The sequence below is a fragment of the Arachis stenosperma genome, chromosome 6, assembly GCF_014773155.1.
Source record: "Arachis stenosperma cultivar V10309 chromosome 6, arast.V10309.gnm1.PFL2, whole genome shotgun sequence".
NCBI classification, from domain to species: domain Eukaryota; kingdom Viridiplantae; phylum Streptophyta; class Magnoliopsida; order Fabales; family Fabaceae; genus Arachis; species Arachis stenosperma.
The window spans coordinates 94,140,806-94,212,894 of NC_080382.1; the positions used below are offsets into that span (position 1 = coordinate 94,140,806).

The 72,089-nt window shown below is 38.5% G+C and overlaps 2 protein-coding genes and 2 non-coding genes across 4 annotated transcripts; 2 read left to right on the top strand and 2 right to left on the bottom strand.

Moving 5' to 3' along the window:
- Window positions 1-12,777: 12,777 nt before the first annotated feature.
- Window positions 12,778-12,885, top strand: LOC130937897 (small nucleolar RNA R71). The gene has a single exon (XR_009069089.1). It is a non-coding gene; the product is annotated as a small nucleolar RNA R71 (small nucleolar RNA).
- Window positions 12,886-26,784: 13,899 nt separating this feature from the next.
- Window positions 26,785-26,892, bottom strand: LOC130938071 (small nucleolar RNA R71). Its single transcript, XR_009069252.1, has one exon. It is a non-coding gene; the product is annotated as a small nucleolar RNA R71 (small nucleolar RNA).
- A 21,322-nt stretch (window positions 26,893-48,214) lies between these two features.
- Window positions 48,215-49,948, top strand: LOC130934294 (uncharacterized). Its single transcript, XM_057863881.1, has one exon. The coding sequence runs from the start codon at window positions 48,215-48,217 to the stop codon at window positions 49,946-49,948; it is 1,734 nt and encodes a 577-aa protein (XP_057719864.1).
- An 8,512-nt stretch (window positions 49,949-58,460) lies between these two features.
- Window positions 58,461-59,711, bottom strand: LOC130934295 (uncharacterized). Its single transcript, XM_057863882.1, has one exon. It carries the CDS (start codon window positions 59,709-59,711, stop codon window positions 58,461-58,463), a length of 1,251 nt encoding a protein of 416 aa, XP_057719865.1.
- Window positions 59,712-72,089: the final 12,378 nt, after the last annotated feature.

Here is a 72,089-nt window from a genome sequence, read left to right on the forward strand (position 1 = left end):
TGCCTCTCTGTTCGTTTTTTTTATTTTCTCCCCTCTCCTCGCGACGCGGATGCGTCGCTGATGCGGTTGCGTCGCGTGGCCCTTTTTTTTTATATATATATGCAAGTATGCAGTATGCAATGCTAATATGAATGTTATGCAAAACTCCAGGTTCAATACAATAAAATAAAATAAAACTTGAAAACAAATAAAACTGAATAAAAATGAAAAAGGAATGATCATACCATGGTGGGTTGTCTCCCACCTAGCACTTTTAGTTAAAGTCCTTAAGTTGGACATTTGATGAGCTTCTTGTCATGGTGGCTTATGCTTGTACTGATCCAGGAATCCCCACCAATGTTTGTAACTCCAGTAACCTCCGGGGTCCCAGACTAAGCACGTAAAGCCCTTACAAAGCTTCAAACAGATTCTTAGGCTCCCGGGGTGACAAATGTCAGAACAGATTCCAGGATCCCAAACCTTACCTTTACACCCATTTTTGTCTTGATCTGCATTTTTTCAGCCGGGTGAAAGGTGATCTGAATTCTCACTGCAGCGACCAAACAGCTTCCTAGACCCATTCAGTTGAGCTCTATACCAACCTTTGCGTTTAAACTTAAAGCTTCCAACCATAATGAACCTTGCAGGACAATTCTTACCACTGGCCATCTTCCGCTTACTCTTAATGTCACAAAGAGCTCTAAGTTGACCATCCGTCTCCAGTAGCCCATATTCAAGTGGAATTAGAAAGCTAAGGGATATGAATTTTACCCACTTGAATGTTGTGAAGGATGATGGCGACTTAGGGGGAGGTATTTTTAATGAGATTGCAAGCTCCACTCCCTTGTGCTCTTCTCTGATAATTACCACCTCTTTGCAAGCTTCTTCAATTTCAACCTCTTCCTCTTGGTAGCTTTTTTTCAATTCAATCTTTTCTTCATTGCTCACCAAGGGCATGGGAGGTTGTGCTTCTTCTTCTTGAATCTCCATCTCTTGATCAACCTCTTCCAAGTCTTCAACTGTGATATGCCTTGGAGGTTGTACACCCTCCTCAACATCAAATGCAACCATCTTGAAAGGAGGTTCTATGTCTTGACTTTTTCATGGAGGTTCAGCATCTCCTAAGTCTTCAACCACTGCCTTCTCTTCCTCTTCTATAATCCCGGCTTCCTCCACTTGTTCCAATATCAAATCGTGCTGTTCACTATCTACCTGAGTGCCCAATTTCTCCTTCCTGCTACATTCTTCAGTAGATTTCCCACATGAAACCATGGGGGTTCTTTGAATGTCCGAACGTTGGAAAGGTAATCGATTTCTTTCTTGATCCAGGTATTTAAGTATGCAATCATATTCGTCCTCAATGATTTTCCTTCCAACTATTTCTTTACCTTTAAGTATAAAATCCTCCTTGTTGTCTTCTTTCACTAGTTCTTCAACCGCGCTGTCAACTTCAAGGGTGTCTACTACCTTCACCCTTAGTGCCTCCTCTAGCTCCTTATGAAGTATGGATTCGCGAAGATGGTCCCTTCTCTCTTGTTCTATGTCAATAGTATCAGTGGGATCATGTTGCTCTTGGATTGATGGATGTGGGTGCTCTTCCATGGATGGTGGTGATGGGATGGATAGATCATTCTGTGGTTGAAAAGGAAGTGTAATAGAGCTTGAGGGTTGATTGTTGAAGGGATTTGGTAATCCAATTTGGGCGGCGAGAGCTTGTATAGTAGAGTTTAGATCAGCAATTACTTTTTCCAAGGAGATTTGGGGTGGATAGGAGGGTTCAATTGTTGGGAGAAAGGGTTCATGGTAGGAAGGTGGTTCATCTTGATAAGGAGAAGGAGATGGTGTATACTGAGGTGGTGGTTCTGTGTATGGTTCATATGGTGGTTGGTGTGGTGAACAAGGATTGGGGTCATATGGAGGTGAATGGTGGGAAGGGGCTTATGAGTGTGGTGGGTTGAGGTTGTGTTGAAAGGATGATTTCTGAGCATAGGGTGGGGCTTGTTGGTAGCTACAAGGTGGTCCACCATATCTATCAGCTTGGGATGCATTGTAGCCTGGTCTTTGTCCATGATATCTAGGATGGTGTTGTTGCCTAAAGGGTTGATTAGATCCTCTTGGCTCCATCCATCCTTGATTGGTCTGACCTTGATGCATATTACTGCTGTGGTTTCTATTTCCTTCAACAAAGTTAGAACCAAACTCAAAGTGAGAGGGGTGAGAATTCATAGTAGTTATCAGAAATAAGGGGAAAAAAGAGAAAAGAAATAAACAAGTAAAAGAAAAAATATTTTTTTTAGAAAAATATTTACAATAACCAATAATAAGGCACACGTTTGCAATTCCCCGGCAACGAAGCCATTTTGACGTTGGGATTTTTGCTAGTGAAGAATTTTACAAAACTAGTCGCGTTGTAGATATAGTTTCTAAACCAACAGAAATCCCTTCGTACAAACGTTTTGGTTGTCACAAGTAACAAACCCGTTTAAAATTGATAACCGAGTATTTAAACCTCGGGTCGTCTTCTCAAGGAATTGCAGGGAGGTATGTTCTTATTATTGGCTATGAAAAAGGTAAAATTGGGGTTTTTGGAATTTGGGCAATGGGTACAAGCATATTTAAATAACAAGTAAAATAAATTAATAGTAAAATAAACTCTTGGCAAGGTATAAAGACTGTAGGTCCTATCCTAGTTATCCTTATCAATTATGAAGAGAATTGGATTCTTCTCCCACCTTGTTAACCTCTAACTATGAAGGTAAGTTAAATGGATGAATTAATTCAAATCCTCAAGTTCTAGTCTTTCCTTGGGAAAGACTAGAGTTATTGGAATATGAATTAATGAAATGAAGAAATCCAATTTTCAATCAATAATGAGTTTGATAACTATAGAGTTACCAATTATTTAACCAAGACCAAAAGGAAAGGAAATTGAAGCTGCTGGAATAAAAATGCTTTTAGATGGGAAGTAATAATCATGTAAATAAAAGAAAGCAATATTAAACTGAAATACCTCAAATAACATTAATTTAAAAGAGTAATCTGTAACATGGAAGAGTTCATAAATTCAATAAAAATAAAGAACCTGTGATTGAGAGTCACTCGTAAAACTAAGAGAAATCCTAAATCCTAATCCTAAGAGAGAGAGGAGAGAACCTCCCTCAAAACTAGATCTAAATCATGGAAAAGTAACCAAAAATTCGGAGTCTCTCCCCATGGATGCATTCCTCCACTTCATAACCTCTGCTCTATGACTTCTGGACTTGGATTTGGGCCAAAAAGGCTTCAGAATCCGCTATGAGCATTTTCTGCAATTTCTGGTGCGTGGCCTCTGTCACGCGTCCGCGTGGGTCACGCAGTCACGTCATTCGGAGTTCTCCTTGTCGCGCGGTCGCGTTGGTCACGCGTTCGCGTCGTATGCGATTTGCTCAAGTCGCGCGGTTGCATCAGTCATGCGGCCGCGTCGTTGCCTCTTCGCATCTGGCACGTGATCGCGTCGTCCATGCGACCGCGTGGATGCCAGTTCCTTCAGAAACTCAATTTTTCACTTTCCTTCCATTTTTGTATGTTTCCTTTTCCATCCTTTAAGTCATTCCTGCCTTAGAAGATCTGAAACTACTCAACACACTAATCACGGCATCGAATGGAATTAAAGGTGATTAAAATAATTAATTTAAAAGCATAGGAAACATGTTTTTCACATACATTACATACTAAGGAAGGAGAAGTAAAACCATACTATTAATATGAATAAGTGGGTGAAGGATTGAATAAATCACTCAGATTAAGCATAAAATATATCATAAAATATGGGTTTATCAGCTGGTAACTACCAATGTTTACAGAATGGCAGCGACGGTCATCGGAGTGTACTGTGCGAGTAGATATGCTACTGACAATGAATTTAGGAGAGATATGATGAAGTGGCAAGTGGAAGACTTGACTAAAAAGTTGGCCACTGGGTTGCTTCATGTTGTTAAACCACAAATCCATGTGGCTCTTATACCTCCTCAATCTTCTTCTCAACCCTAAGTTCTTAATTATTAATTATAAGTGCTTATTGTTTTCTTTATTCAAATATTTTCTATTAACAATATCCTTAAACTGATTCTCATGTCCTTTTTTCATTTTCTTTTTGGAGTGTAACCAAATGCAAATGTGATTGAAAGATTTTATAGGAATGGAACTACATAAAATTATATTTTTGTTTGTATATGTCTGACGTTAAGATTTTTGCTAGTAAAGAATTTTATAAAAATATAGTAGCGTTGTAAGCATAGATTCTAAACCAACAGAAAATCCCTTCGTACAAACACTTGGTTGTCACAAGTAACAAATCCCTGATAAAATTGATAACCGAAGTATTTAAACCTTGGGTCGTCTTCTCAAGGAATTGCAGGGAGGTGTTCTTATTATTGGTTATGCAGAGGTATATTTTGGGGTTTTAAAAAGTTTTTAAGCAAGAGAAATAGATTGCAAGAATTAATAAATTAATATCTAATAGAAACTCTTGGCAATGTATGAAAACTGGAAGTCCTATCCAGTTGTCCTTATCAATTGTGATGAGAATTGGATTTTTCTCCCACTTAGTTAACCTTCACTAAAGCAAAGGAAAGTCAAGTGGACTAATTAGTTTGATCCTTAAGTCCTAGTCAATCCCTGTGGGAAGACTAGTTTTAGAGCGATCTAGATTAATTAGAATCTGCCAATTTCAACCACTGCTAAGTTCGACAACTCAAGAGTTACCAATTAATCAACCAAAGCTAAAAGGGAATAAAATCTACTTGAACGAAAATAATTTGGATAGAGCCTAAGCATCAATAACATATAAGTCTAAAATACCTCAATTGCATTAATAAAATAAAAGCAATCCAAATATGAAGAGTCATAAGCCAAATAAGCAACATCAATAATCAACAATTTAAGAGAAGTCGAAATAAAAAGATATTGAACCTGATATAAGATGAGATAAAAATATTCCTAAGTTCTAAAAATCCTAATCCTATTCCTAAGAGACAGGAGGGAACCTCTCTCACTAAAAACTACATCTAAATCCTAAAATTGTGTATTTTTCTCCCCCCCCCCCAATGAATGGGTGGATCCTTCCATTTATAATCCTTCAATCTGTGTCCTCTGGGTTTGTATCTGGGCCAAAAAGGCCCCGAAATCGCGGAGGACAACTTCTGCAAATTCTGCAGGTCATGCACGTCACGTGTCCGCATGGGTCACGCGGTCGCGTCATCTGGAGTGTTGCCCTTCCACGCGGTTGCGTCAGTCATGCGCCCGCGTCAGTTGTATTTCGTGAATCACGCGTTCGCCTCATCCATGCGCTCGCGTCGATCCCTTTTTGTGCGAACCACGCGTCCGCGTCGTCCATGCGGACGTGTCACTGCCAATTTCTTCAAAAACTCCATTTTATGCTTTCCTTCCATTTTTGTATGTCTTCTTTCCATCCTTTAAATCATTCCTGCCTTAGAAGATCTAAAAATACTTAACACACAAATCACGGCATCGAATGGCAATACAAGGTAATTAAAATTAATAATTTTTTTAAAGCCTACGAAACATGTTTTTCACATACATCACATAATAAGAAGGGAAAGTAAAACCATGCAATTTCACATGCATAAGTGGGTGAAGGATTGAATAAATCACTTAGATTCAGCACAAAATATGTCATAAAATATGGGTTTATCAACCTCTCCACACTTAAACAATAGCATGTCCTCATGCTAAATCCAAGAGAAAAGTGTGAAGGTGAAATGGTGGGATCTCATGCAATGCAATCTATCCTAGATGCAAATACCTAAAGGAGTCATGCAAATCTAGTTATCATTCACCTATATATAAAGCTTTACATGTAGTTAAATTAATCCACATTCTCAAGGAATCATATACGCATAGCCAACCTTAGATAATATTAAAGCATTTTTACAATTTGAGATGGGTAAATTATATGTTTTTCAAACTTGCAAGGCAATTAACAATAGAAGTAGAGATATATGGTGATGAGCCATTGAACCCTCACTGGATTTTATGTTTATTCTCTAGTCACTCAGTGTTTATTGGGTTAATCACTCTATTGATCTTTTTATCCTTACTTTCGATAACTTTGTTCTTCATCTAACCAATCAACAATTATAGAATATAGGCATACAAAAATCATGAGGTCTTTAATTAAGGTTGTAATAGGGCCAATGTGAAGGTAAGGGTATATGTATAAGGCTAAGTGAGCTAATTAAGTGAATCCTTGATTAGTCTAAGATCCCACCTAACATACATATTTTGTAAAGCAAAGCTTCTTTACCTATTTTCCCATATTTTTCCCACTTTTTATATTACATGCTCATATTTTAATTTTTATTTATTTTTATCCCATGTGCATCGCTTTTTGCATTTGAGGAAATTAAAATTTTTTTTTGTTTATCCCCTTATTGAAATAATGCACATGGTAATTTAATTATTTTGATTTCACATGAGCATGCTTCCCAAATTTTTACATAACTTGTTTAATTTAATTTTCTACTTTTTCTATCATCCCATGTTCCCGTAAAATTTCCCATACTTAAATTATACACAATTTCTATCTTAAGCTAACCAATGATTCAACTTGGGATTTTTATTTTGTTTTTCTGCTTAAGGCTAGTGGTGCGCGAAATTGTGAACAATACTTTTCACAACTCTCATAATCCCCGGTCATGAACTCCAAAAACTTGGTAGTTCAATTCCATGGCATTACACAACTTCGCACAACTAACCAGCAAGTGCACTGGGTCATCCAAGTAATACCTTACGTGAGTAAGGGTCGATCCCACGGAGATTGTTAGTATGAAGCAAGCTATGGTCATCTTGCAAATCTTAGTCAGGCAAACTCAAATGTATATGGTGATGAACGAAAATAACATAAAAGATAAAGATAGAGATGCTTATGTAATTCATTGGTAGGAACTTCAGATAAGCGCATGAAGATGCCTTCCCTTCCGTCTCTCTGCTTTCCTACTGTCTTCATCCAATCCTTCTTACTCCTTTCCATGGCAAGCTCGTGTAGGGTTTCACCGTTGTCAATGGCTACCTCCCATCCTCTCAGTGAAAGCGATTGCATATGCTCTGTCACAGCATAGCGGAATTCAGCTGTCGGTTCTCGGTCAGGCCGGAATAATATCCATCGATACTTTTGCGTCTGTCACTAACGCCCCGCCTGCTAGGAGTTTGAAGCACGTCACAGTCATTCAGTCATTGAATCCTACTCAGAATACCACAGACAAGGTTAGACCTTCCGGATTCTCTTGAATGCTGCCATCAGTTCTCGCCTATACCACGAAGACTCTGATCTCACGGAATGGTTGGCTCGTTTGTCAGGCGAGCACTCGGTTGTCAGGCGATCAACCATGCATCGTGCAATCAGGAATCCAAGAGAAATTCACTAGAGCCTTGGTTGCTTGTAGAACAAGAGTGGTTGTCAGTCACCTTGTTCATAAGTGAGAATGATGATGAGTGTCACGGATCATCACATTCATCAAGTTGAAGAACAAGTGATATCTTAGAACAAGAACAAGCGGAATTGAATGGAAGAACAATAGTAATTGCATTAATACTCGAGGTACAGCAGAGCTCCACACCTTAATCTATGGTGTGTAGAAACTCCACCGTTGAAAATACATAAGCATAAGGTCTAGGCATGGCCGAATGGCCAGCCTCCCAATGATCTAAGATAGCATAAAACGAAGATAGCTACCAAAGTCCTCTAATACAATAGTAAAAGGTCCTATATAGAAAACTAGTAGCCTAGGATGTACAGAGATGAGTAAATGACATAAAAATCCACTTCCGGGCCCACTTGGTGTGTGCTTGGGCTGAGCAATGAAGCATTTTCGTGTAGAGACTCTTCTTGGAGTTAAACGCCAGCTTTTATGCCAGTTTGGGCGTTTAACTCCCATTTTGGTGCCAGTTCCAGCGTTTAACGCTGGGATTTCTTGAGGTGACTTTGAACGCCGGTTTGGGCCATCAAATCTTGGGCAAAGTATGGACTATCATATATTGCTGGAAAGCCCAGGATGTCTACTTTCCAACGCCGTTGGGAGCGCGCCAATTGGGCTTCTGTAGCTCCAGAAAATCCACTTCGAGTGCAGGGAGGTCAGAATCCAACAGCATCTGCAGTCCTTTTCAGTCTCTGAATCAGATTTTTGCTCAGAACCTTCAATTTCAGCCAGAAAATACCTGAAATCACAGAAAAACACACAAACTCATAGTAAAGTCCAGAAAAGTGAATTTTAACAAAAAACTAATAAAAACATACTAAAAACTCAACTAAAACTACCAAAAACATACTAAAAATAATGCCAAAAAGTGTATAAATTATCCGCTCATCACAACACCAAACTTAAATTGTTGCTTGTCCTCAAGCAACTGAAAATCAAATAGGATAAAAAGAAGAGAATATGCAATGAATTCCAAAAACATCTATGAAGATCAGTATTAATTAGATGAGCGAGGCTTTTAGCTTTTTGCCTCTGAACAGTTTTGGCATCTCACTCTATCCTTTGAAATTCAGAATGGTTGGCTTCTTTAGGAACTCCGAATCCAGATAGTGTTATTGATTCTCCTAGTTAAGTATGATGATTCTTGAACACAGCTACTTTATGAGTCTTGGCCGTGGCCCAAAGCACTCTGTCTTCCAGTATTACCACCGGATACATACATGCCACAGACACATAATTGGGTGAACCTTTTCAGATTGTGACTCAGCTTTGCTAAAGTCCCCAATTAGAGGTGTCCAGGGTTCTTAAGCACACTCTTTTCGCCTTGGATCACAACTTTATTCTTTCTTTTTCTTTCTTTTTTTTTTCTCTTTTTTTTTCGGTTTTCTTCTTTCCTTTTTTTTTTGTATTCACTGCTTTTTCTTGCTTCAAGAATCATTTTTTTATGATTTTTCAGATCCTCAGTAACATGTCTCCTTTTTCATCATTCTTTCAAGAGCCAACCTTCATGAACCACAAATTCAAGATACATATGCACTGTTTAAGCATACATTCAGAGAACAAGAGTCTTGCCACCACATCAAAATAATTAAACTATTATAAAATTCAAAATTCATGCAATTCTTTCCTTTTTTTCTCAATTAAGCACGTTTTTATTCAAGAAAGGTGATGGATTCATAGGACATTCATAACTTTAAGGCATAGACACTAAGACACTAATGATCACAAGACACAAACATGGATAAACATAAGCATAAAATTCGAAAAACAGAAGAATAATGAACAAGGAAATTAAAGAACGGGTCCACCTTAGTGATGGCGGCTCTTTCTTTCTCTTGAAGATCCTATGGAGTGCTTGAGCTCCTCAATGTCTCTTCCTTGTCTTTGTTGCTCCTCCCTCATGATTCTTTGGTCTTCTCTAATTTCATGGAGGGTGATGGAGTGTTCTTGATGCTCCACCCTTAGCTGTCCCATGTTGGAACTCAATTCTCCTAGGGAGGTGTTCAGTTGCTCCCAATAGTTTTGTGGAGGAAGGTGCATCCCTTGAGGTATCTCAGGGATCTCATGATGAGAGGGGTCTCTTGTGTGCTCCATCCTTTTCTTAGTGATGGGCTTGTCCTCATCAATGGGGGTGTCTCCTTCTATGTCAACTCCAACTGAATAACAGAGGTGACAAATGAGATGAGGAAAGGCTAGCCTTGCCAAGGTGGAAGACTTGTCTGCCACTTTATAGAGTTCTTGGGCTATAACCTCATGAACTTCCACTTCTTCTCCAATCATAATGCTATGAATCATGATGGTCCGGTCTAGAGTAACTTCGGACCGGTTGCTAGTGGGAATGATTGAGCGTTGGATGAACTCCAACCATCCTCTAGCCACGGGTTTGAGGTCATGCCTTCTCAATTGAACCGGCTTGCCTCTTGAATCTCTCTTCCATTGGGCGCCCTCTTCACAAATGTCAGTGAGGACTTGGTCCAACCTTTGATCAAAGTTGACCCTTCTAGTGTAAGGATGTTCATCTCCTTGCATCATAGGCAAGTTGAATGCCAACCTTACATTTTCCGGACTAAAATCCAAGTATTTCCCCCGAACCATAGTAAGATAATTCTTTGGATCCGGGTTCATACTTTGATCATGGTTCTTTGTGATCCATGCATTGGCATAGAACTCTTGAACCATCAAGATTCCGACTTGTTGAATGGGGTTGGTAAGTACTTCCCAACCTCTTCTTCGGATCTCATGGCGGATCTCTGGATATTCACCCTTTTTGAGTGAAAAGGGGACCTCGGGGATCACCTTCTTCAAGGCCACAACTTCATAGAAGTGGTCTTGATGCACCCTTGAGATGAATCTATCCATCTCCCATGACTCGGAGGTGGAAGCTTTTGCCTTCCCTTTCCTCTTTTTAGAGGTTTCTCCGGCCTTGGATGCCATAAATGGTTATGGAAAAACAAAAAAGCAACGCTTTTGCCACACCAAACTTAAAAGGTTTGCTCGTCCTCGAGCAAAAGAAGAAAGAAGAGAGTAGAAGAAGAAGAAATGAGGAAGAAGGAAGTGGCTTTGTGTTCGGCCAAAGAGGGGGAGAAGTGGTGTTTAGGTTGTGTAAAAATGAAGGAATGAAGAAGGGTATTTGGGGAAGAGGTATTGAGGTGATTGGTGAATGGGGGAAGAAGAGAGAGAGTGGTGGTGGGGTAGGTGGGGGTCCTGTGGGGTCCACAGATCCTGTGGTGTCAAGGAAAAGTCATCCCTGCACCAAATGTTGCTCAAAATCACGTTTTGAGCCATTTCTGGCGTTAAACGCCGGGCTGGTGCCCATTCCTGGCGTTTAACGCCAGGTTCTTGCCCTTTTCTGGCGTTTAACGCCAGTCTGGTGCCCCTTTCTGGCGTTAAACGCCCAACAGCTAACCTCACTGGCGTTTAAACGCCAGCAACATCTTCCTCCTGGGTGTGCTGTTTTTCTTCCTGTTTTTCATTTTGTTTTTGCTTTTTTCATTGATTTTGTGACTTCTCATGATCATCAACCTACAAAAAAATAAAATAACAAAAGGAAATAGTTAATTATAAAACATTGGGTTGCCTCCCAACAAGCGCTTCTTTAATGTCATTAGCTTGACAGAGGACTCTCATGGAGCCTCACAGATACTTAGAGCCATGTTGGAACCTCCCAACACCAAACTTAGAGTTTGAATGTGGGGGTTCAACACCAAACTTAAAGTTTGGTTGTGGCCTCCCAACACCAAACTTAGAGTTTGACTGTGGGGGCTCTGTTTGGCTCTGTTTTGAGAGAAGCTCTTCATGCTTCTTCTCCATGGTGATAGAGGGATATCCTTGAGCCTTAAACACAAAGGATTCTTCATTCACTTGAATGATCAGTTCGCCTCTATCAACATCAATCACAGCCTTTGCTGTGGCTAGGAAGGGTCTGCCAAGGATGATGGTTTCATCCATGCACTTCCCAGTCTCTAGGACTATGAAATCAGCAGGGATGTAATGGTTTTCAATCTTCACCAAAACATCCTCTACAAGTCCATGAGCTTGTTTTCTTGAGTTGTCTGCCATCTCTAATGAGATTCTTGCAGCTTGCACCTCAAAGATCCCTAGCTTCTCCATTACAGAGAGAGGCATGAGGTTTACACTTGACCCTAAGTCACACAAGGCCTTCTTGAAGGTCATGGTGCCTATGGTACAAGGTATTGAAAACTTCCTAGGATCTTGTCTCTTTTGAGGTAATTTCTGCCTAGACAAGTCATCCAGTTCTTTGGTGAGCAAAGGAGGTTCATCTTCCCAAGTCTCATTTCCAAATAACTTGTCATTTAGCTTCATGATTGCTCCAAGGTATTTAGCAACTTGCTCTTCAGTGACATACTCATCCTCTTCAGAGGAAGAATACTCATCAGAGCTCATGAATGGCAGAAGTAATTCCAATGGAATCTCTTTGGTCTCATTTTGAGCCTCAGATTCCCATGGTTCCTCATTGGGGAACTCAGAGGAGGTTGGTGCACGCCCATTGAGGTCTTCCTCAGTGGCGTCCACCTCCTCTCTTTCCTCTCCATATTCGGCCATGGTTATGGCTTTGCACTCTCCTTTTGGATTTTCTTCTGTATTACTTGGGAGAGTACTAGGAGGGAGTTCAGTAATTTTCTTGCTCAGCTGACCCACTTGTCCTTCCAAATTTTTGATGGAGGACCTTGTTTCATTCATGAAACTTTGAGTGGTTTTGATTAGATCAGAGACCATTGTTGCTAAGTCAGAGGTATTCTGCTTAGAACTCTTTGTCTGTTGCTGAGAAGATGATGGAAAAAGGCTTGCCATTGCTAAACCTGTTTCTTCCACCATTATTGTTATTGAAACCTTGTTGAGGTCTCTCTTGATTCTTCCATGAGAAATTTGGATGATTTCTCCATGAAGAATTATAGGTGTTTCCATAGGGCTCTCCTAGGTAATTCACCTCTTCCATTGAAGGGTTCTCAGGATCATAAGCTTCTTCCTCAGATGAAGCATCCTTAGTACTGCCAGGTGCTTTTTGCATTCCAGACAGACTTTGAGAAATCAAATTGACTTGTTGAGTCAATATCTTATTCTGAGCCAGTATGGCATTCAGAGTATCAATCTCAAGAACTCCTTTCTTCTGACTTGTCCCATTATTCACAGGATTCCTTTCAGAAGTGTACATGAATTGGTTATTTGCAACCATCTCAATTAGTTCCTGAGCCTCTGTAGGCGTCTTCTTCAGATGAAGAGATCCTCCAGCAGAGCTGTCCAAAGACATCTTGGATAGTTCAGAGAGACCATCATAGAAAATACCTATGATGCTCCATTCAGAAAGCATGTCTGAGGGACATTTTCTGATCAATTGTTTGTATCTTTCCCAAGCTTCATAGAGGGATTCTCCATCCTTCTGTCTGAAGGTTTGGACTTCCACTCTAAGCTTACTCCATTTTTGAGGTGGAAAGAACTTTGCCAAGAAGGCATTGACTAGCTTTTCCCAAGAGTCCAGGCTATCTTTAGGTTGTGAGTCCAACCATATTCTAGCTCTGTCTCTTACAGCAAAAGGGAATAGCATCAGTCTGTAGACCTCAGGGTCAACCCCATTAGTCTTGACTGTGTCACAGATTTGCAAGAACTCAGCTAAAAACTGATGAGGATCTTCCATTGGAAGTCCATGGAATTTGCAATTCTGTTGCATTAGAGAAACTAATTGAGGCTTAAGCTCAAAGTTGTTTGCTCCAATGGCAGGGATAGAGATGCTTCTCCCATAGAAGTTGGGAGTAGGTGCAGTAAAGTCACCCAGCACCTTCCTTGTATTGTTGGCATTGTTGTTGTTTTCGGCTGCCATGTGTTCTTCTTCTTTGAAGAATTCGGTCAGGTCCTCTAAAGAGAGTTGTGCTTTGGCTTCTCTTAGCTTTCTCTTCAAGGTTCTTTCAGGTTCAGGGTCCGCTTCAACAAGAATGCCTTTGTCTCTGCTCCTACTCATATGAAAGAGAAGAGAACAAGAAGATGTGGAATCCTCTATGTCACAGTATAGAGATTCTTTGAGGTGTCAGAGGAAAAGAAAAATAGAAGAAAGAAGGTAGAAGAATTCGAACTTGATGAGATAAAGTTCGAATTGTGCATTAAGAAGGAGTAGTACTCCATAAATAGAAGGATGTGAGAAGGAGGGAAGAGAATTTTTGAAAATTAATTAGAAAGATGTCAAAAACATTTTAAAAATTGATTGATAATTTTCGAAAATTGAAAGTGGAAAAGAAATCAAGTGATTTTTGAAAAAGATTTTGAAATTAGAAGTTGAAATGATTTGATTGAAAACTGATTTTGAAAAAGATGTGATTAAAGAGATATGATTGAAAAGATTTGATTTAAAAACAATTTTAAAAGATATGTTTTGAAAACAATTTTTTTTTTAAAAGATTTGATTTTGAAAATCAATGACTTGTCTAACAAGAAAAGATATGATTCAAACATTAAACCTTCCTCAACAGAAAAGGCAACATATTTGAGATGTTCAATCAAATCATTAATTGTTAGTAAGTATCTTTGAAAAAGGAAAGAAATTGATTTTGAAAACATTTGATTGAAAAGATATGATTTGAAAAAGATTTGATTTTGAAAAACTTAGAAAACTTGAAAAAAATTGATTTGAAAACAAAATCTTCCCCCTTTGCCATCCTGGCGTTAAACGCCCAGAATGGCCTCCATTCTGGCGTTTAACGCCCAAAATGCTACCTCTTTGGGCGTTAAACGCTCAACCAGGTACCCTGGCTGGCGTTTAAACGCCAGTCTGTCTTCTTCACTGGGCATTTTTGAATGCTCAGCTTTTTCTGTATAATTCCTCTGCAGCATGTTCTGAATCTTCAATTCTTTGTATTATTGACTTGAAAAGACACAACTTAAAAATATTTTTGGATTTTTAATAATCAAAATGCAACAAGAATGAAATAACAATGCATGCAAGACACCAAACTTAGCAGTTTGTATACTACTGACACTATATGAGACACATAAACACTCAAGCCAAAAGAATTCAAAGATCAGAGTAAGAAATCATCAAGAATTACTTGAAGATCCTTAAGATACATGAATGAATGTATGCAATTGACACCAAACTTAAGATGAGACTAGTGTCTCAACAAGGAACATAACATATTTTTGGTTTTTATGAAATTTTTGAATTTTTTTTGTGTTTTTCGAAAATTAAGTGGAAAAAGATATCAAAATTCTTAATGAGAATTCCAGGAATCAGTGCAATGCTAGTCTAAGACTCCGGTCCAGGAATTAGACATGGCTTCACAGCCAGCCAAGCTTTCAAAGAAAGCTTCGGTCCAAAACACTAGACATGGCCAAAGGCCAGCCAAGCCTTAGCAGATCACTGCTCCAAAAGCAAGATTGATAAAAATCAACAAGCTCTTGTGATGATAAGTTGAAACCTCGGTCCAATGAGATTAGACATGGCTTCCCAGCCAGCCAGATTTCAACAAATCATCATGAAACTCTAGAATTCGTCTTCAAGAATTTCGAAAAAAAAATACCTAATCTAAGCAACAAGATGTACCGTCAGTTGTCCAAACTGAACAATCCCCGGCAACGGCGCCAAAAACTTGGTGCGCGAAATTGTGAACAATACTTTTCACAACTCTCATAATCCCCGGTCATGAACTCCAAAAACTTGGTAGTTCAATTCCATGGCATTACACAACTTTGCACAACTAACCAGCAAGTGCACTGGGTCGTCCAAGTAATACCTTACGTGAGTAAGGGTCGATCCCACGGAGATTGTTAGTATGAAGCAAGCTATGGTCATCTTGCAAATCTTAGTCAGGCAAACTCAAATGTATATGGTGATGAACGAAAATAACATAAAAGATAAAGATAGAGATACTTATGTAATTCATTGGTAGGAACTTCAGATAAGCGCATGAAGATGCCTTCCCTTCCGTCTCTCTGCTTTCCTACTGTCTTCATCCAATCCTTCTTACTCCTTTCCATGGCAAGCTCGTGTAGGGTTTCACCGTTGTCAATGGCTACCTCCCATCCTCTCAGTGAAAGCGATTGCATATGCTCTGTCACAGCATAGCGGAATTCAGCTGTCGGTTCTCGGTCAGGCCGGAATAATATCCATCGATACTTTTGCGTCTGTCACTAACGCCCCGCCTGCTAGGAGTTTGAAGCACGTCACAGTCATTCAGTCATTGAATCCTACTCAGAATACCACAGACAAGGTTAGACCTTCCGGATTCTCTTGAATGCTGCCATCAGTTCTCGCCTATACCACGAAGACTCTGATCTCACGGAATGGTTGGCTCGTTTGTCAGGCGAGCACTCGGTTGTCAGGCGATCAACCATGCATCGTGCAATCAGGAATCCAAGAGATATTCACTAGAGCCTTGGTTGCTTGTAGAACAAGAGTGGTTGTCAGTCACCTTGTTCATAAGTGAGAATGATGATGAGTGTCACGGATCATCACATTCATCAAGTTGAAGAACAAGCAGAATTGAATGGAAGAACAATAGTAATTGCATTAATACTCGAGGTACAGCAGAGCTCCACACCTTAATCTATGGTGTGTAGAAACTCCACCGTTGAAAATACATAAGCATAAGGTCTAGGCATGGCCGAATGGCCAGCCTCCCAATGATCTAAGATAGCATAAAACGAAGATAGCTACCAAAGTCCTCTAATACAATAGTAAAAGGTCCTATATATAGAAAACTAGTAGCCTAGGATGTACAGAGATGAGTAAATGACATAAAAATCCACTTCCGGGCCCACTTGGTGTGTGCTTGGGCTGAGCAATGAAGCATTTTCGTGTAGAGACTCTTCTTGGAGTTAAACGCCAGCTTTTATGCCAGTTTGGGCGTTTAACTCCCATTTTGGTGCCAGTTCCAGCGTTTAACGCTGGGATTTCTTGAGGTGACTTTAAACGCCGGTTTGGGCCATCAAATCTTGGGCAAAGTATGGACTATCATATATTGCTGGAAAGCCCAGGATGTCTACTTTCCAACACCGTTGGGAGCGCGCCAATTGGGCTTCTGTAGCTCCAGAAAATCCACTTCGAGTGCAGGGAGGTCAGAATCCAACAGCATCTGCAGTCCTTTTCAGTCTCTGAATCAGATTTTTGCTCAGAACCTTCAATTTCAGCCAGAAAATACCTGAAATCACAGAAAAACACAGAAACTCATAGTAAAGTCCAGAAAAGTGAATTTTAACTAAAAACTAATAAAAACATACTAAAAACTCAACTAAAACTACCAAAAACATACTAAAAACAATGCCAAAAAGTGTATAAATTATCCGCTCATCAGCTAGTAATGTGGTTGTAAAATAGAAGGGATTTAAAGGCTCAAGGGGGCTAACAAGGGTGATGTAAAAGGTAGGCTAATTTGGGAATGGTGAGCTAGAATCAAACAATGGCCTCAATCACTTTCTTGGTATGTATCTATATTCTATAATTGGACATATAGATTAAAACAAAGTAAAGAACACCAGAATAAATAAGAAAGGCGGAACACACAGGAATGAAATATTATGGTTTAAATGTAACCATACAATTAAGCTCAAAACTCACAAGTTGTGTTTTCTCTAACTCAAAAATCATATATCACTTAAGTATGTCATGCAAGTAGAAATTAAGAGTTCCCATTATTCTCAATGTAAAATATATTGGATGGCTTTAAAGTTTTAGTGTTCCTCCTTGATGAAATGTTGTTAACTAACCAACATGTAATGCTATATATATAAGGTGTGGATTATTTTTATTCTGTTAAAGTCTCTAGCTTACTTCCTTTTTCTTTTCAATCTAAGCTAAACTATCATATGCTAAAAGGGTAAACTATACTAATTAATCCACTTAATAAATAACTAGTAAACTAAGGTGCAAATCAAGCTAAAATATCCAAGATGTATACATATAGCTCAAAGTGCATAATGCAAAAAGTACAATAAAAAAGCAAAAAGAGAAAAATGTGCAAAAATACAGAAAATGGACAAAATAAGAAGAGAGTTTGTAGTGGTTCACCAAAATAAATAGATGCCAGAGATGGCAGCCTCCTCACACTTAAATAATAGCATCATCCTCGATGTTCACTCAAGCATGGTGTGACGAAGTGTCATCTCCGGAAGGATGGGCTGCTGGTGTCTCGATGGTAGGCTGAGGGTCTGCAGTCGCTGAGAGGATAGGAGGAGTGGTCTGAGGCAGAGGGGGCTCTGTCCGTAAAGGAACCTCTGGATCTGTAGTCTGTAGCTGGTGGTGCTCCTCATGATGTGGTGCAGTGTGGCCGGGACTTCTCTGCTCAGCCTGGGTAGGTGGCTCCTCCTTGTGATCGCTCACCTCCTCCTCAGATGTGTCGGAAGGCGTGTCGGGCTCGGAGAGAATGTCACCACCAGAGCAGATCATCAGCTTGAGGTGCTCATAGCGTCGCTTGTGGCGACGCTCAGAGTAAATGGCATGATGATTGGTTCCTAAGTAACAAGAATTTCACAAATTTAAGCAACAGTTAACTCATATTCAAGCAGGGATAACAGGGTATTGATGATGATTCATATATATATATATATATATATATATATAGATAGATAGAGTAAAAAGCATAATTTAATCATCAATAATGCGATTTATTAACCAGGAAATCAAAAGGGATAAAAATGCTGGCCCATGCATCCAAGAATGGGTATGGTTGAATAATTGGAAAATTGAGAAATGCCAAAACCAAGTCTTGAATGTAAAAAGGAAACAGTTTTGCAGAAAATTGGGCAGCATTCCGGCTAAAATCGGATGTTCCCGGAAAACAAATAGCAAGAATAAGTTCATATGAATTGAAATAAGGCTGCACAAATAGCAAGAATAAGAAAGAGCCGCAAGTAACAGTTAAGAGCAACATATGAACAGGATCAATATCATAACCAGAATAAATTGCAGAATAGATAAACAGATAACAGGAACGGTGCAATTATCATACCTAAATCCACTATCCAGATCCTAGCAACCTAACCACCTAGAATCTACTACAACATGCATATCTAACTAGCCTAATGATGAACATAAACAGAAAAATATGCAATTAACTAGGAATTGAAAGAAGAATGGTGTTCGGTGGAACCTGGTAGGCGTGGAAAAGAAAGTAGGGCAGAGAGATGGCTGGGGATGGTGGTGGTGGCTGACGCGGTGGTTGAGGGCGGCGTGGTGGGCGTGGTGGTCGCGGAGGGGGGTTAAGATTGGTGGAGGGGAGAAGAAGAAAGAGAGGGAAAAGAGAGAAGGGGGGTTGCGGTGGGGTCTGGGTGTCGTCGAAGGTGCGGCGGCGAAGGGTAGAGAGAGAGGGGGTGGTCGCAGGGAAGAGGAAGAAGAAAGGGGTTGGGGGCGCGCGATGGGTAGGGTTCGCGTCACAGGGGGTTAAAAGTTTGCAATCCACGCGATCGCGTGGGGCATGCGGTCGCGTGGCTGGTGTGGAATGGGGTTGACGCGGATGTGTGGTTGACGCAATCGCGTGGGTTGGGTGTAAGATAGGTGACACGAACGCGTGAAGCACGCGTCCGCGTCGCTGGAATTTGTGCTAAGCGCACGATTCCAGCGTCGTTTTAGCGCAACTCTCTGTTTGATATAGGGGGTCATAATATCCGCTCGACGTAATCGCGTCGCTCACGCTTTCACGTGGGATGAGTGTTGTGTAAGTGACGCGTTCGCGTCAGAGATACGCACGCGTGGGTGTTTTGTGCTAAACGCACACTAACCGCACGATTCCAGCCCAACTTTCTGGGCGTTGGGTCTTTACGCTGATATCCAGATCACGCGTTCGCGTGAGTGACGCGGACGCGTGGGAGGTATTTTCCGCAAATGACGCGATCGTGTGGGGCACGCGGTCGCATAGAACAATTTTGAGCCAAAGGCATACTTCCAGCCTTGCTTCAGCATAACTCTCTGTTCACTTTCCTTTTCTTTTACTGCACGTGTGACGCGGATGCGTCAGCGACGCTGTCGCGTCATGTGCTCTCTCTTCTCTTTTTTTTATGCAGTATGCAAAATGCAAAATGCAGTGAATGTCATGCAAAAACTTCAGGTTCAAACAAAATTCAAAAACAGAGCAAAACAGAGGGGGAACGATCATACCATGGTGGGTTGTCTCCCACCTAGCAATTTTAGTTAAAGCCCTTAAGTTGGACATTTGATGAGCTTCCTGCTATGGTGACTTGTGCTTGAATTCGTCCAGAAATCTCCACCAGTGTTTGGAGTGCCAGCATCCTCCGGGGTCCCAAACAAGGTACGCAAAGCCCTTAGGTGAGTTTCAACAGGCTTTAAGGCTCCCGGGATGTTGAATGTCAGAACAGGCTCCAGGATCCCAAACTTTTCTTCTACACCCGTCTTTGTCTTGATCTTCATTTTTCCAGCCGGGTGGTGAGTAGTCTGAATCCTCACTGCAGTGACCAAACAGCTTCTGAGATCCTTTCAATCGAGCTTGACACCAATCCTTGCGCCTCAAATTGAAGTGTAAAACCTTAGTGAATCTTGCATACCAGCTCTGAGTGCGAGTCATTTTCCGTTTGCTTTTAAAGCCGCAAAGAGCTCTAAGCTGGCCATCTATCTCAAGCAAACCATATTCAAGTGGAAAAGTAAAGATGAAAGTCAAGGATTTTACCTACTTGAAGTTCGTATTGGGTGGTAATGGCCGTGGGATAGGTGTTTCCGGTGATTCTGCAAACTCTACTTCCTTGTGGTCTTCTGTGAATTCCTCCACTTCCTTGTGGTCTTGATCAAGGTCACCGATATCTTCTTTATCACTCGAGTTATAATTGGGAGGTTGAGAGAAGTCGACCTCTGCATCATCTTCGTATTCACTTGGGGAAGATTCTTCTGTCTCAAAGAATTCACTTGCGGATGCAAGAGCATTACTAGGAGAACTTGAGTGGTGACTATCATCATCAAGAAAACTTGAGTCTTGGGTCATTCCGTCCAGTTCCTCATAAGATACCTGCCTTGGGGATTGTGCACTATCCTCCTTAGCATTAACTGTAACGTCCTTGATGGAATTCTTCACAACTCTGGCTTCCTGCGGAGGTTCAGCATCTCCTAAATCTTCAACCAACTCTTTTTCTTCTACAATGACAGCATCCTCTACTTGTTCCAGTACGAAGTTATGTTCAATGCTGTCCACTGGAGCTTCTTGTGTCTTCTTCACAATACATTCTTTATTAGATTCTCCGCATGAAGCCACGGGAGTCTGTTGAGTGTCCGAACGTCTGGAAGATAATTGATTTATCGCTTGCTCCCATTGATGAAGGGTTGCATTGAACTGGTTTACTGATTCTTCGAAGCGAACCTGTGATTCTTGGCTTGATGGATATGGACATGGTGTGTAGGAGAGTCATAGTCTTTGGGAGTAATTGGATTGGCGTTGGGGCGGATAAGGATCATATGGTGGCGAATGGTGAAAAGAAGCTTGTGAGTATGGTGGGTTGAGGTTGTGTTGAAAGGATGGTCTCTGAGCATAGGGTGGGGCTTGATGGTAGCTACAAGGCGGTCCACCATATCTATCAGCTTGGTATGCATTGTAGAATGGTCTGTGTCCATGATATCTAGGAGGGTGTTGTTGCCTACCAAACTCAAAGCGAGAGGGGTGAGAGTTCATAATAGCTATCAGAATTAAGAGGGAAGAGAGAAAACAAATAAACAAGTAAAAGAATATATATATATATATATATATATATATATATATATATGAAAAATATTTACAATAACTAATAATAAGGCACACGTTTGCCATTCCCCGGCAACGGTGCCATTTTGACGTCAAGATTTTTGCTAGTAAAGAATTTTATAAAAATATAGTAGCGTTGTAAGCATAGATTCTAAACCAACAGAAAATCCCTTCGTACAAACACTTGGTTGTCACAAGTAACAAACCCCTGATAAAATTGATAACCGAAGTATTTAAACCTCGGGTCGTCTTCTCAAGGAATTGCAGGGAGGTGTTCTTATTATTGGTTATGCAGAGGTATATTTTGGGGTTTTAAAAAGGTTTTAAGCAAGAGAAATAGATTGCAAGAATTAATCAATTAATATCTAATAGAAACTCTTGGCAATGTATGAAAACTGGAAGTCCTATCTAGTTGTCCTTATCAATTGTGATGAGAATTAGATTTTTCTCCCACTTAGTTAACCTTCACTAAAGCAAAGGAAAGTCAAGTGGACTAATTAGTTTGATCCTCAAGTCCTAGTCAATCCCTGTGGGAAGACTAGTTTTAGAGCGATCTAGATTAATTAGAATCTGCCAATTTCAACCACTGCTGAGTTCGACAACTCAAGAGTTACCAATTAATCAACCAAAGCCAAAAGGGAATAAAATCTACTTGAATGAAAATAATTTGGATAGAGCCCAAGCATCAATAACATATAAGTCTGAAATACCTCAATTGCATTAATAAAATAAAATCAATCCAAAAATGAAGAGTCATAAGCCAAATAAGCAACATCAATAATCAACAATTTAAGAGAAGTCGAAATAAAAAGATATTGAACTTGATATAAGATGAGATAAAAATATCCCTAAGTTCTAAAAATCCTAATCCTAATCCTAAGAGAGAGGAGAGAACCCCTCTCACTAAAAACTACATCTAAATCCTAAAATTGTGTATTTTTCTCCCCCCCCCCATGAATGGGTGGATCCTTCCATTTATAATCCTTCAATCTGTGTCCTCTGGGTTTGTATCTGGGCCAAAAAGGCCCAGAAATCGCTGAGGACAACTTCTGCAAATTCTGCAGGTCGTGCACGTCACGCGTTCGCGTGGGTCACGTGGTCGCGTCATCTGGAGTGTTGCCCTTCCACGCGGTTGCGTCAGTCATGCGCCCGCGTCAGTTGTATTTCGCGAATCACGCGTTTGCCTCATCCATGTGCTCGCGTCAATCCCTTTTTGTGCGAACCACGCGTCCGTGTCGTCCATGCGGACGCGTCACTGCTAGTTTCTTCAAAAACTCCATTTTATGCTTTCCTTCCATTTTTGTATGTCTCATTTCCATCCTTTAAATCATTCCTGCCTTAGAAGATCTGAAAATACTTAACACAAAAATCATGGCATCGAATGGTAATACAAGATAATTAAAATTAATATTTTTTAAAGCCTAAAAAACATGTTTTTCACATACATCACATAATAAGAAGAGAAAGTAAAACCATGCAATTTCACATGCATAAGTGGGTGAAGGATTGAATAAATCACTTAGATTCAACACAAAATATGTCATAAAATATGGGTTTATCAATGTCTTTCTTGTTTCTGGATACTTTTTGCTTTTTATTACTTGAGTTATGAATCTTTGCTTGGATATTTTCTATTATGTGAAGGCATTGAGATGAAAAAGTGAGTTTGAACATTGGAAAAATCTTAATTGTTTTACAAAAAAATTAGAAATAATCACACAACTCAAACAAGCAAAACTTTACAGAAGTGAATTGATTATATCATCATAAATTTTACTATCCTATTGACACTTTATAGACATCAAGAACTTAAACATCTTATGTAGTTTATTACAATACTTAGCAGTCCCATTGTTCAACAATTTATGTCACTTCATGACTAACAACATAGTGTACTCTAACTTTTCTTCTTCCAACTTCATCACAAGCCTCTTTTTATATTTAAGGAATAACTCATTGATGAGCGGATAATTTGTACGCTTTTTGGCATTGTTTTTAGTATGTTTTTAGTATATTTGGTTTAGTTTTTAGTATATTTTTATTAGTTTTTAGTTAAAATTCACTTTTTTGGACTTTACAATGAGTTTGTGTGTTTTTCTGTGATTTCAGGTATTTTCTGGCTGAAATTGAGGGACCTGAGCAAAAATCTGATTCAGAGACTGAAAAGGACTGCAGATGCTGTTGGATTCTGACCTCCCTGCACTCGAAGTGGATTTTCTGGAGCTACAGAAGCCCAATTGGCGCGCTCTCAACGGCGTTGAAAAGTAGACATCCTGGGCTTTCCAGTAATATATGATAGTTCATACTTTGCCCAAGATTTGATGGCCCAAACCGGCGTTCAAAGTCACCCACAGAAATTCCAGCGTTAAACGCCGGAACTGGCACCTAAATGGGAGTTAAACGCCCAAACTGGCATAAAAGCTGGCGTTTAACTCCAAGAAGAGTCTCTACACGAAATTGCTTCATTGCTCAGCCCAAGCACACACCAAGTGGGCCCGGAAGTGGATTTTTATGTCATTTACTCATCTCTGTACACCCTAGGCTACTAGTTTTCTATAAGTAGGACCTTTTACTATTGTATAGAGATATATCGGGGTAGCTATCTTCATTTTATGCTATCTTAGATCATTGGGAGGCTGGCCATTCGGCCATGCCTAGACCTTGTTCTTATGTATTTTCAACGGTGGAGTTTCTACACACCATAGATTAAGGTGTGGAGCTCTGCTGTACCTCGAGTATTAATGCAATTACTATTGTTCTTCTATTCAATTCCGCTTGTTCTTTGTCCAAGATATCACTTGTTCTTCAACTTGATGAATGTGATGATCCGTGACACTCATCATCATTCTCACCTATGAACGTGTGACTGACAACTACCTCCGTTCTACCTTAGATTGGGTGAATATCTCTTGGATTCCTGATACACGATGCATGGTTGATCGCCTGACAACCGAGTGCTCGCCTGACAAACGAGCCAGCCATTCCGTGAGATCAGAGTCTTCGTGGTATAGGCAAGAACTGATGGCGGCATTCAAGAGAATCCGGAAGGTCTAACCTTGTCTGTGGTATTCTGAGTAGGATTCAATGATTGAATGACTGTGACGTGCTTCAAACTCCTGAAGGCGGGGCGTTAGTGACAGACGCAAAAGAATCACTGGATTCTATTCCGGCCTGATTGAGAACCGACAGATGGATAGCCGTGCCGTGACAGGGTGCGTTGAACATTTCCACTGAGAGGATGGGAGGTAGCCACTGACAACGGTGAAACCCTTGCATAAGCTTGCCATGGAAAGGAGTAAGAAGGATTGGATGAAGACAGTAGGAAAGCAGAGAGACGGAAGGGAAGGCATCTTCATACGCTTATCTGAAGTTCCTACCAATGAATTACATAAGTACCTCTATCTGTATCTTTATGTTTCATTCGTATATCACTATATCCATTTGAGTCTGCCTGACTAAGATTTACAAGGTGACCATAGCTTGCTTCATACCAACAATCTCCGTGGGATCGACCCTTACTCGCGTAAGGTTTATTACTTGGACGACCCAGTGCACTTGCTGGTTAGTTGTGCAAAGTTGTGTTTATGCCATGGTATTGAGCACCAAGTTTTTGGGGCCATTACTAGGGATTATTTGAGTTGTGAAAAGTAGTGATCACAATTTCGCATACCAAGTTTTTGGCGCCGTTGCCGGGGATTGTTTCGTGTATGGACAACTGACGGTTCATCTTGTTGCTTAGATTAGGCATTTTTCTTCAGAGTTCTTAAGAAGGAATTCTAGTGTTTCATGATGATCTGTTGAAGTCTGGCTGGCTGAGAAGCCATGTCTAATCTTATTGGACTGAGGTTTCAGCTGATCATCACAAGTGCTTGTTGATCTCTATCAATCTTGCTATTGAAGCAATGATCTGCTAAGGCTTGGCTGGCCATTGGCCATGTCTAGTGTTTTGGACCGAAGCTTTCTTTGAAAGCTTGGCTGACTGTGAAGCCATGTCTAATTCCTGGACCGGAGTCTTAGACTAGCATTGCAATGATTCCTGGAATCCAAATTAAGAATTCTGAAACTTTTATTTTCTATTTCCATATAATTTTCGAAAAAAATTTTTTTTCAAAATCAAAAAAACCAAAAAGATTTTATGTTTCTTGTTTGAGTCTAGTGTCTAATTTTAAGTTTGGTGTCTTGCATGTATTGTTTATTTGATCTTGGTTCTATTTTCAAGTCAATAGTATAGGGAACTGAAGATTCTGAACATGCAGCAGAGGAATTACACAGAAAAAGCTGGGCGTTCAAAACGCCCAGTGAAGAAGGACAGACTGGCGTTTAAACGCCAGCCAGGGTGCCTGGTTGGGCGTTTAACGCCCAAAAAGGTAGTGCATTGGGCGTTAAACACCAGAATGTGCACCATTCTGGGCGTTTAACGCCAGGATGGCACAAGGGGGAGGATTTTGTTTTCAAATCAATTTTTTTTCAAGTTTTCAAAGTTTTTCAAAATCAAATCTTTTTCAAATCATATCTTTTCAATCAAATGTTTTCAAAATCAATTTCTTTCCTTTTTCAAAGATACTTGCTATCAATTAATGATTTGATTCAATATTTCAAGTCTGTTGCCTTTTCTGTTGAGAAAGGTTTAATGTTTGAATCATATTTTTTCTTGATAGCCAAGTTATTAATTTTTAAAATCAAATCTTTTTAAAAAATTGTTTTCAAATCATATCTTCTCAATCACATCTTTTTAAGACCAATCATATCTTTTTAATCACATCTTTTTCAAAATAGTTTTCAATCAAATCTTGTTGATTTCTCATTTCAAAATCTTTTTCAAAAATCACTTGATTTCTTTCCCACTCTTATTTTCGAAAATTAATTCGTGTTTTTCAAAATGTTTTCAAATTCTTTAACTTAATTTTCGAAAAAGCTCCTCCTCTCTTCTCACATCCTTCTATTTATGGAGTACCACTCCTTCTCAATGCACAATTCGAACTCTATCTGATTAAGTTCGAATTCTTCTACCTCTTTCTTCTATTTTTCTGTTCTTCTGACACCTCAAGGAATCTCTATACTGTGACATAGAGGATTCCATATTTTCTTGTTCTCTTCTCTTTCATATGAGCAGGAGCAGAGACAAAGGCATTCTTGTTGAAGCTGACCCTGAACCTGAAAGGACCTTGAAGCGAAAGCTAAGAGAAGCTAAGGCACAATTCTCTATAGAGGACCTAACAGAAATCTTCAAAGAAGAAGAAGACATGGCAGCCGAAAACAACAACAATGCAAACAATGCAAGGAAGGTGCTGGGTGACTTTACTGCACCTACTCCCGACTTCTATGGGAGAAGCATCTCTATCCCTGCCATTGGAGCAAACAACTTTGAGCTTAAGCCTCAATTAGTTTCTCTAATGCAACAGAATTGCAAGTTCCATGGACTTCCATTGGAAGATCCTCATCAGTTTTTAGCTGAATTCTTGCAAATCTGTGACACTGTCAAGACTAATGGGGTTGACCCTGAGGTCTACAGACTTATGCTATTCCCTTTTGCTGTAAGAGACAGAGCTAGGACATGGTTGGATTCACAACCTAAAGAAAGCCTGGACTCATGGGAAAAGCTAGTCAATGCCTTCTTGGCAAAGTTCTTCCCACCTCAAAAATTGAGTAAGCTTAGAGTGGAAGTCCAAACCTTCAGACAGAAGGATGGAGAATCCCTCTATGAAGCTTGGGAAAGATACAAACAATTGATCAGAAAATGTCCGTCTGACATGCTTTCTGAATGGAGCATCATAGGTATTTTCTATGATGGTCTCTCTGAACTATCCAAGATGTCTTTGGATAGCTCTGTTGGAGGATCTCTTCATTTGAAGAAGACGCCTGCAGAAGCTCAAGAACTAATTGAAATGGTTGCAAACAACCAATTCATGTACACTTCTGAAAGGAATCCTGTGAACAATGGGACAAATCAGAAGAAAGGAGTTCTTGAGATTGATACTCTGAATGCCATTCTGGCTCAGAACAAGATATTGACTCAACAAGTCAATTTGATTTCTCAAAGTCTGTCTGGAATGCAAAATGCACCAAGCAGTACTAAGGATGCTTCATCTGAAGAAGAAGCCTATGATCCTGAGAACCCTTCAATGGAAGAGGTGAATTACCTAGGAGAACCCTACGGAAACACCTATAATTCTTCATGGAGAAATCACCCAAATTTCTCATGGAAGAATCAAGAAAGACCTCAACAAGGTTTTAACAACAATAATGGTGGAAGAAACAGGTTTAGCAATGGCAAGCCTTTTCCATCATCTTCTCAGCAACAGACAGAGAGTTCTAAGCAGAACACCTCTGACTTAGCAACCATGGTCTCTGATCTAATCAAAACCACTCAAAGTTTCATGACTGAAACAAGGTCCTCCATAAGGAATTTGGAGGCACAAGTGAGACAGCTGAGCAAGAAAATTACTGAACTCCCTCTTAGTACTCTTCCAAGCAATACAGAAGAAAATCCAAAAGGAGAGTGCAAGGCCATCAATATGGCCAAATTTGGAGAGGAGGAAGAGGAAGTGGACGCCACTGAGGAAGACCTCAATGGGCGTGCACTAGCCTCCAATGAGTTCCCCAATGAGGAACCATGGGAATCTGAGGCTCAAAATGAAACCATAGAGATTCCATTAGACTTACTTCTGCCTTTCATGAGCTCTGATGAGTATTCTTCCTCTGAAGAGGACGAGTATGTCACTGAAGAGCAAGTTGCTAAATACCTTGGAGCAATCATGAAGCTAAATGACAAGTTATTTGGAAATGAGACTTGGGAGAATGAACCTCCTTTGCTCACCAAAGAACTGGATGACTTGTCTAGGCAGAAATTACCTCAAAAGAGACAAGATCCTGGGAAGTTTTCAATACCTTGTACCATAGGCACCATGACCTTCAAGAAGGCTCTGTGTGACTTAGGGTCAAGTGTAAACCTCATGCCTCTCTCTGTAATGGAGAAGCTAGGGATCTTTGAGGTGCAAGCTGCAAGAATCTCATTAGAGATGGCAGACAACTCAAGAAAACAAGCTCATGGACTTGTAGAGGATGTTTTGGTGAAGATTGAAGACCATTACATCCCTGCTGATTTCATAGTCCTAGAGACTGGGAAGTGCATGGATGAAACCATCATCCTTGGCAGACCCTTCCTAGCCACAGCAAAGGCTATGATTGATGTTGATAGAGGCGAACTGATCATTCAAGTGAATGAAGAATCCTTTGTGTTTAAGGCTCAAGGATATCCCTCTGTCACCATGGAGAGGAAGCATGAAGAGCTTCTCTCAAATCAGAGTCAAACAGAGCCCCCACAGTCAAACTCTAAGTTTGGTGTTGGGAGGCCACAACCAAACTCTAGGTTTGGTGTTGAACCCCCACATTCAAACTCTAAGTTTGGTGTTGGTAGGTTCCAACATTGCTCTGAGAAAATGTGAGGCTCCATGAGAGCCCTCTGTCAAGCTACTGACATTAAAGAAGCGCTTGTTGGGAGGCAACCCAATGATATATATTATCTATTTTCTTTTGTTATTTTATGTTTTTTGTAGGTTGATGATCATGAGAAGTCACAAAATCAATTGAAAAAGCAAAAACAGAAAGAAAAACAGCACACCCTGGAGGAAGAACTTACTGGCGTTTAAACGCCAGTAAGGCTAGCAGGTGGGCGTTTAACGCCCAGTCTGGCACCATTCTGGGCGTTTAACGCCAGAAAGGGGCACCAGACTGGCATTAAACGCCAGAAAAGGGCAAGAACCTGGCGTTAAATGCCAGAAATGGGCACCAGCCCGGCGTTTAACGCCAGAATTGGCTCAAAACGTGATTTTGCATGTCATTTGGTGCAAGGATGACTTTTCCTTGACACCACAGGATCTGTGGACCCCACAGGATCCCCACCAACCCCACCACCCTCTCTCTTCTTCACTCATTCACCAATCACCTCAACACCTCTTCGCCAAAAACCCTTCACCTATCAAATCCCATCTTCTCTTCACCACTCACATCCATCCTTCATAAAACCCCACCTACCTCACCATTCAAATTCAAACCACTTTCCCTCCCAAACCCACCCTCACTTGACCGAACCTTACCCTTCCCCCTCCCCTATATATACCCTTCTTCACCCCTTCATTTTCACACAACCTAAACACCACTTCTCCCCCTCTTTGGCCAAACACAAAAGCCATTCCCTTCTTCCTCATTTCTTCTTCTTCTTCTCTCTTCTTTCTTCTTTTGCTCGAGGACGAGCAAACCTCTTAAGTTTGGTGTGGTAAAAGTGTTGCTTTTTTGTTTTTCCATAACCATTTATGGCATCCAAGGCCGGAGAAACCTCTAGAAAGAGGAAAGGGAAGGCAAAAGCTTCTACCTCCGAGTCATGGGAGATGGAGAGATTCATCTCAAGGGTGCATCAAGACCACTTCTATAAAGTTGTGGCCTTGAAGAAGGTGATCCCCGAGGTCCCTTTTTCACTCAAAAAGAGTGAATATCCGGAGATCCGACATGAGATCCGAAGAAGAGGTTGGGAAGTCCTTACCAACCCCATTCAACAAGTCAGAATCTTGATGGTTCAAGAGTTCTATGCCAATGCATGGATCACCAAGAACCATGATCAAAGTGTGAACCCGAATCCAAAGAATTATCTTACTATGGTTCGGGGGAAATACTTGGATTTTAGTCCGGAAAGTGTAAGGTTGGCATTCAATTTGCCCATGATGCAAGGAGATGAACACCCTTACACTAGAAGGGTCAACTTTGATCAAAGGTTGGACCAAGTCCTCACAGTCATATGTGAAGAGGGCGCCCAATGGAAGAGAGATTCAAGAGGGAAGCCGGTTCAATTGAGAAGGCATGACCTCAAACCTGTGGCTAGAGGATGGTTGGAGTTTATCCAACGCTCAATCATTCCCACTAGCAACCGGTCCGAAGTTACCATAGACCGGGCTATCATGATTCATAGCATCATGATTGGAGAAGAAATAGAAGTTCATGAGGTTATAGCTCAAGAGCTTTATAAGGTGGCGGACAAGTCCTCTATCTTGGCAAGGTTAGCCTTCCCTCATCTCATTTGTCACCTCTGTTATTCAGTTGGAGTTGACATAGAGGGAGACATCCCTATTGATGAGGACAAGCCCATCACTAAGAAGAGGATGGAGCACACAAGAGACCCCACTCATCATGAGATCCCTGAGATTCCTCAAGGGATGCACTTTCCTCCACAAAACTATTGGGAGCAACTAAACACCTCCCTAGGAGAATTGAGTTCCAACATGGGACAACTAAGGGTGGAGCATCAAGAACACTCCATCATCCTCCATGAAATTAGAGAAGATCAAAGAATCATGAGAGAGGAACAACAAAGACAAGGAAGAGACATTGAGGAGCTCAAGCACTCCATAGGATCTTCAAGAGGAAGAAAGAGCCGCCATCACTAAGGTGGACCCGTTCTTTAATCTCCTTGTTCTTTATTTTCTATTTTTCGAATTTTAGTGCTTATGTTTATCTATGTTTGTGTCTTGTGATCATTAGTGTCTTAGTGTCTATGCCTTAAAGTTATGAATGTCCTATGAATCCATCACCTTTCTAAAAAAAAAAAAGTGCTTAATTGAAAAGAAAAAGAATTGCATGAATTTTGAATTTTATAATAGTTTAATTATTTTGATGTGGTGGCAATATTTTTGTCTTCTGAATGTATGCTTAAACAGTGCATATGTCTTTTGAATTTGTGGTTCATGAATGTTGGCTCTTGAAAGAATGATGAAAAAGGAGACATGTTACTGAGGATCTGAAAAATCATTAAAAATGATTCTTGAAGCAAGAAAAAGCAGTGAATATAAAAAAAAAAGAGAGGCGAAAAAAAAACGAAAAAGAAAGAGAAAAAGAAAGAAAAAGAAAGAAATAAAGTTGTGATCCAAGGCAAAAAGAGTGTGCTTAAGAACCCTGGACACCTCTAATTGGGGACTTTAGCAAAGCTGAGTCACAATCTGAAAAGGTTCACCCAATTATGTGTCTGTGGCATGTATGTATCCGGTGGTAATACTGGAAGACAGAGTGCTTTGGGCCACGGCCAAGACTCATAAAGTAGCTGTGTTCAAGAATCATCATACTTAACTAGGAGAATCAATAACACTATCCGGATTCTGAGTTCCTAAAGAAGCCAATCATTCTGAGTTGCAAAGAATAGAGTGAGATGCCAAAACTGTTCAGAGGCAAAAAGCTAAAAGCCCCGCTCATCTAATTAATACTGATCTTCATAGATGTTTTTGGAATTTATTGCATATTCTCTTCTTTCTATCTTATTTGATTTTTAGTTGCTTGGGGACAAGCAACAATTTAAGTTTGGTGTTGTGATGAGCGGATAATTTGTACGCTTTTTGGCATTGTTTTTAGTATGTTTTTAGTATATTTGGTTTAGTTTTTAGTATATTTTTATTAGTTTTTAGTTAAAATTCACTTTTCTGGACTTTACTATGAGTTTGTGTGTTTTTCTGTGATTTCAGGTATTTTCTGGCTGAAATTGAGGGACCTGAGCAAAAATCTGATTCAGAGACTGAAAAGGACTGCAGATGCTGTTGGATTCTGACCTCCCTGCACTCGAAGTGGATTTTCTGGAGTTACAGAAGCCCAATTGGCGCGCTCTCAACGGCGTTGGAAAGTAGACATCCTGGGCTTTCCAGAAATATATGATAGTCCATACTTTGCCCAAGATTTGATGGCCCAAACCGGCGTTCAAAGTCACCCACAGAAATTCCAGCGTTAAACGCCGGAACTGGCACCTAAATGGGAGTTAAACGCCCAAACTGGCATAAAAGCTGGCGTTTAACTCCAAGAAGAGTCTCTACACGAAATTGTTTCATTGCTCAGCCCAAGCACACACCAAGTGGGCCCGGAAGTGGATTTTTATGTCATTTACTCATCTCTGTACACCCTAGGCTACTAGTTTTCTATAAGTAGGACCTTTTACTATTGTATAGAGATATATCGGGGTAGCTATCTTCATTTTATGCTATCTTAGATCATTGGGAGGCTGGCCATTCGGCCATGCCTAGACCTTGTTCTTATGTATTTTCAACGGTGGAGTTTCTACACACCATAGATTAAGGTGTGGAGCTCTGCTGTACCTCGAGTATTAATGCAATTACTATTGTTCTTCTATTCAATTCCGCTTGTTCTTTGTCCAAGATATCACTTGTTCTTCAACTTGATGAATGTGATGATCCGTGACACTCATCATCATTCTCACCTATGAACGTGTGACTGACAACCACCTCCGTTCTACCTTAGATTGGGTGAATATCTCTTGGATTCCTGATACACGATGCATGGTTGATCGCCTGACAACCGAGTGCTCGCCTGACAAACGAGCCAGCCATTCCGTGAGATCAGAGTCTTCGTGGTATAGGCAAGAACTGATGGCGGCATTCAAGAGAATCCGGAAGGTCTAACCTTGTCTGTGGTATTCTGAGTAGGATTCAATGATTGAATGACTGTGACGTGCTTCAAACTCCTGAAGGCGGGGCGTTAGTGACAGACGCAAAAGAATCACTGGATTCTATTCCGGCCTGATTGAGAACCGACAGATGGATAGCCGTGCCGTGACAGGGTGCGTTGAACATTTCCACTGAGAGGATGGGAGGTAGCCACTGACAACGGTGAAACCCTTGCATAAGCTTGCCATGGAAAGGAGTAAGAAGGATTGGATGAAGACAGTAGGAAAGCAGAGAGACGGAAGGGAAGGCATCTTCATACGCTTATATGAAGTTCCTACCAATGAATTACATAAGTACCTCTATCTTTATCTTTATGTTTCATTCGTATATCACTATATCCATTTGAGTCTGCCTGACTAAGATTTACAAGGTGACCATAGCTTGCTTCATACCAACAATCTCCGTGGGATTGACCCTTACTCGCGTAAAGTTTATTACTTGGACGACCCAGTGCACTTGCTGGTTAGTTGTGCAAAGCTGTGTTTATGCCATGGTATTGAGCACCAAGTTTTTGGGGCCATTACTAGGGATTATTTGAGTTGTGAAAAGTAGTGATCACAATTTTGCACACCACTCATCAATTATCTATTCACCAAACTCTTCTTTTATCATCGATTCACCAGTGGCCCTTACATGTTTAGCTATGAAATCATCACTTATATCTATATCATCATTGTCATTGTTCTTGTTCAAACCCTCGTCCAAAGGGTTATTGATAGCTTCAAGCTTTTGAGGAGTAAAAGACCATTTTGACTCAATCACTTGTATCACTTTTTTCTGGTGTTGCACCATATCTTGGCATGTTCATTGAATCCAATTTTTCTTCTTCAATCAAAGACCTTTCTGACCCAAGAGAGCATAGGAATAATGACACGATTTTTCTCTTGTCTTTGTCTTGATTTTTCTAGAAACTACCTCCATGATGTATCATGATATCAATTTCAGTCATCTACACAATCACAAAAGAGAGCATATAGCCTTAGAATAAAATTATGTATCATTAACATCATGAGTTAGAGACAAATATCATACATTATACACTATTTTTTGTATACTTCATAGATGAAAACCAAAACCTAAAAAAATAGTTTAAAATTGCATAGCCCTAACCCTATCAACATCATTCCCTATTCTATTCATAAAAAAATAGAACACCCCCAAATCCCAGCCCAACGTATAAGCAATAAATGAAACCCTAGAAAAAATAGTAGCAAGAAAGTATAATGGTTCTCCATTGACAAGAACATTGGCACCATAGAGCACAATCATATATGCATTTCAAAAGTAAATTAAAAAAAATAAAATCACTAAATTCCAGCATTAATGATTACCTTCGCTGAGAATAAGAGGGGAGCAACATCTTTCTTTCAAAACATTGTGATTTTCACTTTAACCTAGTCGTGCATTAGTTCAATCTAAGTGATGAAAGATTTCAATAACCTTTTACTAGCACCATTAATTAGAAATGAAGAAGAATAGTGGAGGTAGAGAAGAAGAATAATACTTTATTATAGGTCAAAACCATTTCTACTCCCTTTATATACAAAACGACGATATTTATGACTTCTTTAGGTGTCAAAGGGTAATCGACGTCATTTACCCATTATCCAATGTGGCAGAGAGAGTGCCACTTCAGCACTCCTTTTGTCTAGTCATCGCTAGAAAAGGGTCAAAGGACTATATTGGTGTCCGGACCTGAATCTGGAGGACCACTATAGGTAATTTTAAATTTCAAGGACCAAAAATGGCTAATCGCGTGAATCTCAGGGATCATTATGGGAATTTACTCTATTTAGTATGGTACGAACCAATTTTACCAGAGAACGTACTACTAAGTTTTTCTTTCTTTTAACATGAAATCCTCTACATGATTTAATTTTTGTCAAAAAACTCCTACAATTAGAAATAATGAGGGATTGCAAAACAATCCGCATCCACGAATATTCATTGCACGTAAATAGGAAGATTAACGGAGATCCACCAAGTTCTCATAGAGACGGGGATAGAGATTGAAGTACCTATCCCATGAGAACCCACGAAATCCCTACAAAAGAAAATTTGCTTAAATTCTTGTAGACAATATTTGGAAGGGAGATTGAGATTGAGAGACAAAGACAAAATTAAATTTTTGTATTGTGTTTGATGTAAAATATACTGAACTAAATTATGTCTCAGTATCATGTTTGGTTTAAGATAAATATAGATATTGACAGATAGATTTGGAATTTGAAGAGTTCAATGAGAATATCTTTTTAAAAAAATGTTATAAAAGTTTCAGTCTCCATCTCTAGAAATTTCAGTTCCTTGTGTCTTCACTTTCTAGAGGTACTAAAAGTACTAAAATTTTGTGTCTCGAGATTGAAATTTTAGTTATAGTCTCTAATTACCAAACATAATACTCAATCTCAGTCTCTCAGTCTCTGTCCTAGTCCCAGAAAACAACAGCCTTCTATATTTAAGTAATGTAAGTAATCCTAATTTATTTTATTTTAATTTGTATGTTAAATTTGTGTTTGAAATGTATTTGATTTGATACATTTAATTGAATTATATTAAACTTTATTATAGTTGTGTTAATTTTTTTTAAACATAATATCCATGGATACTCACGGGTATTCACCTCCCCTGTAGTGGAAATAAACATAGACCCGTGACGGGGATAGAGCGAGAACGGGGCATTTTACTAAACTAGGATGGGGGTGGAAAGGGAATCTTCGGCCTCATGGAGACCTATTACCATTCCTAGAAATATTAGTACCAAAATTGTTAGCCCAAGTGATACTACTGCCTTTGTAACAGTGGGAGAAGAGGCTGAAACAAGAGGCACAATGGAAGAAACAAGAATTGTAATTGTTCAAGATGAAGTTAATAGGCCAAAAATGAGAGGCAAGAGTACTAAGCCAAAATCAGCTCCTAAATGGATGCACAACTATGTGAAGAAATAGCCTATGTCATACCAAATTATATTTTTCTGAATAGTTTATTAAGAAATACGTAAAAAAATCCTTATCACCCCTGATTCAAAGGAGGGGATTATCCAGATCCTTATCATTTTTCTTTATCATACACTTTCTTTTACTCATTCAATAATACACATTTTCACACAAATTCTTACTATTTCATTGCATTACAGTTTCTATAGTACAATCTTAATTTTTGAGACTAACATTTGGTGCTTTCGTTGAAAGATTTTGTCATGCTGGATCCTTCTGAACTCACCCGTTTCCAGAAAGAGATTACTGACCTCTAATGTTAATAGGTTGAGATCAATAGTGGCATCTCAGTTACCAACAATCGTATGGTTACAATGGAAGAATCACTGCAGAAGATCCATAACTTGCTGAAAGAGTCTCTGAAGATGAAACAGTCAGAGTTCGAGCTAGCCAGCAGCTCCTTCTCGCCAGGGAATGTCTTCTCCACAACCAACAATTGACCAATTGTAAAAGGTATAAGGTTGAACTCCCTCAATTTGATGGTGAAGTGGTTGATAAATGGGTGTTCAAGGTGTCAGAATATTTTGAATGGTATTATGTATCCGTTGATATGCGTGTGTATATGATTTCTTTCCACCTAACTGGCCCTACATACACATGGTATAGATAGGGAATTAATAACAACATTTCATACAATTGAAACTTATTTAGGTAACTTATAAGAGGTCATTTTTGAAGGTGCTAATTGATGGGGGTAGCACTCACAATTTTGTGAAAGCTAGCATTACTGAGAAGTTGAAGCTACCAATTCAGCAAGTTACCCCATTACAGGTGATAGTGAAAAATGGAGATGTGATTGGGTGAAAGGCTTAATGTGAGAAAATTCCGTTGGTGATGCAAGAATTCCAATTCACAGTGGGCGCATATGTTTTAGAGTTACTGACAACGACCAAAAGCATAGGTTTGGATTTTCTTACACTAAAAATAGGATTGGCATTGCAAGTATAGTCCAAACCCAACAATTAATTTTTAATCAAATGTCAATCTAAAGATGTCACTATTCAAAACCAATTCAATTCCATGAGTGTTTAGTTCTCGGGTCGTCTCCCAAGGACACTTGAGATCAATGAGTGTGCAATTCCAGTTGTGAAGCTCAAGGGGTTTTCAATAAAGAGATGAACATATAAAGAAATAAAAGAACATTCAAAATTGTAATAAATAAACTAATAAAGGAATTAAAGAACTAACTGTGCAATATAGACAAGTAAGGTATAAAAAGGATTAATGTGAAAGTGTGTGAAAGATTTAAAAGCATAAATAGGATCTTAGCTTGGAATGAGCTAAGGGTCCTTTCCTTGTTGGAACCACAACTATGACAGTTAGAATGGATTAATCTCACTTGGTTAACCCTCACATCAGAGAGTAAGTTAAATGAGCATAAGTGTTCTTAACCCACAAATCCTAAATTGCTTGCTAATTACCTTAGCAACAAATTAGCATTAGTGGGAACAAGGACAATTAACAATCCAAGAATTGACCCTAAATGTTGGACATTCCAACTCTAGGAATCTAATTTCTCATTTTTCCCAAGGCAAGAGGTAGAAAATTAGCCCATAATCATAATTGACATTTTGCCAAACACTTGGTGGACAAAAACACTAAATATAGGAAAAATGAGAAAATGCTTGAAATTAAAAGCAATAAATGATCTCAATCAACAATAATAACTCAAGCAAGCATGTAACAATCATCAATCATCAAATTCATCAACAAGAAATTGAAATTGCAAAAAGTAAATAAAATTGAACTATGACTTGCATTATAAGAAAGAGTATGAACAACGTAGTTATAAAGAGTAGTAACAAAGAGATACTTACAATGGAAGCTAGCAAAATCCAAGATCAAAAATGGAAATGGCACTTGAATATAAAACCCTAGTATAAACCCTAATAGAGATGATGAAAAACTTAGAAAAAAACTACTCTAAAGCTTCCTACTACTCCTCCTAAAACTACCCTAATGTTATCCTATGCTATGGTCTTCATTTTCCTCTTCAATATGAGCTATTGGCTTTAGAAAAGGGCCTCCAACCCACCAAAATCACGAGTCATGTGCAATTTTAATGAAGACATGTGTGGGCACCTATGCGTACGCATAGAGGTGTGCGCACGTACACTCTGCCAAAAACTCTATCTGTGCGTACGCACGAGTGGCTGTGCGCATGCACACTAAGTGATGCTCTGAATGTTCGCACGGCGCGTACAATGCAGCTCATGCGCATGCGTCGCTCTGCTCTGATGCCTGTGCCTATGCACGCAGGTCTGTGTGTACACAAACATCGCTGTGCTCTTCTCCTTTGATTCTTCATGCTTCCTCCTCTTTGCATGCTCCTTTTCCATTCTCTCCAAGCCATTCATACTTTATACATCTGAAATCACTCACAAACAACATCAAGGCATCGAATAGAAGGCAAATGGAATAAAATAGGCTAAATTAGGCACAAAAGAGTATGTTCTCATAATCAAGAACAAATTAGGAGGAAAGTTCAAAAGCATGCTATTTAAGGGAATAAGTGCAAGTTTATATGATGAAATCCATTTAATTTCAACCAAAAATCATCATCAAATATGGATTCATCAATTACAAGGAGTTGACATTGTCTTGGGAGTACAATGGTTAATGTGCCTTGGATATATCACTACCCACTACAGGCTGCTTACTCTGGAGTTTACGGTTGATAGCCTTCCCATTAAGTTGCAAGGGGAACACCTGTTGTAATCAGGATGTCTCAGTAACCAAATGTTATAGAAGTTGGTTCACACGAAGGTAGCCACAACTTTCTACCACCTAAAGCTATTGGATGATGGAGCAACTTTAGCGGAGGTGGCTACCCAGCCTCCACAAGAGGTACAAGAGATCCTCGAAAAGTTTCAGGTGATTTTTGAAGAGCTTAAATAGCTGCCCCCGCATAAAGGTATTGATCACGACATTAAACTAATGCCTGGTTCATAACCAATTAATGTTAGACCCTACGAGTATCCTCATTTCCAAAAATTGGAGATTGAAAGATTGGTTTCTGGGATGCTTGAATTGGGAGTGATAAGGGAGAGTTAAAGCTCTTTTTCCAACCCCATGTTGTTAGTAAGGAAAAAGGGCGGAAGTTGGCGCTTTTGTGTCATCTATTGGGCACTTAATGTTATAACTGTAAAGGACAAATTTCATATTCCCATCATTGAAAAGATACTAGATGAACTCTTTGGTGCAGAATATTTTTCTAAGATTGATCTATGGTCCAGTTATCATCAGATTATTATGAATGCGAACTGTAACACTCCGTTTCTCCACAGAATTTATTCTCAAAAATTCTGTGATGAGAATTCGATAAATATCTGAGAATCACCTTATCATATGTTATATGGTGGATATAGATTAGATGAGTAAAAGGAATAGATATGCCGTGAAAGATAAAAACGTTTCCTAAGCCGAAAATCGTACCAATAATGATGAATATGGCCGCCGAGTTAAAATCATCTATGAAATCTTTACTACTACTTTTCTTGATTGAATTAGCTTAGTAGAATATTTTAAACTTGATTTGGAGCCGAAATACTCTCTGCTACCATTTCTTCAGTTGCCGGCTGTTTAAACCAATATGGTTTGAAAACAGTAATCTTATAGTTTAATCATTAAATCGTGTTCTTCTTTCTTTGGTAGTTAGGCCAAATCATCAAGAAGGTTATCTTCAACTGAAATTCATGAAGCCACATAATGAACTAAACTTGTAACACCCTCACTATCAAAATATCATACTTCCGGCTGCGCCACTCTGATAGCGAGAATATTACGACGACTTACATGTTTTTAATAATAACATATGAGCCTTTAACTCAAAACTGTATCGCTATTTTCTTTGAAAAATCAGAAACTTTTTATTTCAGTCAAACATGCGTTTATAATCCATTTCAAATTACAATTTCATAAGATATATACATATACATACAAAACTTCTTATACAAGAAAATTACAAATATACATATCATTACAACTCCTATCCCTCTTTCAAAAATACAATAATAACAAGGGCAAGGGAAAAGTAATAACTAAGCAGAAAAAAAACGTAAAGATCTCTTCACAAGCTTCTTTGTCCATTTCCTGAAAAGAAAAATCTGTAGGGGGTGAGGACATCGCCCTCGAAAGGGTTCTCAGTAAAGGATTTTTAAGAATTGTCATAAGAGAATATTTAAAAGAAAACTATTTTTTCAATTGTAGTGATCATCGCTCGTCTTATGAATCTTTTTGAAAACCAACTATTAATCATCAAAAAATCAGACCTTTTCGAAAAACCATAAGTTAATTACCCTATAATCCGGATTCATATTTTGAACTTTTAAAAACTCCAATTAAACACAATATCACATCATGGCCTCTGGCCCAAAACAATATCACATCACGACCTTCGGCCCAATCAATAAAATCATATCACACTCCAACTACCATAAATTGAACCAACAATTACAATCACAAATAATACAGTTCAAACACAATCAAGAGCAATTACATCACGTATAGCAATTAGCAGTTAAACAGAATTATTCACATAGGCAAACAAAGTACAATATATACACCCAAACAATGTCACATTAATGCATATGATACATGCCTGTCCTACTAGCTGCGATATCACATTGTCAGTTATAATTTGCCAACCCGACACATCCTTTCAGATGTAGCCTTTCTGCGACGATAGGGATAGAGTACCCTGCACACTGTTATTTCGAGGATATAGTGCCTAGCACACTGTTATTTCGAAGATATAGTGCCTGGCACACTTGCATGCTCATTCCAAGGATGTAATATCTGGCACACTCTAATTCAATTCTTTTCTTTTCTTCTCTTTTGCTTGAGGACAAGCAAAGTATTAAGTTTGGTATTATGATGCAGCCGCATCTTTAGTTGTTTTTTCTTTTGAACTTCATGCAATAAGCTAAGAATCCTTGTTAAATAGGCAATGATTTCATGATTTAATGAACATTACTTTGAGTTAGTTTGAATTTATTTGCTATAGGAGAAATTGATTAATTTTACTAAATACATGTTTATCTCAAAAAACCCACCTTTTTCTTTCTCTAAATTTACGCCTTAAAATTATTAGTATAATTGGGTTATCTTTTAATTTATTTATTATAATTTTACTAACTTAGAGGTCATCCATACAATATAAAAAAATAGTATAGAAAATCATCACAGCCACAAAAATGACATATTTTCTCTAGTCTTTAAAAAACCATTTTATACTTTTTTTTTCAATATAGACAAATCTTTAAACTAGTGATTAGTCATTAACTCCCAAGCAATTAATATATAAAAAAATATACAAGAAATAACTTTTAGTTAATCAGGATTAATCATTTAGTCAATTGAAAATTTAAAATTAAAAATTTATAATTTGAAATTTAGAAATTAAAATAAACAAAATAATTTTGAAAAAATCGACTAATATTGGCAAAAAAATTAAGTTCGAATTGGTTTGACAATTTTTATTTTTATGTTTTTTATATGAAAAATATAAAAAATTATTCGTTCCAAAAAAAAACATTATATATCAATGAAAAAAAAAGGATGATGAATCTATTTTTGAATCTTTTTAAATAAATAAAATACATATTTTAATTATCGAAATATATAATTTGGAACTTTTTTATCGAAATGCATCGTTTAAACTTTAAATGAGATACGGCCAAGAAAAAACGAAGCGTATATATCGTTTACACTGTAAATGAGATAAGAGAGTAATTATGACATTTATACTGTAAACAAGATTTAAGACAAATTTCTAGCAGCTATAAAAGGATGTGCAATATTTTGTATTCCTCATAAACATTTCACTACTTCTTTTCTACCTATTACTTCCGAAAATAAGCCAGAATGTCTAGTAATAATGAATACTTGGTTGTAAGTGTCTCCCAATTGTCGTATGAGAAATAGTGATAATGGGGTGACATTTAAGTATGAAAATTCTATTCTGTTGTGTATCCGGCCAGTAAGTTCATTGACAAAATTGAAGAGTCTGATATTGGGTAGCGTCAGTGGTAGCGGGAGAAAAGAGATCGGAAGGGTGGGGTATAAGTTGCTAGCACAGATGAAAAATGGAGTTTTTCGGTTTCGTCTGTTTTGGCTCTATGAAGACAAACATGTGCGCCTGATGTTTGACATTCATGGGAGAATCATGGCGGAGCAAGTGATGGAGCTTTCTGCAGAGGTTAGTGACATCAATGGTTGTGGATCTGGGTTGTCAGACTTCATCCAGGATGACCCACCTCTCGCACCTCCATCGATTCATGTTGGTAGTCCAATGAAAAACATGGAGGTTGACGAGGAGGACTCTGACGAGGAGTATGTTGCGGATAGCAACGAGAGCAGTTCCTCCGAGGATGATGATGATGAAGAGTTTGTACCAGAGACCCGGTTAAGGCATCACATAGATATCTTCTGCCTTCCTCGCACCCAATTCCAACCTTGTCATCTGTACCCAGTTACTACGATACGTTGGATCTGGACGCGATGCATGAGAAAAACCCATTTTTCAAATGGGTGAGGAAGATTACAACTTGGACGGTGGTGTGGAGTTTAGGATTGGCCATAAATTCAAAAGCAGAGATGTAGTAATACAGGGTATAAAGAATTACAGTATTCGCAGAAGTGCTTAATATCGAGTGGTGGAGTCAGATCGATTAAAGTACCATGTGTGTTGCCGACATGTAACAGACTGCCTTTGGAATCTCCGTGTTTCTCTCCGACAGAATCTCGGATACTAGTAAGTTAAAGATTCATTGTGTTCTATATTTTCAGTTGTTATTGTTATGCTTGTTGAACCTATTTACCACTGTTATTCTATTTCGCTAGAGAGCTGCGTAGAGTGGAAGGAAGGCACACGTGTTTGGCACCCACAATGTCGCAGGACCACCGACAATTGGACAGCAGTCTCATCTGCATCCTCCCGTTGATACAATCAAATATGTCTGTTAGCATCTCAATCCTACAAGGTGTAGTTAGGCGAAGTTATCACTTCAAACCCTCATGTAGGAAGGCCTAGATGGTGAAGTAATATGCGATTGCACAGATATATAGGCATCCGCATCTTTTATCTTGGTTACAATGTAAATGAAATAAGATAAAACGTATCTCGTTTACACTGTAAACGAGATAAAATCATTACACAACACATGTATAAAAGTGATATGACTACGTCGTCATGTGCCTTTGATAAACCGCTATTTTACGGTTTATTTTGTATTGAATTGAGCAGATTTTATCCATTATTCTCACACTTATTCATATAATTCGCATGTTTTTCATTTTCCTTCCTAATTTTGTGATATGATTGACAACATGTTTCTTTGGCCTTAAATTTGCTAATTTTAATCCTCTCTTATTACCATTCAATGCCGTGATATGTTTGTTAAGTGTTTTTAGGTTTTATAGGGCAGGAATGGCTTAGAGGATGGAAAAGAAGCATGCAAAAGTGGAAGGAACACAAGAAAGTGGAGTTTTGAGAAGCTGGCAGCGACGCATACGCGTGGGTAAAGCGTCACGTGCTGCAGATATCAGAAAATGTTGGGGGCAATTTTTGGGCTGTTTTTTGCCCAGTTCCAAGCCCGAAAACACATATTAGAGGCTGCAGAGTGGGGGATCACTCATACACACTTTCATTTACATTAGTTAGGTTTAGATGTAGTTTTCTAGAGAGAGAGGCTCTCTCCTTTCTCTAGGTTTTAGGATTTTTAGGTTTATTTCTTCTCAATTTTAGATTTCTACCTTGTTTTAATTTAGGCTTCTTCTACTTTTATTTGTTCTATTACTTTAGTTTATCTACTTCTCTTATTGATTCTTTTATTTTGCTAATTTAGTTTATGAACTCATATGTTACTCTCAACTTTCATTAATGCAATTTATGTTTCATGTTTCTTATTGTTCAATTGCTTTGTTATTGTTATTTCCTTGCTTTGGTAGTCTTAGAATTTCTTATGTCTTGTCAATTTTCTATGTTTCTACTTTACGCCTTCCAAGTGTTTGATAAAATGCTTGGTTGGATTTTTAATTAGATTTTCATGTTCTTAACTTGGTTTGATTAATTAGAGATTCTTGAGTTATCAAAACTCTTTTGTTGATTGGTGATTGAGAATTGATAGTTAGCTTAGGCTTCACTAAATCTAATCTTTGATTAGGACTTGTGAACTTAAGTTGATTTTGCTCACTTGACTTTCCTTCATTGTTAGAGGTTAACTAAGTGAGAGCAAAAGGCAATTACCATCACAATTGATGATGATAATAAGGATAGGAATTCTAATTCTCAATCCTTGTTAGAACTTTTCTTAGTTGTTATTTTACTTCCTTATTATTTACGTTACTTGTTCCTTATTTCAAAAACCCAAAAGTATACTTTTCCATAACTAATTATAAGTACACTTCCCTGCAATTTCTTGAGAGACGACCCGAGATTTAAATAATTCGGTTAATTCTATTAGGTTTTCTTAAGTGACAAACAATTTAAATATTAATTGAGGTTTAATTGTCGGTTTAGAACTATACTTGCAACGCAATTTTTTTGTGAAAATCTTTACCGACATTTTTCCTCCGTCAAATTTTTGGCGCCGTTGTCGGGGAATTGCAAATGTGTGCCTTATTATTGGTTATTGTGAATATTGTAAATATGTTTTCCTCTTCGTTTCTTTGTTAGTTGTTTCTAGTTTTAGGAGTTTATTTTCCTTATTTCTTATAATTTTTGTCTTTGTTTTCTTTTGTTACCATGAGTTCTCACCTTTTTGGCTATGAGTTTGGTTACAATTATGTTGTAGGAAGTGGAGATTACAATGAAGGCTTGCATCAAGGATGGAACAATCAAAGATGGGAGGAGCCTCAAGGATTTGATCAACCCTCTTGGCAACAACCCCCTCCAATGTACTATGAGCAACAACCATTCTATGATGCATACTAAGATAATGGTTATGGTGGACCTCATTGTGACAATCAACAACCTCCACCATATACCTATGAACCCCTTCCTCAATATGGCCCTCAACCACCATACTCACAAGCCCCGTTTTACCAAACACCCTCATATGATCCTAACCCATATCCACCATACCAACCACCTTATGAGCCATATGAACCACTCATAGAGCCACCCCAATTCCAACACAATTACTCCCAAGAACCACCACCTCCATATACACCATGTTCATATCCATCAATCCAAGAGTCATATGATCCTAATTATGATAGCCAAGCAGAATAAGAGCCATGTGATCATTTGAAGGAAGTCATGGATCGACTTCAAGCAACCATCCATCAAATGGAGCAAGAGAAAATCCGAAAAACACACGAAGCTCTCATGGCTAAAAAATCTCAACTTGAGGACAAGGGACTGGAGTATGTTATGCAACAAGTAGAAATGATGGAGAGTGTTGAACTACCACATCCTTACCATGATAAACCACCTTCCTATTGTGAGCCCTTTCTCCCATATAATGAGCCCTCATACCCACCCCAAGCTCCAATAGATAATTTTTTCACTTCTCTACTTCAAGAGCAAAGAGAGATGCAGCAGACGACACTAGAGTTCATAGCTACCTTGACTGAGGTAGTAGGTAATTTAGCTTCACTGCGTTTTAACACTCAAAGTACTCCCATGGCCACATGTAGAGAATCTAATGAGGAGCGTAGTATGAAGGAGAAGTTAAAAATTCCGGTGGAAAATGAGAAATGTGATTTTGTACTAGAAAAATTGGAGAAAGCCATAATAGTTGAAGAGGAAGAAGTGGTTGAAGACTTAGGAGATGCTGAACCTCCATGGGAATCCAGAGTTGTAGAGTATTCCTCCAAGAAGCTTGAAAGTGATGTTGAGGAGGCTAGTGCACAACCTCAAGGCATATTCCCTATGAAGAATTGGACAGAATAGATCAAGAGGCAAGCTCCCTTGGTGATGATAATCATGAATCAAGCCCTCCTAGTGATGAATCCGCATCCGCAAAAGAACTCCTTGAGTTAGAAGAGCCTTCCCCCGATGAAATTGAAAGCAACATTGAGGTTGAAGCCCTTCGGCAAGGTTAGACGGAAGTTGAATATGCTTTGTCAAGATCGTTGGAGACTTCTCTACCTAGGTTGCCATCTACTCCTTTATTTGAGTGGGTAAACCTGATTTTCATTAGTTTAATTGTCCCACTTGAGTATGGTATCCTTGAAACGGATGGCCAATTTAGGAGGCTTTGTAGAATGAAGTGTAAGAGAAGGATGTTTAGTAGTTGGAGTTGCAAATCAAGACTCATCAAGTTTGATCTTTCAAGAGCTAGATGCAAGGGTTGGACCGGTGATCACTTTGTTGGGTCTAAGAGAAGACTTTGGTACCTCATTGAGAATTCGGATTACTTGCCACCCGATTGGAACAATGCTGATCCACTTAAAGACGGGTGTAGAAACAAGATTTGGGATCCGGGAATACAAGAGAATCAACTTTGAGAGCTCAAAGCTTGTGAAGAACTTCTTCGAGGCTTGGTGAATTCACTTGGAAATGTTGGAGCTTATTGGAAATCCAAGCATTGGTGGAAGTTTCAAGATGAGTTCAAGCACAAGCCACCATGACAAGGAGCTCACCAAATGTCCAACTTAAGCACTTTAACTAAAAGTGCTAGGTGGGAGATGATGGTAATCAGTGGGTAAGAGAAGGGGGGTTGAATATTTAACCCCTTTTTTGCCGAGTGGTACTTTCTGCCCTTCGAAATAGCTTCAGGAGATTTTTCTTCTTTTTGTTTTGTAACTAGTTAAGAGACATTTTCTTTTTGTCTCATAACCAGTTAGGAGATAATTTTCAATTTTGTCTCCTACGCAACAGAAACAGAAATGGAGTAGAAGAGAGAGAGAGATAATCACACCAAGAAGTATCCTGGTTCAGCTGCTAACTGCAATGTAGCCTACATCTAGTCTCCATCACAACAATGATGGAATTTCACTATAATCATCTTGATTACAAACACCAATTCTCCCTAGGAACTACCCTTCCTATCCGGGACAAGTCCAGAATATATCCCTAAAACTGAACTTGACTTGGTCACCTACCAAGCTTTCAATTGCTAAGTGCTAACCCAACTTGCAAGAGAATTCCCACAGAATCATGATACACAACACAGATGTACAAAGGACCTCTAGGACGTCTATGGCTTTTCCTTTAATTTTGTACACTCTGCCTTTTTCTCTCAATGGCTTTTTCTTACAAACCTCACACTGTTTGTCTTTTTCACCATGAGACTCAGACAGACAAAACTAAAGAAAATATAAAATAAAACACATTGAAGAAGAAGAACTTCTGTTAGCTTTGGGTAGCTATGACAACTCTGTGCTTTCTCTCTTTGTATCAAGCCTTGGCCGTTCACCCTTATTATCATGGTTTTGAAAATCGAACCAGATCGGCCGGTTCAACCAAAATAACCGAGAACCGGTCACCTAGCCGGTCCGGGTAACGTTAAAAACCGACTGGCAAAGAACCGGTGGAAAAACCGGTCAAACCGACGATTAATCGGCGAACTGGAAAAACCGTCCAGTTTTTTGGCAGTTTTATGGTTTGCAACTTGAGATGCCAAACGACGTCGTTTTGGCTTTAAAAAAAAGAGAAAGGCGTACACGTAACCCATTAACCCTAATCTCCCCTTTCCCCTTTTCAAGTGCATTCACCATTCAGCCATTCACCCATCATTGCCACCAAGCTCCAGATTCCAGAAACCACCGAGCAACCCACAGCCATCCACAGCAGCGACGACCACCACCGCGTTCTGCTTTTCGCCGAGCCCGCCTCCTCATCGTCGAACGTCACCGAGCTCGCTGAACCCGCCTCCTCATTCGCCACCCACAGCCATCCACAGCAGCCGCGACCACCACCGCGTTCTGCTTCTCGATGAGCCTGCCTCCTCATCGCTGAACGTTGCCGAGCTCGCTGAGCCCGCCTCCTCATTTGCCGGTAAGACTCTGTTCTTGTCTTCTTGATTTATTTGCTGCCTTCTGGGCTTCTGGGTTCTGAGCTTCTGATTATGATTTATGAGCTCGCCTGCTCTATGCTTGAACTTGCTTCCTTCTGAATTCTGATTATGATTTATGAGTTCTATGCTTCTTGATTTTGATTTTCTGATCTCGCCTCCCTCTAAACTTGCTGCCTTCTGATTATGAGTTCTGTGCTTGAACGTGCTGCCTTCTGAGTTATGATTATGAGTTCTATGCTTGAACTTGCTACCTCATGAGTTCTGATTATGAGTTCTGTGCTTGATTCTTTACTGATTTCGATTTATTTGCTGCCTGCTTGATTTACTGATTTTGATTTATTTTGCTGCCTTCTTGATTTTGTGATTTCAAATTATTTGCTGCCTGCTTGATTTACTGATTTCGATTTATTTTGCAGCTTCATGATTTTTGTTTTTGACTTTCTGAGGTTATTTTGATTGCTGTTTCATTATTTTCATGATTGCTGTTTTTTATTTTAAATATGTTTTGCTGCTTCTGAATATGTTTGCTGCCTTCATGATTTTTGTTTGCTACTTCATGATGAATTATTTATTTGTTCATGGTTTTCTGAAGTTGTTTTCTGGTCTTTGATTTTCTGATTGTTATAGATGGAACAATCACAAAGTAACCCACAGCCACAAGATAATGTTGTTCAAGATTCTCAAACTGGTTCATCTAGAGGTAAATCTGATCCAGCTTGGCAGTATTTTACAGTGAAGTATGACAAAAATAACAAGGCTCAATATACATGTATTTTCTGCATGAATACTTACAATGGAGGGGGGATATATAGAATGAAATATCATCTTGCAAAAATTCCTGGACAAATTAAAGTTTGTAACAAAGCAACTGAAAATGTTGAACTTCAATTCAAAAGGCTTTTGGAGGAAAACAAAAAAAATAAGGCAGAAAAAAGAAAATTTACAGCTGATTGTTATGATGTGGAAAGTGAAACACAAGCGGAAGAAGAGGGTGAAGCGCCTAATCCTGTACAACCTCCAGCTCCTGCAACAATGGGAGACAAAGGAAAGAGAAGAGCGATTGCTGCTACTCCAATTGGAAGTTATTTTAAGGAAAGGACTACGCCAGGCTCTCAACCAACTTTGAAAAGTGTCTTGGCCAGTAAACAAGTTGTGCACAAGGTTAAGTTGGGGCTTGCAAGATGGATCATTGATGCACGGATTCCATTCAATGCAATTCAATCGCCTTACTTTCAACCTGCCTTGGACGGCGTTGCTGCAATTGGACCTGGTTTCAAGGGACCGTCATATGATGAAATGAGAGTTCATTTGCTGGCCGATCTTAAGAAGGAGTGTCAGTTGCTTGTTGAAGGTTATAGGAGCTCGTGGAAAAGGACTGGTTGTACACTGATGGCAGATGGCTGGACTGATCAAAGGCAGTGTACATTAATTAACTTTCTAGTTTATTGTCCTGCTGGTATGTCATTTGTTAAGTCTGTTGATGCTTCTGATATGATAAAAACTGCCGATACCTTGTTTAAATTGTTTGCTGAGGTTATTGAGTGGGTTAGGTCTAGTAACATTGTGCATGTGGTTACTGATAATGCTGCGAATTATGTATCTGCTAGAAAACTCATTCATGAAAAGTATCCAAACATTTTTTGGTCTCCTTGTGCTGCTCATTGCATCAATCTTATCTTGAAAGACATAGCAAGTCTTCCTCACATAGCTGACCTTGCCTCTCGTAATTCAAAAGTGACTGTGTTTATTTACAATCATATGATTTTCTTGTCATGGCATAGAAAAAGAAAAGAGTGGAAAGAAATTGTTCGACCAGGAGTAACACGTTTTGCTACTGTTTTCATTACTTTGAAAAGTATATATGATCATAAAGAAGACTTGCAATCATTGGTGGTGGACAAATATTTCACTTCTCATAAATTATCCAAGAGTGTCAATGGAAAGATGGTTAGTTCAATTATCTTGGATAGTAAGTTTTGGGAGGATTATTTTACTACTGTTATGCTTGTTGGTCCTCTTATTAAGTTATTGAGGCTTGTTGATGCTAATGAGAAACCTTCTCTGGGTATCGTGTATGAGAGCATGCAAAGAGCCAAAATTGCTATCAAGACAATGTTTAGAAATAGAAAATCTGCATACACACCTTATACAAGTATCTTGAAAATACGGTGGGATAAGCATTTGAAGCGTGATCTCCATGCAGCAGCATACTTTTTGAATCCAGATTTCTTCTATAGTGAGGGGTTTGTTGAGAAGGCAAATATCTTGAGGTCTTTGCTTGATTTATTTGATATTGAAACTCTTTGTGATGACTCAGTTGCCGCAATGCAAGAGATACAGTTGTATCGAGATCGAAAATGAAGTTTTGGAAGGGAAAGTGCATTGAAAGCAATTAAGAGACTTGAACCTGGTAAGTTATTATATTTCTATGTTCAATTTACTTTGAATGTTTTTTAAATATTGAATGAGAATTGACGGTTGACTTTCATATCCTGGTAGGTGAATGGTGGAGGCTAAACGGTGGGAGTGCTCCTAACTTGCAAAAAATGGCAATTCGTCTTCTTCATCAAACATCTTCATCATCCGGCTGTGAGAGGAACTGGAGCCTCATTGAACAAATCCATTCAAAGAGGAGGAACCGATTAGAGCATCAAAGGCTAAGTGACATTGTTTATGTCACTTATAATCTACGCCTTCAATCTAGAATGCATCGCAAGAAGAAGAATTATGATCCAATTGACATTCAAAGCATTGACACAGTAGATTTTTGAGTAATGCCAGATGAAGATGATCCTGAATTTACTAATGGAGACATCAAAGGCATTGAAAATTTAATTTCTACGGATAATGCTATGCATTCATATCCTAAAGGTGATTGAAATAGCAAAACTTGTTTCATTTCCTCTCAATATCTGATGTAAAATTGTAACTTTAATTTTTTCTTGGTTTTCTATTTTATTTTATTAGATGGAGGAGACGTGGAACTTGATGTGGATTTGCCTAATGTTGCTGATTCTTCAAATACAGCTTCTTTTGGTGGTACTTCTGATGATGGTGGCTTTGGATTACCTATTTATGATGGAGATGTCGGAACACTTAATGATAACTATGATTTTTGATGAGTTGCACCTTAGATTAGTTGAAAACTTGCTAGTAATTGTTCCTTTTGAATGTAGAACATTATGGGTTTGTCATTATGTATGTTTTTTTGTTTAGTTATAAATTTTGATGTTTGAAGTTGTTTGTGAACCTCTAATATTAAGTAATGGATAATTTATTATGTGAAATATTAAATTTTATTAAGTTAGAAATTATTGAATTTATATACTTAAGATTATTTTAAGTTTTTGTAATAATTTTATTTAATATTTAATTAAACCGGTTGAACCTCAGTTGAACCCCGGTCGAACCAGTGAACCATTGAACCAGTGACCTCACCGGTTTATTGACCGGTCCGGTTCTCGCAACCTTGCTTATTATAGAAGGGGAACCTTCCAAGGTTGAAACAGTTCAACAGAGCCAACTTCTTCTTCTTCAATATCAAAACCGGTTCAGACAAAGAGAGGAGAGAGGGAAACCGAAAGCAAAACCAACATGCATGTACCTCTCTCTCATCCCTTCTCATCAAGCTTCATCAATCTGAGCCTTCCATCTTGACTTGGTCCCCAAGAAGGACTTCTGACCCTTGATGAACACTTGATCATTGACAGCTCCTTCTATTTTATTTTTGCTTCTTCCTTCACGTAGCTACAGCAGCTACCTTCTGTGATGGATGAACAAAAAGTAGAAACGAGCTTCACCTAAAGGATCTTCTTCTCTGACCGAATCGGATTTCTACCACTTTTGGCATAGAAATCTTGAAGCTTCTTCTCCACTTCTTACCTTTAGTGGAAAAGATTTCAGCCACGCCGTATTGTAGATCTTCTTTTTGCAAGGACCATCATCACCTTGGCCTCTTGCTTGTACATAGCTTCTCTGCTTCTACCTCTGATAGCTTCTTCCATCTTTATCTCTGATGGAAGTAACACACGAAAACAAGAAAGAAGAAAGAGAAGAAAGAGAAAACTTTGGAAGTAATGAGTGAAATTAAAATCAATTAAAATCCATTACCCATCCCTTATGCATAGAAACGTGTGAGGCAATAAAAGCAATCAAATCAATTTTAACTTTCTCTTTCTTGTTACCAATGCAATTAAACCAAGTTAATTGAAATTGAATTCCATTCCTTAGTGGGAGTAGGTAACCGAACTCCACCATGCTCCATTTAATTCTTCCTTCTTTTAATTTCAGACCCATGAAGATGTTGGGTCAAGAGGAAATTATTTTGGGCTTCTCAATTGTTCCTTGGCCCAATTATCTTGCTAACCAAATAAATATTACAGCCACATATCATATAGAATTTTTGCCCAAGGCTGAATATTATCATCACATTGGGCTTGTTTAATTTTTGGCCCAATCACAAAATCTGCACAAAACAAAATTGTTAAACAACCAATTTATCATTACAATAAAATTAAGTTAACAATTTTGTAGTTAATCCTTTTTAACAATGTTTGATCATCATATTAATTTGAAGTTTTTCAAACTCATCAATCTCCCTCTTGATGACAAATATTATTAAAAAAAATAGATTGAGAAAGGTTAAGGATTAAGAGAACTCCCTTGAAGATTTTGAATCCTTCCCCTTTCCATTTGTCATGTAGCTCCCCTTTAATATGTGCAATTTTATTAGTGGAAGCATTACTTGTAACATGCTTAAAGCCAAGCTTAATACAGTTCCAAAATAAACTATAATGTATTCAACATATGAAACATTAATGAAATGTTAAACAACTTGATTTTTGAGCAGATGTATAATGATATTCAAAACTTGATTTGTTATCTTTTAGATAATTTTCTGCTCACAAAAATAATACTAAAGTATGCTTGAGTACTTTCAGAGTACATTGTAACAAATAACCAAGACTCAACATACTTTAAATCAACATGTTCAAAAACAAATAGTTCCTGTTAAAAATATTTTCTGCCAAAACATTCAATCAAACAAAATTATCCAGAAACATAAAGTTAATCCAACAAATCAGATCAAACAAAATTGGCAGGCAAAAAATCATCAGAAAACTGTAATCAAAGTATCAGAGCAATAAACATCAGATTAGCAGATTATCCCCTTTTTCTACTTTTCTCCCCCTTTTGTCATCAAGAGGGGAACCTGCAAAATAGTTAGAAAACCAGCATGATGAATACACAAAGTATTTGATTAACAAAGCAAGAAAGGTTCAAAGTAGCCGAGTACAATCAACCCACATCAGAGTTCATAGGACACTAAAACAAAAGAACAATTAAAAGAATAGAGCTCAAAGATACGAGCAGCAAAGAGCACATCAAACATCAGAAAGATTAATATCTGAGCCAAGGGAATCATCTTCTTCATTCGAAGCATCCATGTCTCTTTCAAAGCTTTTGAGTAGAAAATTGATTCTCTCATTACACTTAGTCCAGGCCTTTTCATTTTCATAAGCTTGTTTTCTGGCCTCCTTGGAAGATTTGATTATCAGATTGGTCATATGAGAGAACTCATGCAGCACATCTTTGACAGATTCGGATAGTTTGGAAAATTTAGAGGGATGATATTTACTTTCACTGTCAAATGCAATAGCGCTTTTTCCCTTTCATGGCTTCAGAAATCCTGCCTCCTTTTAAGGTAGAAACCCTGTTTTCTACAGGCGCATTGAGTACATCAACATTAAAATATTCAAAAATGCAGGTCAGAAAAATACCATAAGATAGATTCACTTTTTTATCACTATGAACATAGTCCCAGATATGCCGCACCATTAGATAAGCAAAAGAAATAGAAGCAGAATTAAGAAAAGCAAATAAAACCAAAGTATTACAAATAGTTACTCTTTGATAGAAACCGCTCTGGGGCATTAAAATGTGATTGATAATGCAATGAAGCAGTGTTCTTAAAGGGCCCAGAGCCTTGTGAGTCAGAATAATTCCATCAAGAGCAGAGAAATTCTCGCAAACCCGATAGAGAGCAGTCTGAAGAGTAACCCCAACCTGAGAGTTCCATTTGCCTGACATGTATGCCCTTGGTCCTACATCTTTATATCCTAATACAGCACTAATGGTTTCTCTTTTCGGAGTCAGATGCACCTTCTTGACATAAGAATGTAAGGCTCCATCATGGTACATCATGTTCGCATAAACTTGCAAACTAGATTCGGGTATACCGGCTTGTGAATCTTAAACAGTGGAGTCCATTTGAGAAAATCAAAGAGTCCAATAAACTCAGCACCCTTTGCAGACAGATTCTCCAAACTCACAACATATGAGGTACAAAGATGACGGTTCACTAAATTTTTAGAATGAAATTCATATGCAACGCAAGATGTGAACCGAGCCGGATCAAAGTGAGAATGATTCTTGTTAAACTTATTTTTGAAGTCTAGAGAATCCAAGTTTGGTGGTTCTCAAGTGTTGCGAAGAGTGTAACCCTTTGAGCGCTGAGTGGTTCGGCCAGAAGGATGAGGAGTTGATCGCTGTGGAGGTGAAGGAGGTGGAGAGGATTGTGACGCTTCTTCTTCTTTGAACATAGGCTATTTCTCTTTTCCAACCTTCTTGCGAGAAAAGATACGTTGATGAATCACTTTCTTTCTCATTGATGCGGTTGAGTGTGAAGAAGAGGATGAAGATGAAGCAAAATGTATATGAATATGGGTGTGAGTCTAGGGAGTAGAGGAGGATGGAGGAATTTTGAAAGAAAGGGTTCGGTTGTTTCTTCTAGTAGCCAACTTCTTTCTTATATTGTAAGTGGAAGAAGTAGAGAGTGAGAAGATGAAGAGATGATCGAAGGGATTGGAATGTGGAGAGAGGTTACAATCGCATTAAATGCTGAGTGGAGAGAGGATTATTAGAATAATGGGCATTTAATGGAACGATTATCCATCAAGGAAATTTTAAAATTAAAAAAGTAACTGAAAGATCTTTTCCCTGAATCAAGGGAGAGAGTAGGGGAAAGGATTTTGATTTGACATTAACTCTCTCTATAAAGATATGATGTGATAACCTCCATAAATTATTTTAAAAAAAGTGTGATGAAGAACTCAAATAGGCCAGAGTCATGGAGTGGGTCAAAAGAGTTTGGTTGGGCTCAAGTTTAAAAACACCAGTGTTCAGTCTCCCTTTTGCTTTATGGCTTGTTCATCACATACCCAGATTTGTCTCCTTGCTTCCTACGAGACAAAAACAAATAGAATTATTAAAATCACAATTTTTCAACAGAGCTCAAATCTAACATTCCCAAACTATTCCTTAATGAACAAAACCTATCTTCACATAAAGGTTTAGTGAATATATCAGTAAGTTGTTCTTTAGATTTCACAAATTGAATATCAATAGTACCTTTTTGCACATGTTCTCTAATAAAATGATATCTAACTTCAATGTGCTTAGTTCGAGAGTGCAGAACAGGATTTTTAGAAATGTTAATTGCACTCATATTATCACAAAATAAAGGTATGCTATTGATTTTCAATTTATAATCCTCTAATTGAGTTTTTAACCAAATTAATTGAGAACAACAAGCAGAGGCAGATATGTATTTAGCTTCAGCCATGGATAGAACAACAGTGGCTTGTTTCTTGCTTGACCACATGTTTAGTGAGCTTCCAAGGAAGCAACACATTCCGGATGTGCTTCTTCTATCCACCCAATCTCCCGCATAATCTGCATCACAAAATCCTACTGCACAGAAATCATTAGATCTAGGATACCATAAGCCAAAATCACAAGTTCCCTTAATGTATCTAAATGATTCTTTTGACGGCCGAAATATGGGATTCTTTTGGGTGAGATTGAAACCTAGAACATACACCCACACTTTGAACAATATCTGGCCTAGAGGATGTAAGAAACATGAGAGAATCTATCATTCCTCTATATCATGTTTCATCCACATCTTTTCCATTTTCATCCTTTTCAAGTTTAGTATTTGAATACATAGGTGTTCCCATTGGTTTGGAATTTTCAAGGCCAAATTTCTTGATTAATTCTTTTGTATATTTACCTTGGTGAATAAAAATGCCACTAGGAGTTTGTTAAATTTGGAGACCAAGAAAGAAGGTTAATTCTCCCATTAAACTCGTTTCAAACTCACTAGTCATAAGTTTTCCAAACTCTTCACACAAGGTTTCATTAGCCAAACCAAACACTATGTCATCCACATAAACTTGAACAAGTAAAATACCATCATTAGATTCTTTTATAAACAAAGTAGTATCGGTGGTGCCCCTTTGAAATTTATTTTCCAACAAGAAGGCACTAAGCCTTTCATACCAAGCTCTTGGAGCTTGTCTAAGGCCATAAAGAGCCTTTAAGAGTTTAAAAACACCATTTGAAAATTCTTGGTTTTCAAAACCGGGGGGTTGTGCCACAAATACTTCTCTATCTATAAAGCCATTAAAGAAAGCACATTTAACATCCATTTGGAACATTCTAAAACCCTTATGGGTAGCATAGGCAAGAACTAACCTAATTGCTTCCATTCTAGCTACCGAGGCAAAAGACTCATCAAAATCAATACCTTCCTCTTGATCGTAACATTGGGCCACTAATCTAGCCTTGTTACGAACAACAATACTATCCTCACCCAATTTATTTTTAAAGATCCACTTTATACCGGTTACCTTCTTACCATTTGGATTTGGTACAAGTGTCCAAACCTCATTCTTTTCAAATTGAGCTAGCTCCTTCTCCATGGCTTTGACCCATGACGGGTCTTCAAGAGCTTGCTTTACATTAAGAGGTTTCAATTGGGACAATAAGGCAACATTGCTAGGTTCTGATTACTTCTTGCTTAAGGATCTAGTGGTTACGCCTTGGGAAGGATCACCAATGACAAAATCATGAGGGTAACCCTTCAAAAACTTCCATTCTCTTGGCCTTTGAGGTAAGGTTCTACCTTTATGAGCTTTAGCAGACTGTTCTGTTCTGGATTCTCTGGCTCGTTCAGGAGACAAAACTGAAATGTCTCCTCTATCCTAATGAGACATTTCTAGACGGACAGGTTCTTTGCTTGGGATAGTTTTGGGATTTTCTTGACTTGGTTGATGGTTCATATCAGCTTCACTTCCTGCATCAACATCTAAAAGGGCATTGGGAATTGAATTAGTATCACAAAAGGACACATGTATGGATTCCTCTATGGTTCTATTTTCCTTGAGGCAAATTCTAAACGCTTTACTAGTGGTGGAGTATCCAAAAAATATTCCTTCATAGGATTTTGGATCAAATTTTCCAAGATTTTCTTTATTGTTAAGATTAGGTGGGGTTCCTTTCCATAGCTCATAAGGAGTTTTCTTTAAACCCTTTCTAATGATGGTTCTATTCAAAATATAACAAGCTGTGTTTACAGCTTCAACCCACAAAAATTTTGGAATATCATTTTCACAAAGCATAACCCTACTCATTTCTTGAAGGCTTCTATTCCTTTCCCATTTTTGTTGAGGAGTCCTAGGACATGAAAAGTTATGTGCAATGCCAAAATCATCACAGAATTTTTCAAAATCTTGATTTTCAAATTCTTTTCCATGATCACTTCTCAAGTGGGCAATTTTCAAATCCTTTTCATTTTGAATCTTTTTACAAAGAGTTGAAAAAGCATGGAAAGCATCATTCTTATGAGCTAAGAAGAGAACCCAACCAAATCTAGAGTAGTCGTCCACCACCGCCAAACCATATTGTTTACCTCCTAAACTTTGAGTTCTAGTTGGACCAAAAAGATCAATTGCAACATTTCTAATGGCCTCTTAGTGGAAATTCCATCTTTAAGTTTAAAAGAGAATTTTACTTGTTTGCCTAGTTGACAAGCATCACAAGTAATATCCTTATCAAATTTAATGTTAGGAATTCCTCTCACCAAGTTCTTCTAACAAGCTTAGAAATTTGGTACATGCTTGCATGACCCAATTTCTTATGCAAAAGCCATTTTCCATATTCAAGTGATGTAAAACATGTCACTTTTTTATCTTTTAAATCCTCAAGAGTCAATCCATACACATTATTACACCTTTTAGCTTCAAACAATATTTCTCCAGATTTTTCACAAATAACTAAACAATCCAATTTTCTAAAAATAACTTCATAACCAAGATCACATAATTGGCTAATGCTTATAAAATTGTGTTTCAACCCATCAACAAGTAAAACATCATTTATGAAGGAAGAAAAACTCTTACCAACTTTACCTATGGCCACTATTTTTCCTTTTCCATTATCACCAAAAGTGACAAACCCTTCATCATACTCATCAAGCTTGATGAAGAAGTTTGCATTTCCTGTCATATGCCTAGAGCACCCACTATCCATATACCACATGTTGTCCTTTCGCTTAGATGCTAGGCAAACCTACAAAATAAGGTCAAGTGACATTAGGTATCCAAATCTTTTTGGATCCTTTGACGTCAAACCATCTTCTTTGTCCCAAGCCATTATAGTCACAAACAATTTTACAAACTTTGTTTCCAATCATTCTTTCACCAAAGAAACATTGAATAGGAAAGTGTTCATTTCGGTTGCATAGTCTACAAAATCTATGAGTTGCTGTTTTCACAGAACTTGTTGGGTTTTGAAACCTTACATCATTTAAAGATGATGCCATATTTGTAAAAGAAGGTTTTTCAACAGATTTCGCAGTTTTATGAAAACCCAACCCAGCTTTATCATAAAGAGGTTTCTGACTAGCCAAGAGTTGATTTAAATTTTCTGAACTTAGTGCAAAGGTGGCTAAGTCTTCTTTGAGTCTTTTTACCTCTTTGAGCAGCTTCTCATTTTCTTCAAAACAATTTAGATATGCAACCACAGAATGCTATTTTTCACAACCTTTTATTTCAGCTTTCAACCGTTTGTTTTCTTCCACAAGATCAACAGCGGTTTCAGCTTCTCTCAATTTTTCTTTAAGAAAACCATTTTCAACTTTAAGAATTTCAATTTGAGACTCAAGATTTTGGTTTTCATTTAAGAAGCATCTAATCTTTTCAGAGAGGTGATCTATCATGAGATGAAGGTCTTCAGTGTCAGGATTGTGAAAAACTACCTGTTCTACGTGATCTGCCATGAGGTAAGTTTGAGACTTGGTTTCTGATTCTTCATCTTCATCAAAATCGTTTTCCAAGTCTGCCCAAGAGGCCATCAGTCCTTTCTTCTTTACCTTCTTTGGCTTATCCTCCTTCTTCAGTTTAGTGCAGTTGTAGCAGATTACTTTACTGAAATCCTTCTTTGGTTTTCTTGAGCTACTCCATTTGCTTCTTTCCTTCAGTTTCACCATTTTCTTGAATTTCTTAGCAAACAAAACAAAATCAGTTTCAAATGAGTTATCACTGGATTCATCATCTAGAGAGTTAGTAACAGATTTGAGAGTTATTCCTTTCTTTTTTGTATCTTTTTTCAAATATGTGTTTTCAAAAGGAAGTAAATTTCCTCTCAAATCATCATAGGTCATAGAATCAAGACCACTACTCTTAGATATCACTATTGCCTTAGTTTCCCACTCTTTTGTGAGACTTCTCAAAATTCTCCTCACAAGCACAGATTCAGGATATGTGATCCCTATAGCATCCAAGCCATTGATGATGATGTTGAATCTTTCAAACAGTTCATCTATCGATTCTCCTTTCTTCATTAAGAACATTTCATATTCTCTGTTCAGCATACCTATTCTGGTCTTCTTTACTAGGGTTGTACCTTCATGAGTGATTTGAAGTTTGTCCCAGATTTTCTTTGTCATTGTGCATCTTGATACCCGTCGATATTCCTCAAAGCTGATCGCAAAGTTGAGCAAGTTTATAGCTTTGGTGTTGAGCTCCACCTTTTTTCTGTCTTCTTCTATCCAGCTGGCTTCATTCTTGAGAGAAACCACACCATTAGCTCCTGTAGTGGTTGGAAATTGAGGACCTTCCAGAATTATCTTCCAGAGTCTATAATCTACTGATTGAACAAAGATCTTCATTATTTCCTTCCAATAAGTGTAGTTTTTTCCATTAAAGAGTAGAGGTCTGTTGCTTGACTGCCCTTCTATCAAAGTGTAGGCCACCAGGTTTGAGCCACTGTTATCTGCCATCAGGATCTTTTCTCCAAGCTGGAAAGCTTGCTCTCTTTGAGACCAATCTCTGATACCAATTGATGGTAATCAATGGCTAAGAGAAAGGGGTTGAATCTTAGCCCCTTATTTGCTGAGTGTTACTTTCTGCCCTTCGAAATAGCTTCAGGAGATTTTTCTTCTTTTTGTCTTGTAACTAGTCAAGAGACATTTTCTTTTTGTCTCGTAACTAGTTAGGAGATCATTTTTAATTTTGTCTCCTACGCAATAGAAACAAAAATGGAGTAGAAGAGAAAGAGAGAATCACACCAAGAAGTATCCTGGTTCAGCTGCTAAGTGCAATGTAGCCTACATCCAGTCTCCATCACAACAATGATGGAATTTCACTATTATCATCTTGATTACAAACACCAATTCTCCCTAGGAACTACCCTTCCTATCCGAGACAAGTCCAGAATCTATTCCCAAAACTGAACTTGACTTGGTCACCTACCAAGCTTTCAACTACTAAGTGCTAACCCAACTTGCAAGGGAATTCCCACAGAATCATGATACAACACAGACGTACAAAAGACCTCTAGGACATCTATGGCTTTTTCTTTAATTTTTTACACTCTGTCTTTTCCCTCTCACTGGCTTTTTCTTACAAACCTCACACTGTTTGTCTTTTTCACCATGAGACTTAGATACACAAAACTAAAGAAAATAAAAAAAACACATTTAAGGAGAAGAACTTCTGTTAGCTTTGGGTAGCTATGAGAACTTTGTGCTTTCTCTCCTTGTATCAATCCTTGGCCGTTCACCCTTATTATAGAAGAGGAAGCTTCCAAGGTTGAAACGGTTCAACCGAGCCAACTTCTTGTTCTTCAATATCAAAACCGGTTCGAATAGAGAGAGGAAAGAGGTAAACCAAAAGCAAAACCAGCATGCATGTACCTCTCTCTTATCCCTTCTCATCAAGCTTCATCAATCTGAGCCTTCCATATTGACTTGGTCCCCAAGAAGGATTTCTGACCCTTGATGAACACTTGATTATTGACAGCTCCTTCTATTTCATTTTTGCTTCTTCCTTCACATAGCTACAGCAGCTACCTTCTGTGATAGATGAACAAAAAGTAGAAACGAGCTTCACCTAAGAGATCTTATTCTCTGACCGAATCGGATTTCTACCTGTTCATACCCTGGGTCGAGCTATCCGACCTGGGATGATTGGAGATAAAGCGACCGACCTCCTCTGGTCAGACTATCCGACCTCTTTTCAAAGAGTTCGACCAAATCGACAGGAAAGCCCAATAAAGGGCCCAAATAGAGGAACACGACCCAAATCCTAAGGCAGCCCAAGCCTATAGAGATAAAGGCGGTTCCATTGAAGATACGCTGACCTTAACTCAAAGATAAAGATAAGATAAGATAACTAACTTATCTTATCCAAAAGGTCATATCTCACCATTATAAATACACTGGAGCACCCAGTTATAACTCATACTCTGATTCTACTTAATACCTGCTTAATACCCTTGCTAACTTAAGCATCGGAGTCCCTTGCAGGTACCCCCCACCCTCCGGGGATGAAGGATCAGCACCACCACCAAGTCCAACAAGTCGGATACACCAGCTCCGGCCGCTGTACACCTGCCGGACACGTCGGCTCCGACCAACACAGAAGGTCTCGTCCGAGATCGACCTACAGTTTCAGGTGACCCTCGGAACACTACCATTTTTGGCATAGAGATCTTGAAGCTTCTTCTCCACTTCTTATCTTTAGTGGAAAAGATTTCAGCCACGCCATACTGTAGATCTTCTTTTTGCAAGGACCATCATCACCTTGGCCTCTTTCTTGTACATAGCTTCTCTGCTTCTACCTCTGATAGCTTCTTCCTTTTTTATCTCTGATGGAAGTGACACACAAAAACAAGAGAGAAGAGAGGGAAGAAAGAGAAAACTTTGGAAGTAATTAGTGAAATTAAAATCAATTAAAATCCATTACCCATCCCCTATGCATAGTAACGTGTGAGGTAATAAAAGCAATCAAATCAATCTTAACTTTCTCTTTCATGTTACCAATGTAATTAAACCAAGTTAATTGAAATTGAATTCCATTCCTTAGTGGAAGTAGGTAACCGAACTCCACCATGCTCCATTTCATTCTTCCTTCTTTTAATTTTGGACCCATGAAGATGTTGGGTCAAGAGGAAATTATTTTGGGCTTCTCAATTGTTCCTTGGCCCATTTATCTTGCTAACCAAATAAATATTACAGCCATATATCATATAGAATTTTTGCCCAAGGCTGAATATTATCATCACATTGGGTTTGTTTAATTTTCGGCCCAGTCACAAAATCTACACAAAACAAAATTGTTAAACAACCAATTTATCATTACAATAAAATTAAGTTAACAATTTTGTAGTTAATCCTTTTTAACAAGGTTTGATCATCATATTAATTTGAAATTTTCCAAACTCATCAGGAGACACCCCCACCATGGTAAACTTTTCCTATTTTATCTTTTATTTATATTGGTAATAAGTTGAATTTTTAATTTTAGTTAGGTTTACTCAGCTTAAGTTGTGGTTTTACTTGTTTAATAATGTTGGCATTAATTTTGAAGCTTGTTTGTTTATTAAAAAAATGTGCATACGAGGTGTAAGCATCAATGACGCGCACGCGTCATGTGTAGGTTTGCATTCTTGAAAAAATGGATAGAGGGTTACGCTGGAACTGTGCAGGAGGGGTGTCGGCGCACAGCCCACCCCATGCGTACGCGTGACCCACGCGTACGCGTCATATGCAATTTTGACAATACCCGAGTAAGCGTCAGCGACGCGTATACGTGGAATGAAAATCGGCATAATTTGGTAATTGGACAGAGAATTGGGCTGGAGGTGTGTGATAAGCCCCATTTGTAGGGTTTATCTTGTGTTGAATTTAAGGGATTTTATGACCTTTTACCCACATTTATTCAATGAAATAGAATGATTTTGTGATTGTCTCCCCATTTGTGCTTAAATGTGAAAACATACTTTTTAGGCCTTTAACTTGATGATTTTAATCTCCCTTTGATTCCACTAGATGCCTCGATGTGTTTGTTAGTGATTTCAGATTGAAAAGGCTAGGAATGGATCAAAGGAGTGAAGAGGAAAGCATGCAAAGTAGAGAAATCATGAAAAGCCAAAGAGTTGAACTCGCCCATGGACGCACGCGCACACCTTACGAATTACCCCATGGAGGCGTACGCGTGCTGTGCACGTACGCGTCAGTGCTAGAATATGATTTTTTAATGAAAACATGGCCAGCGAATTTAGAAGGGTTGTGGGGCCCAATCCCAACCAACTTTGGTGCCAAAAATGCTATTTAAAGCCAAGGATTGAAGAGCAAAGGGAGATTCCATTCATTCACACACATTAGGATTAGTTTAGTGTTAGTTTTAGAGAGAGAAGCTCTCACTTCTCTCTAGGATTAGGATTAGAATTAGGATTAGTTCTTAGATCTAGGTTTTAATCTTTGCTCTCATCTACTTCTACCTTTCAATTCCTTGTTGTTACATTCATTCTTCTTCTATTCTTTTGTTGTAATCTCCTTTATGTTGTTTCTATATTTTGTTGTAGATCCACTATTGTTCCTTCTACTTTCTTTCAATTCAATCCAAGGTAATTCATAGTAATTGTGTTTCTTTTGATTGTTGTTATAAATTCTTTGCAATAATAGTTGTTAGATTCTATTCTTGTTGTCAATTTACTATGCTTTCCTTTTATGCCTTCCAAGTGTTTGATAAAATGCTTGGTTAGATTTTAGAGTAGAATTTTATGCTCTTGGCTTGGAGAGGTAACTTAGAAACTCTTGAGTTACTAATGTCCAAGTGATTGATGATTGGGAGCCATTGACTCTAGTTCTCACAAATTGAATTCGTGGAGAGTTAGGACCTATGGACATGGATTGATGTATCTCATTTAACTTTCCTTTACTACTAATTAGAGGATGATTTAATGAGATTAATCCTTGCCAATTCTCATATTGTGGTTAGTGATAGGGATAGAGATCCTTGACCACCAAATCTTGCCAAGACCTTTCTAGCCATTAGTTTACTTTCTTGCCACTTATCTTTCATGTTTCTTATCAAAACCCCAAAAAATAACGCATAACCAATAACAAGACACTTTATTGTAATTCCTAGAGAGAACGACCCGAGGTTCAATACTTTGGTTTATAAATTTAGGGGTTTGTTACTTGTGACAAACAAATTTTTGTATGAAAGGATTAGTGTTGGTTTAGAAACTATACTTGCAATGAGATTTCATTTGTGAAATTCTAAACCGTCAAAAATCCAATCATCAGTGTGCTGCAACCGTGCGTCTGGCACGAGCAGTTGTCACGCGTACGTGTGACCGACGCTCACGCTTCATTTTTCATTTGTCGGGCATCCATGTGTATGCGTGATGCATGCGCGCACGTCGCGTTTGCTTCGCAGATTCCTTTCTTCTTCTTTCTTCTTTCCTTTCCTATTCTCTCCTCCTCCTGTCTTACTTTCTTCTCCTCCTTATTCTCTTTCATTTTCTTTTCTTCATTGCATTTACATACAGTCATTCATTGCATTTTAACTTTGTGCATGTTTTTATTTTCTTTTCTAAGTTGCCATTTTTTCCATTGGTGTTAAATTTACATTCTCATCTGCTGAATATTTCTTGCATTGTTTTGGTGCATCATAACTTGTTTGATATTGATTGGGTAATATTATTTATAGGTAATTCTTCTTCTTTGATGAGTCTTGTATTCCTTGTGCATTGACATGAACTTATATTGTCTTTCACAACCCATTCTTCCTTACTTACTATTTGCACATTGTGCCACACACACAAGATTAGTACTTTCGTCATTTCTGACTCCTTATTCATTATTTTTGTGCTTCATTTTCATTAAGTTACGATGGGACCCACTGCTCTCATGCTTATCACTAATCTTGTTTGTGTCAATTCTTGTTTGAACTTGATGCTTCTGAGTAATCTTTTCATTTACTTATGCTTCAACTTTCCTCTTGCATCAAGTGCTAATTGATATGCCATTCACCTATATTGTTTTCTCACTTGCATGTTGTAGCTACCATGTCGTTGAGAACCTCATTATTCTTTAGCATTAGCCCACCTAGATTTTATTTGTTTGCATATTTTTGTTTGTGGGTTATTCTTCTTCCTTTTTCTTTTCTTTTAGGATGGCCACCGAGGAGAGAAACGGAAAAGCTTTCGAATAGGGCGACAAACAAGTCCCTCTGCACATTCTTTGGAGAAAACATAGCAGTTGTAGCTCACAACCCCCGTCCACTTGCACATCTTTGCGTGCACCGAGGATGGTGCAATCTTTAAGTGTGGAGAGGTCGATACCGACTTCCGTGGGTTAGTTACTTTCTTTCCAACACCAATGTTTAATTTCTTTGTTAGTTAGTTGTTGCATTGCATAATATATTGCATGTGTAGTTGATTGCCTACATTTAAGTCTTACCTGGTTGAAGTAATATTTTCTTTTTCAAGAAATTTTTAGATCATTTCACTAATTTGAAGTAAAACTTTTGTTAAACTTGTTTGAAGATATTTAATTTGGAACATAGTTTTAGAGCTCGAAAACACAAAACCAGTGAGATTTTGAGCCTATTTGATTGGTTGCATTTTATCAACCAATATTCTGTTTTGGTGTGTGTTCTCTCGAAAATTGTGATCTTTGTCTTGCTTAATTCTATATTTTCATTATTTGATGTATGCATACACTTATGTGGTTGAGGCCTTGTTTCACTAAGCTTACATACCCATATGGCCTTACCCTTTCATTATCCCTTGCAAACCAATGTTGTGCCTTTTTAACCCTATTTATTCTTTACTTTAGCTTATCACTAACTCTAAGCGAAAAATAATAATGTCCTTAATTTGAATCCTTAGTTAGCTTAGACTAGTGAGAGTGCTCATGAATTAAGTGTGAGAAAATTGGGTTTGGAAACGTTTTGTTTGAGAATTGGGTGTTGTATACCTTTTGTAAAAAATGTGCAAAGAATGTTGAGGACATGTTTATGCATTCAATAGCTTAATCATATGCATTGAGAAAAACAAAAGAAAAAGAAAAAAGAAAAAAATAGAAAAAAATACAAAGAAAAAAAAAAGAGAAAAAGAAAAGTAAAAGAGCAAATAAATAAAAAGGAGAAAAAATGCCCCAAAGTAAATGATGGTAGCAATGCATATGTACTGTACTCAAATTTGGGGGCATGAATATGTAGTAAACACAGTTAATGGGTAGTTAGATTTTATATTCTGATTATATGGATTGTCTTAAGTTAGGTGGGAAGTTTAGGTTAATCAAGGATTCAGATTTTTGTCCACTTAACCAAATACAATCCTACCTTGACTCTAACCCCATTACAACCCTTGAAAAGACCTCTTGATATGTGTATTTGTGCATTAAATTTTTGTTGATTGGTATAAGAAGAGCAAGCCTTAGAAAGCATGCTTAGTAGAAGATTGAGAGAATCGAACCTTAAACACTTGAGTGATTAGAGTGTATACACTTCCGGTGAGGGTTCGATGCTTAATTCTTTGTTCCCGGCTTTCACGAGCTTTCTTCTTGCAAGTCTATTTGTACTTTAATTTGAGATTTGAATTAGTGGAATCCGGTTTATGTTTGTTCTTGAAGATTTATTTACTTTTAACTAAGTAGGCAGAAGCATTTTTGCATTTAGTTGCATTCATATAAATAGGTTGCATTTCATAAATTCTACCATCCGTCTTCATTCTTATGGTTCTCTTGAGCTTAGTGTAACACCCTAATTAACCTAAGCTTTACTTCGCATCATAAAGCAAAGGTTAATCAAAGGTTATGACAGTTCTAAGCTTATACATATATTATATAGAAGAAATTAATATTATCTAGAAGCCTGATGAAGAATATAGCTCAAAAATAGGATTTGAAAAGCGCAAAACGTACTGGCGATGATTCTAACTTAAAGCACAAGAAACAGGTATCGAGTAACACAGCATCATAGTATAATAGTGTAATATCATATGACACTAGCCAAGACACGTGGAGTTTAAGCCGGCTAGCCATGTACAGACCATGTATGAAACCAGACAGTAAAAACAGCTTATACAAGTTTTGTTCTCTCAATACAAGCCTCTAGGCCAAAGAAAAATACAAAAGTGAGAGACAAATATATATAATAAAGCAAAAGACTCCAAAAGATAGTCCAGATCCTCCACTCCTGTCACCAATCAGACAACTCACCGAGGTGGGTTGCGACCTGCATCTGAAAAACACAACAAAGATATGGTATGAGAACCAGAGGTTCTCAGTATGGTAACAGTGCTCAGTTATGTAGGATATAGGACCCCGAGATGCCAAAGGCAATCCTAGACTCCATATCCATCACAAGAATTCAACTTAAAGCATACTTAACCAAAACAGCATAATATGTAATTCCTTAATACAACTTAAGCCATAGTACCATAACAGGGTCATCTATCTAAGGGAATTTCTACTCTAATCAAACACCGCTGTCCCACAGCCTTCACCAACCGATCCGCCATTCGATCCCATCGCCACCACCTTCCAAACCTCCTCAACTCCATCAAAGCACAAGTATATACAATACAAGTAAGGCACAAGTAGAAGCATATACAGCAATTAAAACAAGTAGCTATTAGACATGTTATACAAAAAAGGAAAACAATATCAAGTCGGCAAAGCATACAAAGAGGTAAAAAATACATATGATGAATGCCTCCCCTACTGGCTGTGATATCACATTGTCGGTTCAACTGCCAACCCGACACATCTCCATGGAGATGTTGCCCTTCGGATTCATGGTGTGGGAACCCCCGAGATATAGTGCTCAGATCACTATCCAGGGTTTTGCGCCTGTACACTCTGATGATCCGAAGGGATGCGAGCAGGATCTATTGCCACCGACCTCACATCTAAGCGCAAGTAGGATGAACCACTGCCCTTACGCCGCCGCCGCTACCTCAACAGACGGGATCCAACCTCGGCCCCTCCCAGGCGCATAGCGTTTCATAATCTCAATAAAAGTGATACAGTGGTTTTCGAAAACATTTTTAGTACAAGATGGATCCATCACTTCATTCAGAGTCCTCGACTCCTTTCAACCACTGTTCTTTCACATTTCATTTCCTTGCTTTCACATCTCATTCATCAACTATTCATCACACATTATCAACTTCCCCAGTATAACAGAAACCTATTACTCTGTTTGCTAACTTTTTTCAAATAATAGTCTCTAAAACCCTTAAACCATTTCCCATATTTGAACACCCAAAAATATGTCCAAAAGTCTTAAAAAGGTGCCATAGAAGCTTACAACCTCGTCGGGAAGTTGAAATAGTTGAAAACAAAGCAAAATTTGAGAAACAGGGCATGTGCGTCCGCACAGAGGTGTGTGTGCGCACGCCCAAGAAATTTTTAGAAGTGTGCGTACGCACAGGTGTCAAAATATAAAAGGGTCTGTCCGCTCGCACAACCTATGCAAGCGCCTCCAAAAGACTGGCCTTCCCAACGTGTGCGTGCGCACAAGTCTGTGCGTACGCACAGGTTGCAATTTTTCCTTTGGTGTGCGCGCGCACAGGCAGTGCCAGCGCTGCAAGCAGGATGCCTGCCTCTGCGTGTGCGGATGCACAGGTATGTACGTGCGCACAGGTCTCAATTTTTCACAGAGTGTGCATGCGCATATAGCAGAAAACTCAGAATTCTGTAACTTTGCAAAATTTCCAATTTTCAACACAAATTTTTTATTAATCATAACTTCCTCTACAAAATTCCAAATTTTACAAACTTTATATTGATTTAAAGGGTTTTCAAAGATCTTTAATTTCAAACTATTTTCAACCAAAATTCCACTTTTACCCAAAATCACAATTTTCACAATTGCTTTGCAAAACACAACCAAAACCAAACCAACCCAGTTCAAACTCCCCCTCTCATCATAATCAACCCTCTTTATCATATTACACCACAATTACCACATTTTTCCTCATCCACCACATCAACATCAACATATCTCATATGTCAAACTTCATTAACAAGTTTTCAACTATATTATCAATCATTCAACATTAAAATCACATTTATCAACATAATCCACTGCTCAACTTCATAAATCATTCATTCTCATATTTTGACTGCCAATCATCATTATCAACTCAAAATTCATCATTTCATCAAATATCATTATACAATAACACCCAACAACTCATCAACCATTCAAATCCAATCCTATCTTATGGGTCACTAGCCTAAGTGTCCATGAATATTATATACTACATAAAGGAAACCAAAACCATACCTTGGTCGATTCCCAATATGAACCAATTGAGCTTTCAACCACAATCCAACCACCAATATAGCTCCAACAAGTTCCAAACTCACAAAAATCAAGCTATATACACATAAATCACCACAAATCAACCTAGGGCTCAACATAAATCAAAAGTTCACAAAGAGTTCAAAGCTTCTTACCTCTCCCAACAGATTTGGATGTCAAAACCCAAAGCTAAGCAAGGATTATAGTGAACCTATTCATCAAGAATCACAAAAACTCACTTAGCCATAAACCCTAGGTACCCGAAATTTTGGAGAGAGAAACTGGGGAGATTTTGAGCTTACCTCTAGAGTTTCTTGGATGGGTTTTGTAGAGCTATTCACAAGGAACGCGTAGTGGTGGACGAAATTGTGACCCTCTTTGTATATGCATGAGATTTATTTAATGGCTATTGGCTATGTGTGGACACAACTCCGTTCAACTTAACCAGCAAGTGTATTGGGTCATCCAAGTAATACCTTACGTGAGTAAGGGTCGATCCCACAGAGATTGTTGGTATGAAGCAAGCTATGGTCATCTTGTAAATCCCAGTTAAGTGGACTCATAAAGTCAAATGTGATTAGATTGGATAAATAAAGATAAATAAAATAAAAAGGGATAGAAATACTTATGTAAATCAATAGTGGAAATTTCAGATAGGCGTATGGAGATGCTGTGCTCCTCTTGTATTTCTACTTTCTTATTACATTCATCCAATCCTTCTTACTCCTTTCCATGGCAAACTGTATGTAGGGCATCACCGTCGTCAATGGCTACTTTTCATCATCTCGGGAAAATGGTCCTATGCGCTGTCACTGCATGGCTAATCGTCTGGAGGCATCACCCTTGTCGACGGCTATGATGACAAGTCATCATATACCCATTTTCTATGCTTTTTCATACAAGAAATTGATGATTTGTGCTTAAATATTGAATGCTTTTGTACTTAAATGATATATTTTCTTGATATTTTAATTTTTTATATCTTGTAGAAAATAAGAAGAAAAAGAAGCAAAGAAGCACAAAAAAAGGAGAAAAAAAGAGCTTTGGGGTACACTTTAAAGTTGGGGTACACTTTGGAGCCTTAGGCCACGCTTTTAAAAGCGTGGCCCATGACCAAATCAAGGAAGGAAGCAGCCAGCACGCACACTGCCCTGCCCTTGCCAAGGGCAGGGCAGAATCGTGATGCACATTGAGGATGGAAGCAAGAATTTCGCTAAGGTAAAATCTGGGCGCTCACAGCATGACCATGCCTCCTTCAAAGGGCTATAACTTGAGCTACAGACGTCCAATTGATGTGCTTCCAGTTGCGTTGGAAAGCTGACATTCAGAGCTTTCCAACGATATATAGCAATTCATATTTGGCGAACAATTGAGGCAAGAACAAGAGGCATATTTAAGGGCCAAAAACAAGCGAAAATAAACCAAAATGCTTCCACCAAGGCTCGAAGAGGGAGACACAAGGAACCCAAGGAAGTCTGCCCTCAAGGAGAGCAGAATGCCCTCTTGGAGGGCAATGTCGTGTTTTCTTCATGAAAATTCAAGGAAAAATTGCAACAACTTCCTCCACCAAGTTTCGAACACAAGACCTCTAGAAAGCCAAGCAATGCACTCCATGGGATTCGAACTTGGCACTCCCCAAAGGAAACATTGCCTTGCCCTCCGCAAGGGCAGGGCAGCATTTTGGTGATGCACACACGGGCACGATTCTGGCAGCACCAAGGCATGATTCTGGCCGCACCACGCACGCACAAGCACCAAACTGGCGCACCAGATTTTTCTGCCCTGCCCTCCACAAGGGCAGGGCAGCATCTTCACACACCAAGCCCGCATCACGCACGCACCAAGGGCGCAAGCAACATTTTCTGCCCTGCCCTCCACAAGGGCAGGGCAGCCTCCTGGAAGCAATTTTCCTTCATAGGCTGAAATTGAATTAAAAACCCAATTTAATTCATTTCTTCACCAAATTAAAAGCCCATCCAAACCCCAAAATCCAAGAATAGAAAGTGTATAAATAGGAGCTAGTTTTATGTAATTGGGGGGCTGGAGACTTTATTTTTGAATTTTCCTTTCTACTGGCATTTTAATTTTGAACTTTGGAATTTCTTAGAGAATTAGGAAGGAGAATTGATCTCTCTTCCTCCTGGTTCCTTCTTGAGCACTCTTTACTTTTCTTGCTTTGGATCTTGGGTGAAGAATTGAAGAACTTCTGTTTCAATCTCACCTTGAGATCCCTTGTTTACTTTTTCTGCATAATTGAAATTCACTTTCTGTCCATTTCTTCTTCTGCAATTTCTGCAATTTGCTTTCTTTTACTTCTTCTGCAATTGTTCTTGTTGGATCAAGGAAGGATTTGAGATCTAGACTTGTTATCTAGTCTCCTCCAATCCTGAGATCTTCAACATTCTTTTAAATTGCTGCAAATTAAGCACTGCTTTTCTGTTTAGAATTCTTCAAGCAATTTCCATTTTCTGTTTAGATCTGTTGCATGATTTTGCACCTTTTACTTCTCTGTTTGATTGCTATTTACACTTTCCTGTTGAATTTTAATTTCCAGCACCCAACCCCCTTTACTTTTCATGCAATTTATATTTCTTGCAATTTAAGTTTCAGTTATTTTACTTTCTTGTTATTTAAGTTACTTGCAATTTTACTTTCTGCAACTTTAAATTTCCTGTCATTTACAATTCTGTTGGCTACGATTTCACATAATTCACTCAATGTTAGCTTGACTAAACTAATCACCCACTAAAGTTGCTTGATCCATCAATCCCTGTGGGATCGACCTCACTCTAAGTGAGTTATTATTACTTGATGCGACCCGGTATACTTGCCGGTTGGATATGTGTGTTGGAAAATTCGTTTTCCGCAAAAACACCATCAAGTTTTTGGCGCCGTTGCCGGGGATTGATTAGATCAACAATGATTAAGTGGGTGAGAAGTCTAGATCAAGCATTTTTTTCTTTTTTGTTCTCTGTTCTAAGTTGAAACCAAGGTGTTTGTGTTTTTGCCTCACTAAGAAATTCTGTCTCTGTGACATGACTTTCAATTTT

What these genes read in the sequence shown, in the direction of transcription:
- LOC130934295 (XM_057863882.1), bottom strand. Translation starts at nt 59,711, where the DNA reads ATGGCAGATAACAGTGGCTCAAACCTGGTGGCCTACACTTTGATAGAA.
- LOC130934294 (XM_057863881.1), top strand. Translation starts at nt 48,215, where the DNA reads ATGGAACAATCACAAAGTAACCCACAGCCACAAGATAATGTTGTTCAA.